Genomic DNA, 72,089 nt, shown 5'->3' with positions numbered 1-72,089 from the left:
ATGATGAATTCCTGCCAGACATTCACAGAATGCTCATTATCTGCACTAGTCTTGGCATAGCCTATGAGATTACTGGTAAATGCAGATAAGTTGGGTAGCCTGGTTTCCTCGAGTGTCGCTTTATTATCCGGATGCTCATAAGGAAAAACTCCTTTCCTAGTTACAAGTTGAAACTTTTCCTCATCGATGTACGCACATCGTTCCATGTTCATATCCTCCTAAGGTAGGGTGTCAACAAGGTTCTGGAGTGCCTTTCAACATCCCATGAGAGTTTTTCAACCTTAGTGAGCAACCAAACCGCAGGATTATCCCCAACATAAATCCATAGTGGTTAAAACTTGGATCAAATGAGCATACAAGTTGTTATGCTGCCGAGTATGGTACACGTTTTTGCGTGAAGGTGGTATGTCAGGCTGAGTGGCTCCCACCACAGTGGGTTATAGAGACAAGGAGACATTCCATTCAAAGTCAGTGAATACACCAAACGAGCATTGTTTCTCGTGGTGAGCATTCTTGAACCTAATGAACTTATTTTTTTCAGTAGTCATAACAATATGTACTGGGTCTTTGGAAGCGCAATCTACTACATGCTCCACTAAGGACATGTCTGAGGAAAAATAATTCAGACACCTTATGCAAATATGCTGTTTATGTTCATGTTTACACAGTTTGGAGGCGAGAAGGTAGAACGTATCTTTGATACAAACATAATGATAGTTGCTTTCTCCTTATTTTTCTCATATGAGAATAAGGGCATTTTACATACATCTTATGCTCAGTGGCAAATTTTGAGAAATGGAGGCCGCCTATGACAATTTGCTTTTCCTGCTCATCTGGCTTACTTTTCTTCCCCTGGCCATCAACGTAGGACAATATTGTGGTATAATACTGAGCCTCAGATTTAGGTATGTCCTGGATCTTGACAGGGAACTCTGTACCATCAAAATTATAATACTTATGAATGCATACTTACCATACAGAGATGTAAGCTGTGGGTTTTTCTCGTAATTCCTTTCACAAGTCAGGATTGACCATGTAAAACAAGCCTGATAGTTTTTATTTTGGACATTAATGCATGGCCGCTTGGATTCTATATCTTTAGGAAGCTCTGTATAGCTACACCTTCCATTTACCATATCACAGACATGTGTACGGCTGTCCAGCTGTAGTATTCGGCTGAGTGCTTTAGCTGATCTCTATCTTCCATCTCAGAAGCCTGGGCAAATATAGCTCTCAAGGTGAATTCACGAAACCACTTTGCGACTGATGTGCTCTACATTATCACGCCATTTCTCCCTCAAAGATAATGAAAACTTGTCTCTTCAATACCAGAGGCACCTTTGAGGGGGTGCAACATTTAATTGCACACCAACGCCTGCATTTAATGGCGGGATATCGCGGATCATTAACGACCTTGAGGTGCTCCGTCTCCATGACAGGAAGGCACACTCTTAGAAACCCACCATTGTCGCCATACCCTCCTGCCAGATACTTGATCCTTGTGAACGAGATTAACTCCTCAAAGGCGTCCGCAGTCACTGAGTATTGTAACTGCAGTATGGTGTCCCTGGTCTGGTGTCCTTCACTAAAATGATGGGAGTGGGAAATACCGCTAGCCACAGGTTCATGTCATTAATGCTGTAATGAATACTATGTGTAGTAGATGAAGCCGACGACTGCATCCACCTGATGGATGATGATGTTGGGGAGGAGGCAGCTGCTGGGGTGAGGGGTATGTGCCAAGGCACACATACCTTTCGTTGCTAGCGAGGGCGATCAGTCCAACGTGGAGGAGGAGGAGGTGGCGATGGTGAATCTCAGTGAGAGCAATCAGGTTGATGCTGCTGCTGCTGTACGCTGGAGCCTTCACCACCGCCAGCTTGAGGAGTGGGAGATCATTGCTCTTCTTCTTCCTCCAATTGAACTGTCCATGGACACAAGAGTCTATGCAATGGTGCAGGACTGTTACTGCAGTGGCAGCAGCTGATTCCACTGGCTCTTGTCCAGCCACGAGTGGTGCTTTGTACAGCGGTGCATGCCGCTCGGGGATGTGTTTCATTCTTGCCTCCGCAACAACCGCCATTCTAGACACCCATGCCACACTAGCTGTTGTAGTACTGGTGGTGCCTCTGAAACACACGAATAACGAAAAAAAAATTATTTACAATGTTCAAGAACTTTTTAAAAATATTTGCTATAAACAAATAACAACATTCCAGAATAATAGTTTTTTGCTGTAACGACGACAGTTGCATAATAATCATCTTTTATACACTGTCTCCAAGGATTGAGCAGTTCAGACGAGCTTTCCGATACTTCTCCCACCCGATCCAGTATTTCCTCCTCCTCATCCAAAATGGCGAGATGGTGCTGTCTTTGAGTTTCTTTGGCAGCCACCATTTCACACACCCACTCTGGTATTTCACCCCCGCCTTGATGCCATTCATCCAGCTCACTGACGCTGCCTACAACAACATGAATAAGATACTGAACACAGTTATTTCTTGAAAATGTTAGAGACATACATACAGAAAATCGTACTTAAAATCGTATTTTTTAGCTCACTGAAATACAAACAGAAAATCATATCCTTTAGTTCAGTGAAATTACATATACAACATACAGACCGAATTTGAAAATCGTATTCTGGTACTTACAAGACTGAATCGATGGCTCCTGTCTTTCAGCCTCGACACATATCCCTTCATCTCCTTCCTCGTCCATAGAAACACCTAGAGAATCAAAGAATAGGTCTCAGACAACTGAAAGCAAAATTTTACGAAAAATAAATGTGTATACATTCCCCAGCCCTTATCATTAGAACTGCAGTACATTATGTGAAAAAAAATAATCTCTCTAACAGCTGCATGTTACAACCGTTCTTGCTGTGGCGACTCAGTTATTGCTGGAGGCTGTTGCTGTAACAGTCTGTCAGCCTGCAGCTGTCTATCTAGATCTGCCAACATCTCGGGGATGAAGGTTGCAACAACAAGAAATAGAAAAGAGGACTGTCATACCAGCTACAAAAAAATCGTCACACACTAAAATTACAGCAGCAAACCGTTCAACAGCTCGATAGTACGGAGGTATGCCTCTACCGACTATGACCTAAACAGTTGCTATGAGGGATATTCAAATTACGGGGCACACAGGTGCACTGAATGAATAGAACAATGTTTTGTCATCAAGAACGTTTGCTTTTCTATTCAACGATTTTCAAACGAATTTCTACAGTCATGATAGTCAAGGACTGTTAGCAACATTTTTCTTGTATGGACAGTGAGTAAGTGAAATGATATGTTATACGAAAGGACTGAGGAATTCTTAACTCAAAGTTTTCAAGTACTCATTTCATATGTAACCATATGAGGTGCTTTCAGCATCAGTGCATTACAGCTTCAAATATTGTATTTACATAGTACAAACCAGTAACTTCAATTTTATAGTTTTCCTTTTATGTTAAATGTGAGTATTTTTTCTTGTATTTTTTTCCTTTTTTGTGAGTAGTGTAGAATTTTGCAGTCTAATTAATATAACCTACAGACATTATTCTCCAAAATTCTGTATGCAAAGACCAAGGAGTAATGTAAGGGTTTTGTTTTATACAGAACATTGTAATTTTGGTAATATTTAGGATTTCAAACAGAAAAGTAATGCAGGGTACACACATGCAGCAAAAGTGTCGCAACAGCTAGTGGCATACTGCAGTTGCAATACAGTTGCATGTGTGAACTCCCAGTTTTTAATGGCGCAACTTCGGAGACGCAATTTTTGTCATGCCACAAAAAATTCAACTCAATTGAAATTTGTTGCGCCGCTTTCATTCCACCACTGCTCCCTGGTGGCAGTATTTCGAAACATGATCATACTGTCACATTTATTGTCGAATAATTGCTGCTGTACTCTATTTGATTTCAGTGTGTTTTCGTTTTTTCTGAAAAAAGTGAAAACAGAGGTCGGTGGATACACTTTCACAGCTTCTAGGACTACGAGAACAGCAACCTATGTTTGATTTTCTGTAGCAATGAGTATATGTGTGTGCAAGTGTGAGTGTGTGCGTGTGTGTGCGATATTTGCAAACCAATGATACATCCCACAATCTTAAAAGATTTTTTTGACGAATAAATAAGTAAATTTAACGTACATGGCGGAGAAAAATTGTGTCATGAAATTTTAACCCTGGATAGCTGATGCCTGTAGGTACCAAAGTTACTAATGTGTAGGTTGACAACGCACCATTTTAAATTACGGAAACTTAGCGCCACGTGCTCTGATTGGCCGTGGGATTGCCCTGCTGCCATTTGTCAGCTGACAGGCGGCGCTATGTTCACAGATACAAATGGCCCTCACCTCGTCACTGACCCAACGTGATATGCATACTTGTCGAATAGGTCTTCTTGTTTGTCTCCACCTCCATCTACCCTGAACACAGGCTCATGCATTACTTTTCATTATGTTCAATGACACTTTATTGCTTATTGACCTATCATAAACTTCCTTGAGAGTTTCATTTGCTTTCTCAGCAAGGACTTCTCTTGTTTTCTCAGTGACTGTAATATTGCTGTCATCAGCGAAGAGAATTTCTTTATCATGAGTAACGCTACTGGGAAAGTCATTGATTTACATCAGGTATTGGTATTAATATGCTACTTTGCGGAAACCCTGTATTAATGTATGTTAGTTCTGCCAAGTGTTTTACTAAATGTTTAGATCTATTTGAAGTATGTGTTATCTCTACTCTTTGTACCCTATCTGTTAGCTACCCCTCTTATTCCTAATGCTTCTAATTTATTTAATAGAATCTTGAGGTCGACTGTATCAAACGCCTTAGAAATATCCACAAATATGCCTGTGACACACTCATCTTTATCAAGAGCATTAAGTACAACTTTTGTGAATTCTACTATGGATGACTTTGTATTTTTGCCACTTTGAAAACCAAACTGTGATTCGCTTAAAGGATTGTATTTATTCAGGTAATTAATTACTCTGTCTTTCATAACTGCTTCTATTATTTTTGAGAATGGTGACAACAGGGAAATAGGCCAGTAATTTTCTATGTCTTCTGCATTACTTTTCTTAAGCAAAGGTACAACTCTTGCCTGTTTTAACTGCTCCGGAAATGTCCCTGATGTGAAAGATTAGTTTATTATTTTGTTAAGGGGCCTTGTATAATCCCTATGCATTGTTTCAGTACACACATTGGTACTTCATCTGAGCCTACTGACTTTTTGAACAGTTTTATTGACTTCATTCTCTGTAGTTGGAAGTAACATCATTGTATTTAGTGAAACATTATTCACAGGCGTTATATTTGATTGGGGGAATTTTTGCTGTAACTTCTCTGCAATACTTAAAAATGCTCGTTTACATAGTTTGCTAAGTGTTGTGGATCATTCATTACCTTATCCTTCTCCCTTAGCAGAATGTTATTCTGCGTTTGTTTGCTCGATTTACTCATGAGAGCCTAGTGTAGCTGGATTCAAGTATTTTTATTAATTAAAATAAAATTGACAATTACAATCCATTGTCACACACAGCAGCTTAACTCTTTTTTATTTGTTCTGTCCAAAACGTGTCTTAATGTTAGTGTGATTTTCGATGCGGGCAAAGTGCGAGCATTACTTCATCAGTTTTCATTTATTTAAATTTAGTGTTCCATAGTTAAATGAATGTGTTTCAATGGATTTCTATATTTGTTTACCACCTTAAGTTCAGTTATACGTAATCATACTCAGTGTAGTGGTAGTACCTGATGAGTCTCAGGTACACAGCATTCACTGTCCCCCTAAAAAACATGGAAAATCGACAGGAGCAAATTCTAATTTTAGTATAATCCAAAGCTTTCCAGGCCATTTAGTGCCACTACATTTTGACGAATCTGTATATAGTCCATGTCTCCTTATCCTATTGCCTCACAGTCTGTGAGTGAGCACTGTATGATACTGAGTAGGAGGAGTGCTGGGTGTGTGCTTTCGCAGTGTGTGCAAAGTGAGTGCTGGAGCATAAAGTTTCGCCACGCGCTTGCAGTGCTCTACAATGGACGATCACGTCGCTTTGAAGTCCCCTGGTAAGTAAGTTCTGACGACGTCGTCGTTTGCTAACATTTGAAGGTAACCTATTTACACTGCACTCACTCATGTTGGAGTAGATTTTGTGCTTTTTATGTTAATAATCTTTCTGTTATTATTGCGCTTTGTTTTCGTGGTAAACTGCGTATATTCCTCAACGACTTGGATATTTTTTCCATTGAGTGCTCTTACACTAGGGAGGTCACGTGTCTGATAATAGAAGATAGCTGACTTAGAATCTGTATATAAATAAGAAAGTCGAGGCAGTTTTCATTAAATAGCATTTTAAGTGAAAAATCAGTTATAATGAAGGAGGAAAATACTGCTGTTTATGACATTGTTAACTATGTAAGAAAACAAAACATAATGCATAAGAAAAACAGGATCTGTTTCTTTTCTCATAAATATTGTTTGCTGTGTTTATATATAATAATTTTCACTAGCAAATTAACGCCATTATTTTCAAACGTTTCCCCCCTCAGCACTTTACCCCACTAAATTGATCAAGAACATAGTTTTTGAAGTTTGCTTTGCCCATTAATAAATTTATCATTGTTAAATCCTCAAAAACCGATACCACACTCCAATTTCTTATGTCATGGATGGTAACTCACCTCACTTTCATTGTTAGGTAATGGGCTAAGGGAACTGACACAATGTAACGAGCCATGACAGAAGGTGTGCATATATCTTGCCATTGTCATGTGTTGACACTATGTGATGGTCAGTGTGAATTGGGATGGAAGCGAAGTTGCCACAGAGATGAACTTTTTACACATGCATTTCCCCACCACCTCTCATGTAAGTCAATTTATATGTGGAAGCACCTACTTGCACACTGTCATGCCAACTTACATCTAATTTATCAAAGTTAAAAGCCATTTCACGATGTTGCTCCCCTTACCATCACCTACAAGTTTCAGGACCTGTCCCTAGGTGGATCTGCTCTCATATTAGTCTTGTTCGTTAAACTGTAAACATCCTCAATCATTTTTTATGTATATGAGTAGTTTGCATTATGAGAAAATAATGAGCTCAGTCTTCAATTAAACAAATAATTACTATGTGAAGTAGCATAACTTTCTTAACTATGCAGTATATGTCTCATCCATCATTCAGCAATTCCCTACAATCATTTATTTGTAATAAATCCTTTAAAGTGATACACAGACTCAAAAAATGTAGTAACAAATAGTGGATTTGCTGAGGTTCAGATTAATGCAGAACAGTAAATATGGTAAAGGTACTTTTTACTTCAGTATAATGAAATAATGTTTTACTCTAGTCATTGAGTATAAGTATTACATTGAAGTGAAAATGCTAAATTTGTTTTGCTACTCTTGACCGTAAAAATATAAATACAACTCCATTAATATTGATACAATCGCTGAGTAGCGACTGTCGTGCACAGTAGCATGAAGTTTGTTTACAAAATTAAGTATCATATTGACAAAATAAGCATTATATTTAAGTACCTGTCACCTATTAGATTTTTGCCTTAATTAAAAATAAAAACAAAGTGGAACTATTAACATAAACAACCTTTCTTTTTGATGCACCTTTGGTGTACTGTAGATAACATTCGAATATTTAAAATGAAATTTTAGAATTTGTGGTCTTTGGAACTTTATACTGGTAAGTATGTGGTAGTGATGATAACGCTTCCAATTGACAGATAGCCCACAGTTATTTGTAATGTAATGTGAGGACTTATCATCTCACATACACATATTAGATTTTTGTTTAGAACCATAAATATGGCTCAAAAGAAATTCAACATTGATTTTACATTCGAAAGTGATTTTCGTCGTTGCAGATAGCTCCGTTATTAGCATGTTAGAGGTCTCAATTTCTGTAACCAACATTTGTGAGTGTATTTTGTGTTCATCAATATCAGAATAAGCAGTCTGCCTAAAATCTGCACAACCATATTAACTCCTTTACAGAGAGATGTTCTTTTCACTAGAATCTTACTGGGAAGCTTCATGTGACAATAGTTTCTACTGAGAATAAATTAACTTGAGACCTTAAATTTTCCCGGCGAATCGAATGTTCAAATAACTTACGGGTTTGCTGCTGGCTGATGACGTCGAACACTGCCGATATTTCGACAGAGCACACCCTGCCATTCTCAAGACATTTGCGCCTTGAGAATGGCAGGCTGTGCTCCTGTCGAAATATCGGCGGTGTTCAACAACATCATCCGTCAGCAAACCCGTAAGTCATTTGAACATAAATTAACTTGTCACCAACGTACTCGACTTATGTCTGAAATAGTGCTGGAAGGAACTGACACCATGAATCATGCAGGGCTGCCCATAAATCCGTAAGAGTACGAGGGGGAGAAGATCTCTTCCCAGCAACACATTGCAAGGCATCCCAGATATGCTCAATAATGTTCATATCTGGTCAGTCTGGTGGCCACTGGAAAGTGTTTAAACTCAGAAGAGTGTTCTTTGAGCCAATCTGTAGCACTTGAGGACGTGTGGGGTGTCGCATTGTCCTGCTGGAATTGCCCAAGTTCGTCAGAATGCACAATGGACATGAATGGATGCAGGTGATCAGACAGGATGCTTATGTACGTGTCACCTGTCAGAGTCGTATATAGAAATATCAGAGTTCCCATATCACTCCAACTGCACACATTCCACACCATTACAGAGGCTCCACCAGCTTGAACAGTTCCCTGCTGACATGCCGGGTCCATGGATTCATGAGGTTGTCTCCAAACCTGCACACGTCTATCCATTCGATACAATTTGAAATGAGACTCGTCCGACCACGCAACATGTTTCCTGTCATCAAAAGTGCAATGTCAGTGTTGAGGGGCCCAGGCGAGGTGTAGTGCTTTGTGTTGTGCAGTCATCATGTACACAAATAGGCCTTCGACTCCAAAAGCCCATATTGATGATGTTTCGTTGAATGGTTCGCATGCTGACACTTGTTAATGGGCCAGCATTGAAATCTGCAACAATGTGCGGAAGGTTTGCACTTCTGTGATGTAGAACGATTCTCTTCAGTCGTTATTGGTCCTGTTCTTGCAGGATATTTTTCTGACCGCAGTGATGTCACATATTTGATATTTTACCAGATTCCTGATATTCACAGAACACTCATGAAATGGTCGTATGGGAAAATCCCCACTTCATCACTGCTTCGGAGATGCTGTATCCCATCACTTGTGCACCACCTATAACACCACGTTCAAATTCACTTAAATCTTGATAACCTGTTACTGTAGTAGCAGAAACCGATCCAACAACTGCAACAAATACTTGTTGTCTTACATAGGCGTTGCCGACCGCAGCGCCGTGTTCTGACTCTTTACATATCTCAGCACTTGAATATGTATGCCTGTACCAGTTTCTTTGGTGCTACAGTGTATAACCAGAATTAGCAATGAAGTTCATTAATGACCAAAGCAAATTTCGTTACAGATATTCCTTATTAATGTTGTAAGATAAAATTTGAAAAATGAACATACATTTCAAAACATTGGCATTTATTTAAAATCAAAATACATATTCACAAATACACAAAACAATTTTCGTAAGGATATATGTAGAACCTCTTTACTTTATTCATTGTGCCATTCCCACGAAGCAATAAAGTCGGATAACTGATTTTTTTCCTTCAATACAGCTGACTTTTTTCACATCGAAAAATGTTAAGTAATAGAAATAGTTTCATCATTTTTTTCCTTATTTGTATGCAGGGTATGGCAGCTCTGTTCTACTTTTGTAAAATTAAATAATTTTTCTGCTTCATATATTTGACCTCTCTTGTGGCAGAAAACATCCAAATGCAATATGTCACGAAAACAAAGAAAAACAATAAAAATAAATATAAAGAAGAAACAGAAGTACACAGTCCACTACTGTAATGTGAGTGCACTCTGTGAAAATAGGTTATCTTTCGATGTTAGCAAAATATTATCTTCCACCCTCACCTACGACAACATCAACACTTTCTCCCCTAATAACCTTATCACTGACATCTCGTTCCTTCGACGACCTGTTGCAAAGTAACCCACCTTTTTGGCGAGCTATCAACAGGTAGAGTCTGTGAACATGTGGTGTGATGACTAGGGGCAGGCCTAACGGGTGTCTTGACGGTCCACCAAGTAGGAACAAATTGTCATTGAATCCTGGATCTTGGGTGAGACACTTCACAGTATAGCGAGCAATGACTACCGCATAACACGACGAAATTGCATAATAATTTACAGAAACCTCACATCTGAAATCCACCTAGTCGTAAAGATTATGATATTGAGATGAGTACACTGCCCTTTTAGTAATATTTATATTGTAAAAATTACGAAAGTTACGTCAGTGCAATATAGGAACAATATTACTTAAACTTTGAAAAATTGATATCTCATAAACGATTGCAGTGACCTTCACAGTCAAGGGGCTAAACGATAGCTAATGACATCAGCTATCATCAGTGATGATCGCGCATTGCTAACTATCATACATATTGAAATATATTTTATTTTCATTATTGCAAATTTTGTCAATGTGTCAGAACAATGATTACTCGATAAATGCACTTCTAATAAATGCAGCAGTTGTAGCCTGAACCATTCCTTACTTTTCAGCATGTTGTACTGATTTTTCAATTTCAATTAAATAACCATTTGGTCCATAATAAAAATGTAAGTAAAATGAAATTGGTTCTACTTATGTAAATCTGACACGACCATTCAGTGGAGATCAATCAAATGCCTCTATTGAGCAGACCGTATTTATTTTGTTTATTTATTATAAATGGAGATTAACACAGCCAACCAGCTGCAAATAATAATTTAGTACATTTACATCGGTTTTGACACGTCTAAGGATATCTTCATCAGAATGAAATTATAAGAATCCTATAAAATAATACAAAGAAGAAAAAGTTCGACACAAACATTAACGAAGATCAAAAAGTCTTAACACAGAAAGATTATGTACGTAAAATTACATCACAAGAAGGCGAAGGTGAAAGTTTGGAGCAAACATACTAAGTCAAAATTAAAAACGGTCCTGCTTTTAGTACATATATCTTGCAAGGAAAATCAGACTGATCAGCCTGGTGGCTTATATTGCTGCCACGAAAACATGATACAAATTGCGCCGCCTATAAGGATGGCAGTGACTTATGCCCATTAGAGACATTATAACAGAAATAATCGAACTGAACAACTCTTAAATATAGAAAACAAAATTCGAAAGGTGGGTGCTTAATGTATTCTTGCAAATATGAAGTAGTCAAATGAAGTACACCTAAGAGCCATATATTAGACTTTACAGAAATGGATTTACATAAAGTTTAGAATATTGTAGAATATTTACACAAATAGTTGAAGAGTCAAAAACATGCACATGAAGGAAACTTTAGTAGTACACATCCCTATGAGTTCTGAAGAAAAAAATGTTTCAGAACTAGTGGCAGGAAAAACGTAGTAAGAAATAAAGAAACCAAAATACTGTGAGTAGTGCATTAAAGCAATCGAAAAAATTTTTGTTGTGTAATTGCTAACTGTTCATTGAAGACAAGGCCATCGTTCTTAGAAATAGACCTGAAAATCTCCAGCTCTTCGAGTACCTCGAGCCTGTGACGTTTCTTTTCCCTACACAAAATGAAAATTTCTTCAGCACTATTTGGTTTGTGGCCAGGAACTAACAGATGATCACCAAAAATAGAACAATGAACAGTAATGTCTCTTTTCCCAATAAATGTTCCTTATACCTGGCATTGAAAGATCTTCCAGCTTGTCCTATATAATAAACAAGGCATGTATCACAAATGATTTTATAAAATCCGGAAGTGTATATAGAAGCAACAGTGGACTTGAGATTGTGAATAAGATTTTTCTGTAAGTTCTTGTTAGTAGAGAAGGCAACATTGCATTCACGGTTTTTAACTAGAAGACAACGAATTCTATTAGAAATATGGCCTAAAACTGGAATGGGAAAAACTTTTTTTATACTTATTACTGTTACAAACAACACTGATGTCCAAAAAAGTCACTTTAGTGTCAGCTTTAACTTTGAAGATGTTTTCAGCTAATGAGGGATAATAATCGTTATTAACTGCAATAGTCTTTATTAAATTCATGTCATCATTAATTTTTCTGGTCACAAAACTACAGAAACTGCAAGATGAATAGCTGAATGCAAAAATGCTTCTCTATAGGTTTGAGGATGCTCTGAACTAGTGGACACAATCTGATCTGCGTTAGCAGCTTTTGAAAAATACCAAAGGAAAGCTTGTTATTGTCTACGGCAATGCTAAGGTCCAAGTAATGTAGCTGATGATCATTACTTTGTAATTCATAACTGAAATTGTTTTTTTGTGGAAGACTATTAAAAATTACAAACAAATTCTCAGTATCTTCCTGTGAATCACTGTATTCGGTCAAAGTGTCGTCTATGTACCGAGAATATAACAAAATACCCAGATCAGTAGCTGAAAAATTATTGAAGAATTTTTCTTTCAGCGAATTAATGAAAATATCAGCCAAGATGCCTGCCAGTGGATTACTCATTGTCAGACTGTCAGGTTGATCGTATAGTTTTCAACTGAAAACAAAATATTTGTTTTTTAATACTATTCTTGGCAAACACATGAGGTCATTGATTTGCTCATCAGAAATATCTTTTTTTAAAAGTGTGTTGGTTTTTTTCATTGCTGTCAATAGTTGTTTGAACAAGTACATTAGTATATAGATTTGTAATATCTAGTGAAAACGATTTAGTATGCCAATCACACAGCAAATCTTTGTTTTACCCACTAGGTTTTGACTATTGACAACAGAATAGTTATTTTGAAAAAGGTAGGAGTTTTTTATCATGAAGAAACTATGCTAACTCATGATATATCATGATCATACTGTTCACAATCCGACGTACTGGGTGGTGAATTTTATTTACTGTAAATTGAGAATGTGATTTTGGGGCCTGTGGATTTATATTAATAAGCGGTTTCTGATGATGAAGGATTCAGCAAATGTGTAGCACTATTAATAGCGAGTGTAATTTATTTTGTATTGTGAGGTTTGGATCCTCATCTTATGCGCAGACATTTCACTTCAAAAAATTGTAATGTTTTAGCCACATACTTGTTTTGAGTAGCGACGATTACACCACTCACTTCATCTGATTTCCTTATAAGGGCATTACTTTCTTTTCCCTTGACATTAATATTTTTAATCAATTTTTTAACACAATCTTATTGATAGGATTTTTAACTGCATATCTCTCAAAAATATTACATACATCATGGGGTACACTCATTTGTAGAGAAGTGTCAATTTTGACACTATCAAGGCCTATTTTTAGATCTACAATCTTACTTTTTACAACATTTTTGTCTGATGTGTTGTGCATTACATTGTATTTAAGCCCTTTTTCCAGCATGGCTATTTCTTCTGGTGTAAAATCTATTTCATGATATTTCAAAATTCTGTTAATTATTGATGGTCAGATCTATGAAAATTACTAACAATGGGATTTTATACAGGTAAAATGATCTTGCATTTAGCCAGTTTCTTCTCATGTCTTTTAGCAATACAGTTATTATAATTGCCCATCCCCTCATTAATAAAATCCCAAAATTCACCAATTAGAAAATGAAAATGCATGTGAAAAAAATTAGTAATCTCAAAATACTAAACATAGATTTCTTCATTTAATCTGTCCTTTATCTTGTATAAAGTACTAATTTCGTCGGAAATAGTTGTTTGAACTAGGCACAGAAACGTTTTTGGATCCTTCATGCACTGTCTAGTGTTGAGATTGGAGTTAATGTAATTTGGCAAAAGTTCTTATTCTTCACAATGATTATTAAAATTAATAGCCATGTCTATATTAACTGTTTTCTTGCCATGTCTTTATATTTTGATACTGCTGAAGACATCGGGGCCAGTAGAAATCTTATATTTTGAACATGGCTGTCTTTCAGCAACTGTATGTAAGTCTCAATGAAGAAATAACATAGCCAACCAGCTGCAAATAATTGTTTAGTTCACTGACATTGGTTTTGACACTTCTAAGAATGTCTTCATCACAATGAATTTCTAAAAATCCTGTGAAATAATACACAGAAAAATAAGTTTGACAGAAACATTAACCAAGATGAAAAAGTCATAACACAGGAAGGTTACTTATGTAAAGTTACATTGCGAGAAGGCAATAGACAAAGTTAGGAGCAGACATGTTCAAGTCAAAATCAAAAACGATCCAGCCTTCAGTACCTATATCTTGCAAGGAAAATCAGACTGATCAGCCTGGTGACTTACATTGCTGCTACAAAAACATGACAGAAATTGCGCCACTTATCAGGAGCAGGCAGTGACATATGCTCATTTGAGACATTATAACAGAAATAATCGAACTGAGCAACAGTTATCTATAAAAACAAAATTCAAAAGATGAGTGCTTAATGTATTTTTGAAAATACGAAATAGTCAAATGAAGTACAACTGAGCGCCGTATATTTGACTTTACAGAAATGTGCATTACATAAAGTTTAGAATATTTTAAAATATTTACACCAACAGTTGAGCAGTCAAAAAAACATCTGGAAGGAAACTTTAGTAGTAAACATCTATATGAGACCTGAAGAAAAAGATGTTTCGGAACTATAGGCAGGAAAAACATAGTAAAAGTTAAAGGAATCGAAATTCTTTGAGTAGTAGATTAAAGCCTTTGAAAAAATTTGTTACATAATTGCATAATTCTAATTGCATTGAGGATGAGGCCATTGTTCTTAGAAATATGCCTGAAAATCTCCAGCTCATCGAGTATATCGAACCTGTGACTTTTCTTTTTACTATATAAAATGGAAATTTCTTCAGTACTTTTTACTTTGTGACTGGAAATTAACAGATTATCAGCAAAAGTGGTACTATGTATATTAGTGCCTCTTTTTCCCAATAAACGTTCCTTATGCCTAACACTAAAAGAACTTCCAGTTGTCCTATACGATAAAAAGGACAAGCACCACAAATGATTTTATAAGCTCCTGAACAGTGTGTAGTAGCGACTGTGGGCTTAAGATTGTGAATAAGATTTTTCTGCAAGTTCTTGTTAGTAGAGAAAGCAACTTTGCATCCATACTTTTTAACCAGAAGACGACGAATCCTATAAAAAATACTGCCTAAAAATAGAATGGAATTTTTTTATACTCATTACTGACAGAAACAGCGCTGATGCCCTTAGGCACCATAGGTGACTTGAACTGCAAACATGCTTATTCTGTTCTGAACCATCAAAGAAGTAACTTGTGCATGAAGGAAGGCTTTATTTAGTTTATTCGAACTTGTAATGTGATAGAATTTGTGTGCAAGTGCCCACACAGTATCGTAGGAAAGAGGAAATTTTATTAAAAGTCAATGAAAGCGCTGTTGGACGATGGAATCTGGGACCGCTTTGTGTGAAGCAACAACGAGGCAGCAAACTGCAGCATTGCTTGAAGTTATTGCGATATGAGGCGAGGAACTAGACTAGAGCCAAGTCGAGACTTGCAGATGGCTGACGTTTGGGAATTTATCTCTGCCATACTTTCTGTCTCTCTCTGACACTACGTCAGAGGCGAGGGAAAAGGCAGTTTAAATAGTGAGGTACTTTTACCTTGGGACAAGGTGTGCTAGGCCAGTCAAGTGGCGGGATGGACCTGTGCTGGTCCACACTTATAGGTGACAATCTGGCAGCAATGTTGTAAATATTCTATGGAAATCTTACTTTATTTCTATGTACTTGTTTGGGCCATATTCCACCTCTGGGGACGCAACACCGGGGCACAACAGAATGGCAGCCAGTTACTTGGAGATCGCACAGTCAGCAGTACGGGGCCACGTTCGCTTCCCACATAGCGTACCGGGGTCCTGGTGAGGCATATGCTATGGGAGGCGTGGCAGAAACAGCAGTGGGGGTTGCCATCCGGCAAGCACCACTAGCGGCAAGTTGCAGCACAGGAGGATGCAGGTTCGATTCCAGCCCTGTACTGGGAGCAGCTGCAGCCGAGGGCCACGGGTGACCAGTACACACACCTTCGTTCCATGGTCGGACAGAGCAGTCCAAACGGGGCAGAGTGCGGCGAGGACCAGGGACTGTAGCAGTCCGGACAGCGGCGTGGCGCCAGCCTCTACGCCGCAACAGGCGAGGGCGAGCGGGCGAGCGCGGCTGAGTTCCAGCTGGGCAGCTTTGCAGACGGCAGCAGCGATGTCAGCATACCAGGAGTTGCTGAGCCAGTTGGACTCGCGACACAGTGCGTGGGCGGCCGCCAACATTACGCTGCACTCATCGAAGCACTGTAAATCATGAGAACAAATTAATGCCACCAAATACCGCTGTATCACTCTGCACTGCCCCTTGATTCTCTTGATAATGCTCGGCCTCCTGACGAAAGACGGTGGTGTGTCCAGGCTTCAGCACGTCATCTCGAGTCCCGAGTTCGACCAGCCCGACACCCTGCAACAATATGATTAGTCTTCATTGTACTAAAATTGATTCATCAGAGAAAGAAAACAACAAATTTATTACGAGCTGAGACTTTAGTCAGTGGTGCGATAAAAACACTGTTCAGATCAGGAATGCAAAAGATTGTGACTGTAAGTGAAGGTAACAGCATTATTTTTAAACTTTACATTTGTGTTTGCAAGATAGTAAATCTTTCTCATCAACTGACTATGTGATTTTCATGGTCGTTACAATGTTGTGGCCAAAATAAAGCAAATAAGTCTGTGAGATACATGAATGTGATGCTCTGTAACTTAAAAAGCACTAAAATAATTGTTATTAACATTCTACAGAGAAATGACATGCTTGAAGACTCTATTGTCCAATTTGGAGTGTGTCAAACAAATGAAAGATTTAAAGCAATCTGTAATAAATTACACATTGTGTCTCTGATAAATGTCAGCGATCTAGGAAGAGACCTGCACATAACTCAAGGCATGCACATGAATAAATAAAATCAAAAGACTGCAAGTAAATGTTTGAGAAATTTAACGAAATTTTCCACAAAATGGTCTAAATAAATGCATTGCCATGGAATGGTCAACGTACACAAAGAAGATCAGTAACAGAAACAGCCACTGCTAATAAGCCAGGGAACCTTGAGAACTTGTGTGACATCTTAGTACCCCTAAATACTCCTGTATGGTCGAACAGACGAAATTCAGACTTAAAATCATACAACAGAATTTATGTACATGGATTGACAGACCAGATATATTAGTTTAACTGAACACTGATACACTGAAGAGGTGATTAGCATTGATGAACCACTCTCCATGAACGTTTGCTCAGCTGTTAGCAGAAAAGACTGATGGAGGTGTAGCAGTCTTCATGGAAGAGAACGTAATTTCAATATTTTAACGGTAGCATTACTTTCTGCTTTGGAGTCTCCCAATCTGCTACAATAAATCTAAATGCAGAGAATTAAACAGCAATTTTTTGTGCCTGTAGGCCTCCTGTGGCAAATATGGATATTGCATAACAAGAATGGTTGACCTTAATTTAAAAAGTGTAAATGACTGAGTAATCAAGTGGTGACCTAATCTCAATCTTCATCTGATGCTTATGTATTGATATATGTTAGTGCCAGAACAATGCAGCTCTATTCTATGACCTGCAGTATGAAATAAATGAGCTGCACTTCGTAATCTTGTCCAGTGCTTCATTTTATTTAACCAATATATTCTTCTTCTACCTTATCTTCATTGTATCTCAGTCTTCCTCTGTAGAATCAACTGTAGAAGCGTATATTTCTTGATCTGTAATATGTGTCTCAGGTATATAGTTTTTCTTCTTTTAAACATTGTTAACATTTCTCGCTGTCATTGTATTCTTCGAAATACTTTAGTGTTAGTCTTCTTGCTGTCCATGGGATTTTAAGTACTCTCCAGTAAATCCATATTTCAAAGACCCCTACCTTCATTACTGTTGCCATATTTAGTGCACATCCCTCACAATGATATAGAAGGACAAACCAGGTGCAATATCTTACTTGAGATTTCTTACATTTTATGATAGATTTATGGGCGTTCTCTATGCAACATTTTATTTCCATGTCTGTGCTGCAGTTTCACAGAGCCACCTTCAAAGGTAATTAAACATGTCTACTCTATGTATTAAGGAGTCGGTGAATTGTAAATTTGCATTTGTAAAGCAGTCACTCTGCCTGCTGTATGACAATCACAAAATTTGTCTTTTTGCTGAAAATATTGAGACATAGATTACTAATGTTATCTCCTGCTATGCTGACAACTTGTTGGAGATAATATAAAATATCAGCAATCAACACTGTATCATCAGCGTAGTGAATGCTGTGATGAAGACTTCATTAACCTCTATGCCTTTTTCCATACCACCAAGTGCTTCCTGAAAAATGCTCTCCAAGTACAAATTGAATAACAGGAGTGACAGAGTGCATCCTTGCTGGACTCCTCTTCAGTTGTTAAATGAGTCAGTGACCTTCTTATTAAAACTTAACCTGTGCTGTCTGATTCCAATATAAATTCTTTGAATGGCAGATGTCTTTTTGATCTACAACCATTCTTTTGAGAATATGCATAAGTTTATGATATTGCACAGTATCAAAGGTCTTTTCACAATCAATAAAACAAAGGCCTACATTTTTATTCTTATCATAATATTTTTGTGCTACAACATGCTAGTACAACTATTGCTTCTCTTGTACCTAAACCTGTCCTAAACCCAAACTGTGTCTCACCAATGAATTTATAAAATTTTTCATATAGTCTTTGATGGACGACTTTTAGAAGTATTTTCAGGGAGTGACTCGTTAGAATATTTGAGTTTATGATCTTCACATATTCTTGCATTCTTCTTTTTTGCTAAAGGAATCAAAGTTGATAATAGCCAATGTGCAGGGTAATGACCTGTATAGGAAATTTTGTTGAAGACTTTGTGTAAGACTCTGGTACCTTCTTCATCAGGAAGCTTAATGATTTCCACTGGAATTTAGTCAGGTCACATTACTTTGTTGGTTTTCATGTTTTCTGTGACTTTCGCGATTCTGAGATGAAAAGAATTAAATTAAATTTACTGTACAAATCAAAACAAATAAATCTGTAGTCATATACCTTCACTTCCGATCAAGAAACATATTGAGAAAAATAGAGAAACGTCTCTGATATTAACTATAGTTCCCACAGTTACATAGTACCAACGTTGTTTCATAATATGTATCCATGCACCCAGAATTGTATCAGTTGTGGCCACTCTGTTTGTTTTAAAATGAAATATACTTTCCATGTGGTACTACGGAACATGAAGAAAGAGTTTCGTGTTTTATTCAAAAGCAAAATGTTCATGAAATACTCCATTTTTGGTCAGATAGGATGTTTTGCAAAATAGGAAAGAAGAACTTTGTGTGTGTGTGTGTGTGTGTGTGTATGTGTGTGTGTGTGTGTGTGTGTGTGTGTGTGTGTGTGTGTGTGTGTGTGTGTGTGAGAGAGAGAGAGAGAGAGAGAGAGAGAACCCATTTTTGGAGACAGAAAATTGATAGGAAACAGGACATTAAACAAATGCTGATAGGCATGTGAAATGAGGGGAATAGGAAAGCTGGAAAACTGACCTGTCTCATTGAGTGAAATTTCATTATTTATCTTAAATACATTTTCTGCATAAGTCTTGTTCAGAAGAATTGTTTTCTTTACTTTTTAATAACAACAGTGGCATCTTCACATCTAGGGCATATATTATTTTTTGGAAGTAAATCAATAAGAAATCAACTGACTGAATGTGGATGATAATCATAGGGAACAAAAGTCTGAAAACACACACACAGTGTAACCAAAGTACCAAACCGGCCGTTTTGTTGAATTTTACCTTCAGTTTATTGTCTTTACCATTTGATTAACAAGCGTATAATACTGTTACATAAGCTGCCATCTAAGTGTGTCATCCACTCTCCTTGGTGCTGTTAAATGGTCTTACACTGAAGAGCTAAAATAGGTGCTAGAAACAACACGTTATAAATCTAATTTCATTGCACAGTTTCTTTAGAAATAGGTTAGCTTGAGAATTTTCGGGTGCTTAGAAAACTATATTTTCCTTCAGTTACCGGCATGAGCGTTTTGGATACATAATTTAATTCGTATTAAATCAACGTTTTTGGTTCACAGTTAACCCAAAGACTACATCACCCCTGAATTTCATTGTATATGAACGCAAATAAACGCGCGTTTTTGAGAATTTGCATAATCTATGGGCTGTTTTTAACAAATCGGCGTTTGTGATTTGGTTACTGCACCAGACTCTCTAATTAGCATATTGTGTTACATAAACTTTTCCCTTAAAGAGGACTACCCGTATATATTATTTGCATTTACCGTAAATTAGCTTTGTTTTTGGGTTTGCTAACAACTATAGTTTTAGGAAGCTAGCAATTTTTACTACAGGTTTTTGTGCTGCCTTAATAGAAATCTCAGTTTATGTGTGTACTTCAATTTTTATAGGGAATTAGCAACTTTTGACTCCAGCAGATGAAAAGATATCAGCAGGCTTAATTTGAAGTTATTTGTTAACTGCCTTATAATGCATTGCACCAGTCAAAATGCAGCTACATTTTGAATGCTGTTCTCAAACATGGGATGAGTCGGTTGACGTTTGTAAGTAGCAGGAAATCGCCCTGACTGTTGTCAAATGATTGACAGCTGCTGCGAATTTGTGTGTTGGAGGACCTCTCGAGAGTTGTGTAACTGTGGTACCTAAAGAACTATCCTCTTCCTAGGACCCTGCCCCCTCTGCAGAAAGTACAGGATCTGTCACTGTGAATGGCATGTCAGTGGTAGATCTAAGCGTCCTGTACAGGGTGGATGGGGACTTGGGAGGACTCAGGTTGTTGTACTAATACCTCTAAACAACAAGTCTAAAGTGCTGTCTTTCGCTGAATCTGAAACTGAGCCAGTGGGACTCACTTCCCCTTTTTTGGGAAACCTCTTTTATCTGGTGTTAGAAGGAGACATACGCAAAAGGATAGGGGTCTATTAATTGTAGGCAGTTCAAAAGTAAGGTGAATGATTGTACCTCTTAGGGAAATGGCAACTAGGTACAGGAAAGGACACCAGATGCTCTGAGTGTATATACTTGGGGCCTCATTCAACATGTTGAAGAGGCTATCGCAGCAGCCACTGAGGGAACAAGGTGCAACCAACTGCAGATTTTGGTGCACATTAGAACAAATGATGCCTGTCGTCTGAGTCCGAGAAGACCAATCATCCATTTGGACTTTTAACGAAGCTCAAATATGCAGAATTCTCCCCAGAATCGATCGTGGCTCTTTGGTTCTGAATCGAGTGGAAGGACTGAACCAGAGACTTCGAAGGTTCCATGACAAGCTAGGCTGCGACTTCTTGTACCTGCGCAGTTTTGTTAGTGGTGGGTGTGATAAGACATCCTGTGAAACTTTACTAAATGCCTTCTCTGAAAACTACCTAGAACGGGTAGTTAGGAATCCCACTCATGATGGAAATGTATCGGATCTAATGGCAACAAACAGGTAGCTGACTGTGGGTGGTGTGCATACAAGGGTTTTTGAGATTAGTGAGCTATTTATCAAATCCAGATAACGATAGGGGTAGGAAACCCAGACGTATCAGTGTAAGATCGAAAGAATTGCCTCCCACAGGTGAGGGTCTTAAAATTCTAATGGTAAACCGCAAAGCATTCACAACAAAGAGGCTGAGTTGAAGAGCTCATGAAAAGCAGTGAAGCTCACATAATACTAGGTACAGAAAGCTGGTTGAAACCTGAAACTGATAGCAGTGAGATTTTTGGGAAAAATTTAAGTGTATATCGAAGGGATAGGCAAATGGGAAATGGGGATGGTGTGTTTGACACAGTAGACAAGAAACGCAAATTCACCGAGATGGAAATTGAAGCTGCATGTGAGATTGTTTGGGCAAGACTCAGTATCAGGGGTGGGCATAAAATGATAACTGGATCCTTCTATGACCCACCAGACCCATCTCCTGATGTAACCAAAAACTTTAAAGAAGATCATAGTTCACTTGTATGTAAGTTCACCAATCATACTGTATTTATGGATGGAGACTTAAATGATCCAACAGTTGTGAAAATTGTAGTTTCATTAGTGGTGGATGTGAGAAGACATCCTGTGAAACTTTACTAAAAGCCTTCTCTGAAAACTACCTAGAACAGATAGCCAGGAACCTAACTCATGGTGGAAATATATTGGATCTAAAGGCAACAACCAGACCTGACCTCTTTGAGGATGTCTACATCGAAACTGGTTTCAGTGAGCACAGCACGGTTGTGACAACAATGATTACCTAAGTACAAAGGACAACTAAAACAAGCAGAAAGATACATATGTTCAGTACACCAGATACAAAATCAGTAGTATCATATCTCAATAAGGCACTTGAAACTTTCAGCTCAGGACAGGAGCATGTAGAGGAACTATGGCTCAAGTTTAAAAGGATAGTTGATCATGTACTGGATAGAGATGTACCCAGTAAAACAGTTCATAATGGGAGGGAACCTCCGTGGTACACAGTCACTGTAAAGAAACTTCTAAGGAAACAGAGATTACTGCATAATAAATGTAAAACAAAGCATAGGGCTACAGCTAGAGATGTTAAATGCAATGCATTTGGCTGTCAAGAAAGCAGTGTGTCAAGCCTTCAATGGCTACCATAGCACAATATTATCAAGTGATCTTTCACAGAAGGCAAAGAAATTCAGGTTGTACGTAAAGGTTGTTAGTGGAACGAAAGTTAGTGACCAATTTCTAGCGAATGAGACAGGAACTGAGATTGAGGGTAGCAAAGCAAACGCTCAAATACTTAATTCCGTATTGAAATGTTCCTTTATAAAGGAAAACCAAGGAAAATAGTCCCAATTTAATCCTTATACCATTGAAAAGAAGAATGAAATAAGTTTTAGTGTCAGTGGTGTTGAGAAACAGCTGAAATCGTTCAAACTGAACAATGCTCCAGGGCCTGACGGAATCCCTGTCAGATTCTACTCTCAATTGCGGCTGAGTTAGCCACTCTTCTAACTATAATCTATTGTAGATACCTCGAACAAAAAACTGTGCCCAGTTCTTGGAAAAAGCCATATGTCACACCTGTCTACAAGAAGGGTAGTTGAAGTTATCCACAAAACTGCCGACCAATATCCTTGACAGCAATTGGTTGTAGAATCTTAGAACATATTCTGAGCTCAAACATAACGAGGTATCTTGAACAGAATGACCTACTCAATGCCATCCATCATGGATTTCGAAAACATCGATCAGATGAAACCCAACTTTCCCTTTTCTCATATGACATACTGAAAGCTTTGGGTCAAGGCAACCAGGTAGATGCAGTATTTCTTGATTTCCGAAAAGCATTTGACTCAGTACCAGAACTACACTTCTTGCCACAAGTACGATCATAAGGGGTATCAAGTGAATTTTGTGACTGGATTGAGGACTTTTTGGTAAGGAGGACACAGCATGATGTATTGGCTTAAGAATAATTGTCACATGTAGAAGTAGTTTTAGATGTGGCACAGGAAAGTGTGTTGGGACCCTTGCTGTCCATGTTGTATATTAATGACCCTGCAGACAATATTAATAGTAAAATCGCGTCTTTATCATATGATGCAGTTATGTGTAATGTTGTACTATCTGAAAGAAGATGGGTAAACATTGTCAGATGTTGATAAGATTCCAATGTGATATGGAGATTGCCAACTTGCTCTAAAGGTTCAGAAACGCAAAATTTTGCACTTCACAAAACGAAAAAGCTGTAGTGAGTGTCTGTTGGAATCGGCCAAATCATATAAATACCTGGGTTAAAACTTTGTAGGGAGATGAAATGGAATGATCACATATTTTCAGTTGTGGGTAGACTTCAGTTTATTGGTAGACTACTGGGAAAGTGCAATCAGTCTACAGAGGAGATTGCTCACAAATCATTCGTGTGACTCGTTCTGGAATATTGGTCAAGTGTGAGGAACCCCTACCAAACAGGATTAACGGGGGGTGTTGAACATACACAGGAAAGGGCAGTATAAATGGTCACAGGTTTGTTTAATCAGTGGGAGAGTGTCACAGAGATACTGAAGGTGTTGAATTGGAAGACTCTTGCAGATAGACATAAACTTTCCCTCGAAATTCTGTTAACAAAGTGTCAAGGACGGGCTTTAAATGCTTACTCTAGGAATATGCTACAACCTACTACATATCGTTCGTTTAGGGATCGTGAGGATAAGATTAGAACAATTATTGCATGCACCGAGGCATTCAAACAATCATTCTTCTCGCGCTTCATGCGTGAATGGAACAGGAAGAAGCCCTAATAACTTGTACAATGAGATGTACCCTATGCCATACACCTCACGGTTATTTGGAAATTGTAGGTTTAGATGGAGATATTATGTGGGGGGGAGGGTGCAGAGATGATAGTGTATCATAAGCATTTGTAATATGCTGGATACATCTTCTTTTGCAACGCATTTAACCAGCGATCGGATGTTTTATTCACATCTTACTTAGACTGCAATGTAATGGGAGTTAATGCACTAAATATAAACGTCAAAGTGTTACCAGAGAACAAAAACGTGCACTAGCCTACAAGAAAGAGGAAGACAAATCCACAAAAACTGGAAAATCGACGGAGCTGGTGGTAAATAATTAATATGTGGCAAATGCACTGGTTTTCTTAAACTTCAATGTCATTTAGTTGCTATCAAGACGTTTTGCAATACTATCACAGCAAAAATTTACTACTTCAGACTCTGCAATAGGTTGTTTTAAGTGCCGTGCGATACCTAAAAACTTACTGTGGCTGGCCCAGATCCCGAAAAATGAGTGCATCTGAGCTGTGACACTTTACATAAAGAAGGTCTTCAAAGTTTGAGCTTTTTGGTTTCCTTCATTCTTCTTCAAAACGATTTATTCCGGGTTTCAAATGCAAATTGTTATGATGCTTACGAAACATCTGTGCCAAATCTCTATGAGGAGAATCTGTCTGTACTAGTGATGTAATGACATTCTAAATGTACAGTGTGCTTTACGGACAAACCTACGGCACAATCTACGAGTATAAGGCTTACGGCGTCCTGAGATAACGTGACCAGGCTGACAATGTATGTTGACAGCACAAATTGTGTTCTACGCATTTGAATACTCACTCCAGAGACCTTTCTATTCTCTGCCCTAGACACAAGTTGTTTACATCGTGGGTAGGCAAAGATATGCAGAAGCATCGTACATTGTTTGTTTGTGTCGTCGGACTGTTTTGAATAGTAAATGTTTTATTTGAAGTACCTAAAAGAATACAGACACTGGAAATGTTGAAGCATTTTTTGAGTGCCTCAAGAATATGTGGGGCAGTTACAGGAGTGCTTACGTCCCAACCAAACAGAGTATGTTTCCTCTACAGTGGTACATTATTTTGCTTTAACAAATCACCGCATATGAGTAGTGTGTATACAAATGCGCAGAAGCTTCTATGTTCATAGCCCTTTTTAAAAATTATTTGATCGAATGATTCTTTTTCCTATGAAGTCAAGAAATAAGTGACAACCACCCTGAAAAACAGATTAGGGCAGATAACAAAAAAAGTTTTACCTTTTTTTAAATTTATTCAGATGCCTAATAACTGATTTGACATGAAATGGAAGTTTTGTTGTGTACATTTATGCATTAATAATGTGCCTTTTTCTCTACTATATTGAGATTTCTTACATATTTGTGAAGATTGTCGAGTTGAGCTGAATTCTTTGGTGTGCGTGTGTCACCAGTTATGTTGAATTGCCTTTATAATGGGATCCGTCTGCCCATGCCTATTTTCTTAATGATTAAGCGTAGGTATATGCTGTTCAACGTTCAGTCAGGCTCAAGTGCAGCAAGAACATTTCTTTCTGCACACAGAATGACAGTGAGTTTCACATAGCCAATGGAAGGGTAGTATAAGCGATGCAGTGAGAAATGAGCAAATGACAAACTGTTTTCAGTGCTGAAATTGAAAATTTTTACATTTTTTGGTGGCGTACCATTGCTCTCCGCCATTTCTTGGAATACATAGGCCTAGTTGTGTTTAGCTTTGGGCACAACAGGTTTACTTAAATTGCTGGAACCTGAATGACATTTTTGTACTGTAATTTCAACAGATTGATGGCCACAAGTTTTTGTAAAACATTGTGTATTGTAAGATTTATGATTAGATTAGGATATGAAAGGTTTGGTTACACTGTGATAGATTAGGATATGAAAGGTTTGGTTACACTGTGACCACCTAGCATTTGGTTGTTTAGTTCTGAGGTAGGTACAGTATGTATATGACTGTAGTTTTGTTCAGGTTTATATGCAAGACATTAATTTTAGTTAATTGGTACAAAGTGTGCCACCTAACATTTATCTAGTCATTAGTTATAAAAGCAGCACACCCCATTGTATTCCCGCCACACCACACTTTACAGTACACACTGGTGCCATTGATATGCAAAACACACAACACCTCAGCATAATCTGCTCAGTTGATCGTCCCATTCAGCAGGTTCATTCCATACACTGATCTGTCCGATGCATGAAATTGGTCAAGGAACTGCGAATTATCAACCACATTGTTTTGTGTGCTGTCTGAAAGGGGGGGTAAGCATAATTGGAAATCAATGTTGAAGGTGACAGTATAACCCTCTCAGCGTTTCATCCAAAGGCAGTTAGTATCATAACTCCATCTTTAAGTGCACGTGTTTAAGTCTCCGTTAATTATGTTTATATTCTGCACATCCCTGTGAAGCTTATGACACCAAATTCTTTCCAGAGTAGCTTACCATGTAGTGAAATATCTTTCAGATTGTTTTGTTGATGAAGCAAAGGAAGAATGGCTAGTTATGCATTTCTGAGGTAGCTGCTGTCAGTTACTTTTATCTTCATGGCACTTGCTGGAGTGGTATGTAGAAGACTTGAAAATTGTAGATCCTTATTCTGTGAGTGTTCAGATTTTTGTGTGTGTGTTTGTTAATGATAAAAGTGTCCACAAAGAGGGGGGTCGGCAAGAGGAGTGGACACTTGCTTCCTCCTCCACCCCATTCTCCAGAATCTAGGTTACAGTAAAATGAAATGAAATGATGGTGTGGCGTTGTAGGCTGGGAAGCCCTTCCCAGGGAAGTTTGGTCACCAGGCGCAAGTCTTGCGTGTTGGTGGTGATGAGATGATGAGGGGACAACACAACACCCAGCCCTACTTGGCTGGGAATCGAACCCGGGCCTGCTGCATGGTAGGCAACCACGTTACCACTCAACTAAGCAAGCAGACTGGAGTACAGTGTCATTATACATCACATAACTGTCATAAACTTTTAGAAGTAATTTCCCTTGATTCTGTTGAACGTCTTAGTTAGTCAGTCAGAACATTAAATTAGTTCTTTTGTCCTGACACATCTTGAAAATCACCAGCCAATTTATGGAAAATTTGAGTTTTGACTCCCCCCCTCCTTTCCCAGATAATTTCAATGGACGTCCATGCCGAGTGGCCTATTTGTATACACTTCATGCCTATATTACTCCAGCCTGAAATAAATCCCATATACACTTGAGCTGTCTTCTAATGTAAACTGCTTAAGACTTTTTCTCGAGCAATCTTGGTATAGGAGTTGCATAGTGCCCCATCCTCCCACCTTGCATATTTTGTAGTAATGTTTAGTATATGTGATATGTAATATGCACAAAAATACTTGTCACAGATATGTATGTAATGTAATAATGTACTATAGCTTTTATGAAATTATTTTTATGAAGTTACTTTTCAGTTTCTATTTCTACAAAGAAAACTGTTAAATAAGACACAAATGTAGACATCTGGCTACATAAAAGATCAGCCTGTTATTTCACATTCACATTTATTGGCTTTGTCCTCTCACAACTAATTTTTCACCTTGCAGTCTAATCTAGAGTGTAGGTTATGCTAGATATCTTTCATCATAACCGGGATTCAGGAGGGTGGGCCACTGTCACACTGTAGCTAGAGTAGAGTCGGCAAAAGAAGATCCCATACAGCTGTCATTGCCAGTGTTAGCTTTCATATGAACTGCAAATGGTTGCAGGCAGAAACAGTAGTTGTCTATGGAGCTGGCGGCACCATTCAGACATTTGTACGCTCTGCTGAGCAGTTATACAATGAAAGAACTTTCTGGATGCATTTTGTTATGACACCTGAATTGTTATGAGGGTTACAAGTTTCAGGCTCACCTGTAAAGTGATTGAAGTGCTAGAGCCACTTTTGTGAAGACCACTTTTACGGAGACTGAAAAGTCATGAAGAAATCTTCAAGGTTGGCATTCCACTGTTCCTAATGTAAAAGAGGTGGACTCTTGCTTCTAGGTATAGTGTTACAACTTTTTGTGCTCTACACAAAAATGATGAAAATAGAGTTCAGAAAGCAATGGATTTGGCATAATCTCAGTTCAAAGTGGGCAACAACTCATGTCATGAGAAATTTGTCCCATAGTTTAATGAGGCATAAGTAGTGGAGAAAGTGCGCTATGGACCTAGTCTTTTGCCTAACTACTGTCTGTCTGGGTTTTAGTATATCACAAATTTGGGCCTGGCTTGTGTGTTTAATTACTGTGCTACCATCCTGTAAATTTGCTAAAAAACACGAATGTATCAAAATATACCTGTGTTCAAAGCAATGTATCTCATAATGGATGCCTACCACATTACATTCATTAACACCATTCAACAGAGCACATTTCATTCTATTTCTTTTCTCTACTTAGCACTTGACAATTTGATTTTAGTGCCTGAAGCATATCAAGTTGTTGCTAAAATTGAAAAACAAGATCAAGTTAATGTATGCAGTTTTGGAAATACTGATTCACCATGCCATTTAATGACATACAGTTCCTTAAAAGGACTTAACACTGTAAAGGAACTTTCTGTAGACAAGGATTACTTCCTAGACAGAGTGATTTACACTCTACTGAAAATGCTCTACTATGCTTCCGCCACGAAGCTTTACTCCTACAAAGACTTGAATTTTTGCAAAGATCATGCTCCAACCCATTTATTAAGAAAAACCATAAACACGAAATAGTATGCGCACAGTCAACATAAAAAATGCTGATCCCCTAAAAACGATAACCATGTCTGATATTAAACCAGGCCAAAAAATGTGCCCTTCCTGTAGAAAAAAATATGATTCTCTGAAATATTCACATATGGAAGTTACATCTCAGTCAGATGAAGATGATGAGGCTAATGTTGCTCACAATTTGGGTACAAGCTTAGCAGCTGTTGGAATATCACCATTACAATTTCAAGTAATTGGTGCAAAGGATACAAAAGGATATGCAAAGCACAAAATACATAAACTTGACGATCCAGTTATTAAGAAAATTGCAGAAGTGGGAGGACTTGATACCAGTGAACTGGAACAACCATCCACTCAGCTGATCCAAGAATTGAAAGACAAATTAATACATCAAATCATAATGCGAAAATTCAAATTTTGACCTTAGTTCCCCAAAGCTGGCCTATGGAAGAATTGTGTGTTTCAGAAAGAATGGTAAGGAAGGCTAGAAAGTTAAAAGCTGAACAGGGAATATTGGCACAGCCCAAAGGTAAATGTGGGAAAAAAACTTCCTGAGGCTGTGACGGCAAGAGTCATAGAACATTTTTATGATGATGAGTTTAGTCAGATTTGTCCAGGAAAAAAGGACTGTATTACTGTTCGGATTGATGGAGAAAATGTTCAAAAACAAATTTACTTATTACTGAGTAACTCAAAAGAAATGTTTGTTGCGTACAACTTAAAATAAATGTTTTTTGTGTACCGCAATAAAAATGGACCGGAAATTGGATTTTCCAAATTTTGTGAATTAAGGCCAAAGTGGTGTGTGACTCTAGGCACAGCTGGTTCACATTTAGTTTGCGTTTGCACAGAACATCGGAATGTGAAACTAACATTGGCACACAGTCCAATAAAAAAAGGCTGTAAAATTTTATTGAGCAAAATTGTCTGTAATTTGGAAACAAAGGATTGTATGTTTCATTGCTGTGAAGTAAGTCTAGGAACAGAAGGAATATTTGGAAAGTGCTTTTGCAGATATTGATCCTGAAGGTACAATTCAGTTCAAACAATGGATTCACACTGACAGAGATACACTTGAAACCAGAGAAATGACGGTTGAAGAATTACAAAACTTTTAGTCCATTCTACTCACCTCTACATTGAAAAGCATCAGAGCAAGTGCAGTTCACTAAAGAAGGTCTCAAACCAGGAGACTTGATTATATTAATGGATTTTGCTGAAAATTACTCCTGAATTGTCCAAGATGCAGTTCAAGGATTCCATTGTGAAAATAGTCAAGCTACAATACATCCACCGGCCGGGGTGGCTGAGCGGTTCTAGGCGCTACAGTCTGGAACCGTGCAACCACTACATCCTGCCTCGGGCATGGATGTGTGTGATGTCCTTAGGTTAGTTAGGTTTAATTAGTTCTAAGTTCTAGGGGACTGATGACCACTGCAGTTGAGTCCCATAGTACTCAGAGCCATTTGAACAATACAATCATTTGTCATTTACTACAAAGATAATGAAGACCTAAAAAGCGTCAGCTACTGAATAATCAGTGATTGCCTCCGACATGACACAGTTGCAGTGCATGCATTTTTAACGTACTTGATCAAATTTCTGAAGTGCATTTTTAAAGAAATTAAGCATATTTGTTATTTTAGTGGCAGTTCTGTCACACAGTACAAAAATTTTAAGAGCTTCCTAAATATTTGCTATCATGAAAAAGATTTTGTCATTGCTGCAGAATGCAATTTTTTCGGAACAAGCCAAGGCAAATCACCATGAGGCGGAATTGGGGGCACAATTAAGCATTTAGCAGCAAGAGCTAGCCTTCAGCACCCAGTTGTCAACCAGATCTTAATACCAACTGATCTGTTTGAATATTGCCAAAAAATGTGCATGGCATTGAATTTATCTATGTTAAAAAATTATTTAAGATGAAAAAATTGATCAAGAAAACCCTTTTGGGATGGATGTACAGTGTCTGGTACAAGGACCATCACCATTTTGTGCCAATTGATGAAAAGCGACTTCAGATTCATATCAAATGATACATTGTCCTTTATAGCAAATGTTAACAGATATGCTAAAGTTGCTACTAAACATGTTGCCATTACTCGACTACAGCCTGACCAGTTTGTCACTTGCGTTTATGATGGAAAATGTTGGATAGGAAATACCTGTGAACTTTCATTTTAAGAAAAAGATGACTTGGTTAATTTCATGCATCCTCATGGGGCTGCTCAATCATTTCACTGACCAGCTAGAAAAGGCATATGCTAGATTCCAGAACAACAGATAATTGCAGTCATACCAGTTCCAGCTGCTTCAATGATGGGGCAGCAATACAGTTTGCTGGAATCAATAGTTTTGGACATCAGCAACAAATGTAAAGCATTTAACAACTGAAGAATTGTGCGTTATGACTTGGAAATCACAAAGAGACCCAAACAAGGCTTGGGAACCTGTTGGATACCAACATTCAGGCTTGGGAACCTGTTAGATACCCACATTCAGGGTTGGGAACCTGTTAGATACATTCCGGCTTGGGAACCTGCTAGACTCCCACTTTCAGGCTTGGGAACCTGCAGTAAAGAAACCCACTCGGGGCTCACCTTGCATGGGTATTAGGCTACTAGTCACTGAGATTGGTAGTGGCATAGCCACCGTGGACCAATGTAAGGATTTTTCTCGAGTTACAAAAAAAATCAATAGTTTATGCGCAGTTTTTGCACCTTATCCAAAGAGACACCAAAATGAAAATAAGTTTTTCTAATAGAATGAAGTGTGCTCTGTTGAATGGTGTTAATGAATATAATGTTGTAGGTGTCCATTTTGAGACACATGACTTTGAACACAGGTATATTTTGATACATTCATGTTTTTTAGCAAATTTACAGGATGGTAGCACAGTAATTAAACACACAAACCAGGCCCAAATTTGTGATATACTAAAGATCCAGACAGACAGTAGTTTGGCAAAAAACCAGGTCCATAGTGCACTTTCTCCACTACTTATGCCTCGTTAAACTGTGGGGCAAATTTCTCATGACATGAATTGTTGCCCACTTTGAACTGAGATTATGCCTAATGCATTGCTTTCTGAACTCTACATCCATCATTTGCTTGTAGAGCATAAAAAGTTGCACCACTATATCCACAAACCCAGCTCTTTCACATTAGGAACGGTGGAATGCCAAACTTGACGATTTTCTCACGACTTTTCGGTCTCAGTAAAAGTGGTTTTCACAAAAGTGGCTCTGGCACCTCAACCAAGTTACAGGTGAGCCTGAAACCTAGCATAAGGTCATGTAGGGCCCCTCAGGCACACACTGTACAAAGTTCATCAAAATTGAAGATGGTTGAGCTGGGAGCCCTAGGACAGTTCATGTTTTGGCCGACTACCATCATACTTTGTCACAAAAATGTGAGAGAAAACAAAAATAAAATCGATAGTGAATTTTAGACATTCTTAAGACAGGAATCATAATTTATGAGAAACCAAGACACAGTGCATGTCTGTAAGAGAGAAATAATTAATGTAAGATATCTTGTAATAGTTCGTGTGAAAAAATAAAGTGTGATCCAGACAGCTCTTTCATTGGATAAATCAACAATGATCACTGACTTCTACCAAACAGTCTTCCTTTTATGGCTCAAAAAATAAATGAATAAATAAAAATTAAGTTTTTCTTGCTGTCTGTGACCTCCATACCTGAACTGAAGGAGAAGACTTTTGTAGAAGAAGATTTGTTCTAAAAGTTCACTTATGGGATTTGACTGCCAGTATCAGTTTATTTTTCAGTCTGTGACAGTTTATTTGAGTGCTTCCCTAGTATTTCAAATTCTCAATAATATTTCTAACAGTAACAGTGGCTACAAGTAACTCCTGTGTATGCTGTTTGGAATACTTTGGAATACTTGGACTTGCAGACCTAAATTTGAATTCACATAATTCTCTCCAGGCACTTATTCTGGCAGTAAACACATTTTTATGAGAGTCCAAATACAAGACACACTTGTGGAGAAAGGCTTACTTGGTCCTTCAAGTAATATACAGGGTGGTCCATTGATCGTGACAGGGCCAAATATCTCATGAGATAAGTGTCATATGAAAAAACTACAAAGGATGAAACTTGTCTAGCTTGAAGAGGGAAACCAGATGGCACTATGGTTGGCCCGCTAGATGGTGCTGCCATAGGTCAAACGGATATCAACTGCGTTTTTTAAAATAGAAACCCCCATTTTTTTTTACACATTCGTGTAGTACGTGAAGAAATATGAATGTTTTAGTTGGACCACTTTTTTCGCTTTGTGATAGATGGCGCTGTAATAGTCACAAACATATGGCTCACAATTTTAGACGAACAGTTGGTAACAGGTAGGTTTTTTAAGTTAAAATACAGAAGATAGGTACATTTGAACATTTTATTTCGGTTGTTCCAATGTGATACATGTACCTTTTTGAACTTATCATTTCTGAGAATGCGTGCTATTACAGATTACCTGTAAATACCACATTAATGCAATGAATGCTCAAAATAATGTCCATCAACATCAATGCATTTGGCAATATGTGTAACGACATTCCTCTCAACAGCAAGTAGTTCGTCTTCCGTAATGTTCACACATGCATTGACAATGCTCTGACGCATGTTGCCAGGCATTGTCGGTGGATCACGATAGCAAATATCCTTCAACTTTACCCACATAAAGAAATCCGGGGACGTCAGATCCGGTGAACGTGCGGGCCATGGTATGTTGCTTTGACGACCAATCCACCTGTCATGAAGTATGCTATTCTATGCTTCAACAGCATGCGAGCTATGTGCCGGACATCCATCATGTTGGAAGTACATCACCATTCTGTCATGCAGTGAAACATCTTGTAGTAACATTGGTAGAACATTACGTAGGAAATCAGCGTACATTGCACCATTTAGATTGCCATCGATAAAATGGGGGGTAATTATCCTTCCTCCCATAATGCTGCACCATACATTAACCCGCCAAGGTTGCTGATGTTCCATTTGTTACAGGAAGCAGGCACGGCAGTTGCAAATGTGGTGCCACTTCTTCATGCCACCTGGTGTCATTGGTCACACGCCAGCCTTGAGGTTTTGTGAGGCATCTTGCCTTCTGCTCAAGCATCACTTCTGCCCCCTCTGATTGGGTCCAGATTCTGCAGTTGTGGCTGTATGAGTGGAACACCATGTTAGTCATGGCAATTAGTGGTTTTTAACTTCTGACAACAATAGCAGAGATGGCCGTCGAAAGCTCAAGTGTTTTATTCGAAATGGTGTGGCTTATAAACCAAGAAGAGTTTATTCAGAGAATACATTCACAATATTGGCACACTGTGTCTGGTCTTAAACTCCAATATGTATGTTATGTCATACTGGTTGGGTTCAGTGGAGTTTCCAGAGACTATTGGTCTCCTACTTAACATTAGTTTGTATTTTAGCAGGGGCTGTATGTGTCATCACTACATGTGGCTTTTTGACTGAGAATCCAGAGTCACTTTCTTCCAAATGATTTTTTGATTTTGAAGAAAGACTTCCTAGTAGTTTCAAAATTAATCATTTCTGTCACCTTTTTCTGTAACAGTTCTTACCAATGAGTTTTGTGCATATGGTGTGGAGTCATATGTAGTGTGAAGCTATACAGTGATTTTAGTGCAATGTCTGGTCATCTTCAGGCAGTTCTGATGACTAATTTGTCTTTGGCTGGGCATGTTTTTATATACCCCCTCCCTTTCGATAACGAGCTCAGGTCCGCAGTATTTGGGGGCAGCTCCACTGACATACATATATGCACAAACTTCCCAGCTGTCATGCCCCTTCATGACAAGAAGCCATCCTCGTAACACTGTTGCACAGGGCTCCTGAATCCTCTGATCATCCGAGTTCATCAATGGAATTACAGCTCCTGCAGACAGTCTTCTAGAAGAATTGTTATAATGACCATATGATCAAGGTGCCATAAAACTGAAGGAGTCTAGGTTGCAACTTCTAAAGGAAGAAGAGAAACCTGTTATGATAACATTTACCCCTTTTGTTGGTAATGCAGCTGCAAAAAAAGGGAGATTGCAGTGGGAACATTTCATCAAGTGTGTATTTCGTCTGTTGCCAAGACAAGAGACTTGTTGGTACCATTTAAGGATGACCTAAGACCCTGAAAACCAAAAGTCTATAGCATCCCATGCTAGTGTAGGAAAGTTTATGTAGGTCAGTTCATCCGTATGATAAAGGAAAGCTGCGTGGAGCGCAAGTGTCATACAGGAACAACCAACAAAATCAGCTGTGGTGGGGGGTGGCCTCTCCATGGACATAGCTTGAATTAGGCTAGCACCAAATTGTTAAAACAGGTCTACATGTTCTGTGATTACATTTTAAAAGAATCTAGAGATCCGGATACAAGATGTGCTGATATGTAAAGACAACAGTAAGCCTTGGGACCCGGCCTTGAGCGTGTTCAAAGCACAATAGCAGTCTGTGGGTAGGTCCTTGCACGCCACACCAACTAAAGAGCTTAAATCACACTACATAGAAGTGCTGCCTCTGCACCAGAAGCACCTCGGCCCCCACATTGGTGGCATACATACTAAGATTCACAACTCCTGGCTGCACACTTCCTGCCTCCACAATGCCAAATTGAAACTTATTGGACTAGTGGGGTATAAGATGGCGCCCAGCAGAAGACAAATCCTGCCTGAAGAAATTCAGCTTGCTGAAATACTGCACCATTTGCTCACACTTATACACTGATTGATGACTTCTCTTGTATTCCAGTCATTTTAAAATTTTGAAAATGGCTTGATATGTATTCAGTACAAGCACCAATGTCAAAAATATTCATATATAACACTTGACTGTCTCTGGCACCCTCCAGGTAATAGAATATTCGTTCCCTTTTTGTAATGTGGTATGTGACATGGGTTAAACTGAATTGTGCTGCACAAGTTTTTATCGAGTTCATGGAAAATAATTTTAACTGGCACATTTACTGAACAAAATGTTTTTGCATTATTTAATTCTAGACAACAGTGATTCTTAGAAGGAAGTGGCCTCCAGGTCTTTATAAAAAGTCACAGCAACCAAAAAAGTTACGTGGACGACATCACGTTTATGAGTTTGTGGAAAACACAGAGTTCAAGAAACAGCCTGAAATAGAAGTTATTTTGACTGGCTATGTGAAAGGTAAGTATCATTATTGTTTCCCTTAGGTGACATTTGCAACAAATCTCTTTGTTGTAGTATACCTCTTTAGTGTATGATGAGCAATTGCTAAGTTAAATAATATGCCAAAACTCAGTTATTTTTGTAACAGCAACTGGTCATTGTATTCATGTAGCACCTTGTTGTCCATGGTAAGTAATTGAAGTAGCTTTAATTTAGTCATTATTACTTGTAGGTAACATTATGGAGGGATAGCATTTAAAGATGTGCATCAAACCCAAGTTTACATTGAGAAGTGGGATAAAACAGCATAACTAAATTTATTAAGCTTAATGATGTGGTTGAGTGACTGTGATGTATGTATTTTTGTGTATGATGTACCTATATTATACACTTCTGGTCATTAAAATTGCAACATTATTTTACTTTTGTGTATAAATATGATAGGAAGAACACATGATTAAAATTGTGATTTGAGGGTGTACAGGGTGCAAAATTTTGTAAACGGATCTACCAACCTCTGGCAGCAACAATGGTTTCATCATTCTGTGCTGCTTGATTTCTGTGCCAGAGTTCATCATCAGTGGTTGTGCCTGGCGAGTGATGGCATGCCAGTCTCTTGGCAGTTGATGACCAGATATTTTCAGTGAGTGAGGGATTAGGAGAATGTGCTACCCAGGGCAACAGATGAAGGCCCTCTGTATTGAGGTATATCAGAACAATGTGAGCAATATGCTATCTTGTGTTATCTTGTTGAAAGAAAACATCAGAGTGACCTTGAAGATATGGCACAGTCATTGTCTTTAACTTGTCAGAAATGTAATGGCTGCTGTCCAAATTATTGATTGTGGGAACGAGAGATGATCATGTTATGTTCTTAGTGGCACCACATACCAACATGCCAGGTGCTGAACACTTATGAGAATGATGAGTACAGACTAGCTATAAATTTGTTGTCAGGTATGTTTTGCCATGAGAAAACACATTTTTTTTTCTTAATTTTACCTAGACGTGTTTTGTGGAAGCTCCAGCATCATCATGTGGTTTTTATTCTCTTTCTATTAAATGACAATTGCTCTTTACTATCTGTAGATATAGAAATTTCAGTTTTTTAAAGAAAAGTATTCACAGATTTGATAACAAATATTTTTGTGTACGAGGTCTGTTCAAAAAGTTCTGGAACTTTGCCAAAAAATTTTTCTGTGCTTACCTTTTACTTTTCGTGCATGGTCTCCTTTGAAAGACTCTCCTCCACAATTGATACACCACTCCTAAAGCTGTTTCCACATCTGGAAGCAGTCTTGGTACGCCTTTTGCTGGATTCCGTGCAAATGTTATTTTATCTTGTCTATTGTTGCAAATCTTCGTCCTTTCAGTGTGGTTTTCAACTTTGGAAATTAAGAAAGAGCCCGCAGGGTCCACATCTGGAGAGAACGGAGAATGAGGCAGCACAGTGATTTTGTTTTTTGTGCAACATCACGCACCAGCATGGTGTGTTATCATGATGCAAGAGCCATGAATTCTCACACCACATTTCAACCATTTCCTTCTCTTATTTTCTCGCTATCATCGCAATATGTCCCAGTAGTACCATCGATTAACAGTTTGTCCCTGTGGCATGAATTCATGATGAACTAATCCTTCAAAGTCAAAGAAAACTATCAACATGGCTTTGACATTTTACCTGCCTTAACAAGTTCTTTTTGGTATTGGAGAACCTTTACCAACCCATTGTGAGACTGAACCCTGGTCTCTACATCCTAACTGTAAACCCACATCTCATCACCAATTACGATTCTCTTAAGGAACATCTCATTGTCATTTGCATGATCCAATAGCTCTTCACAGATTGCATGGCGAAGGTGTTTCTGGTCTTGACTCATGAGCTATGGGACGAACTTGGTGGCAACACGATGCATTCCCAGATACTGTTTTAGGATTTCATGACATGATCCAACTGAAATGTTACATTCTTCTGCAATCTTTCAGAAAGTCACTCTTTGATTGGCATGCACAGCTTCATTGATGTTCCTGACATGAGCATTGGTGGTAGACATTGTAGGGTGTCATCTTTAACTTCCATCTGACAATTTTTAAACTGTGTGAATCATTTGTAACACCAAGTATGGCTTAAGCAATCATCAATGTAGGATTCCTGCATCATTTGATGTGTCTTTGTAAAGATTTTCTTGAAATTAACACAACATTTAATGCAGACAAATTGCTTCTCTAACTCCACCATTTTGAAATGTGCAAACTGTGCAACATGACGTTCTACTCCATACAGCACTGAACGATAACTAACAGACAGACAACAATGAAACTTCCAGCAGCTACACATTAAACACAGGTGTGTGCAGGGATACCAACCGCATTTTGCTCTGACACACCGTTGGCGCGAAATTACAAATGTTACGGAATTTTTTTATACCAAATGCTGTATTTTTTGTGGTTTTCTGTGTTTTTGGTTATACCTGGTTTTCTCTCACAGTTTCTAATGTGCAACCATAAAGAACTTGATGTAAAAAATTATCAAGTTGGTGAATACTGTTCTTAAAAAACTGAAATTGTTATGCATTCAGAGAGTAATGAGCAATTTTCCTGTTATTTAACAGAAAGAAAACAATGCTGTATCTTCAGCTAAACATGTATGAGTAAAACCAAGAAAAAATTGTGTTGACTCAAGACGGATCGTATCCGAAAACAAATTTCATTTAAGCAAAAATGACAGAAAAGCGAGCTTCAACCTCAAGGTAAACAACCTGGCTATGTTCATTCTCCCCAGATACTCAAAACACAATACAGTCATCACGATGCTGTATGCAGGAGACGTGGAGCTATGTCGGCGTACTGCCCATGTGGACACTTGTCTTCTGCAAATAAGCCCTTTTCCTCACTCTGGGTGACCATATTATTTTATATGGCCAAGTGAAGAACATGTCTATCCTCTTGGCTGCTAGTTGTGTGGGGCCATTGAGAACCTGCATAGCGTTGAGTATGACCTACCCCACTCCATCAGTTCCGTATTTGTATAACATTCATGGGATACTGAAAAACACGGGCAGTTATATTGTAGAACAATAAACTGCAGTCTCAATGGACCATTATCCTTTTGCTGTCAAATTCCAAGACATGCTGTTAGATATTTCTCCTTTGTACATGAGGCATAACATCTTCTCCCAAACAACGTTCAGATGCAATTTCCGTGTGAGAAACCTTGTGTGTAATCTTTCCTTTTATACAGAATTTAGATGACTTTACTTCAAGTTGCTTCGTGCAGTTGTGCTGAAATGTTACTTGCATAGATCCACCTTCATTGCTACCTCACAACCCATTTTTCTTACAAGATTTCATTCAAATTTATGACAAGCAGGTTTTGGCCAGAAATTAAAGTCATGGATGAGGGAGCTCCAGATGGCCAAGTGTTTAGAGAAAATCAGCATTTTTTGCATGGGTCAGGCTAGGCATGAGCCAGTTAGCATAGTTTCCTGTCAGCGTTGGCTCAGTGGGAAGAGTGCAGAATGATAATCTGAGGATTGTGGGGTAGAGTCCTCTCTTTCTTTTTATCTTCAGTCTTTTGTATCACATACACTGCAAGTAAACTGAAATAATGCTCAGTATATTATATTTATTATAATTTTCCTAAAGGGCATGAAAAAGAAAGGCAGTGGAAAATTTGAAATTGCAAATAAATTTCCAGGATGGAATAGGAGTACATGAGAACTTCATGTATAATGTTAGCTACTTCTGTTATTTTGCAGTTGCTGATTTATGCATGCTGGGCTGACATTCATTGTAAAAACAGAGGAAGAGGTAATTACCTGGGTATTTTGCAAGCATTATAAATACTGTATTTTTACACTCACATGGTTGTTTTAAAGTTTATGTTGAAAAACAGACTTGGTTTAAATTCATAAAGATTCTCTGTAGTTGCACAGTTTGGCTAAAAATCAACCACAATGCATTATTTCACAAAATATTGACAAGAATAGCTGGTGAAGTACAATGGAATGTATTATGATGCAGTAGCATGATTTATTTTTATCTCTAGATAATAATTTGCATATTCAAGAATGTTATAGGTCTGCACTGCATGAGAAATTGATGTTTTTTGCTGTATTCATGATGTTTCAATTTTAATGCCTAGTCGTGTATAAAATGTGGAGTATTTAGAAAGATAGAGAAGCCAGTGGAACTGGAAGGGCAGAAGACCACATAGAATTAAAGTAAGGCTATACATTTTTCTACAGAGCAACAAGGAAGTTTTGAAATTCAAATTTTTAAAAAATTATGTACAAGAAAATTAAAAACAGTATCACAGACATTGAAGGGGACTCAGGCGGAATATCATGATTTTTTTTAAAAAGAAAAAAACCTGGTTGTGCATCAACAAGACACCCCCCCCCCCCCCACACACACACACACACACACACAGGATTCTGTGTTTAATATTTTAGATTAGCCATGCAGGGAAAGAACATGCTAATGTGTCTCGTTACAGGGAATAAATATGATTTGTCCAATGTTTTTTATTAGGTTTTAGATTCCTTGTAGGTTGACAATGTCGAAGCAAGAAACAGAGAATTTTCCTTTATTGTCCCTTTAGTTTGAGACATTCTGTTGAGTAATGCAGGTTATTCATTTCTGTTTTAAGAGTTTATTATTTATTTGGAATGATGAGTATTGCATCTGAGGATGAAAGACAGAGACTTCAGATGTTAGGAAAAGGCAGTTATGAGGGTGAATGAGCACAGTCGTGAAGAAATTAAAGGTTCACTCACATGAAGTAGGAGAAGACTGCAACTGTAAGTTAAAGTGTTTTGAGGTGCTAAGCGCTAGCTGGCCGGTGTGGCTGTGCGGTTCTAGGCGCTTCAGTCTGGAACCGCGCGACCGCTACAGTCGCATGTTCGAATCCTGCCTCGGGCATGGATGCGTGTGATGTCCTTAGGTTAGTTAGGTTTAAGTAGTTCTAAGTTCTAGGGGACTGATGACCACAGATGTTAAGTCCCGTAGTGCTCAGAGACATTTTTTGATAACAGTAAGTGCTGAAGAAAGATAAAATATTATACAAAAAATTTGTGATATGGTAGACTGAAATGAACAACCATTGTATCTGAAAGGCCTCATTACAATACTTCCACATCTCAGAAGGTGATCGAGGAAGACTGAAGATGAAGCCCAGTTTCAAGAGTGTAATTTCAGTAAGAGAGTAAGAGTAAAAGGTGATGACATTGTATTACATGAAATTCTTATACAAAGAAAAGCCTTTATGGCAGTGCATGAAGTAACAAGGTGATGATTAATGACAGCCCAGAAGTTTCTGAAGCTGAACAAGTCTCCTTGTGCTGGAGAGGGTAAGCATGGAAGTAGGCCATGGGAAATTAAGGAAGAAGTCGAAATGGAATTTTATGATTGCATTCATTTGTTTAGGGGTAGATCAAGTCATTACCACAAAGACAGGACAAGAATTTAAAAGAGGAACTTTTGGTTGAAAAATTACAGTGACTGATCTGGGAAAATACTCGAATTTTGACATTCCATGTGAAAAGCATAGAACAGAATTCAACACCAAATTCAATATAGCTTTGGGTATCCTAGGAATGATATGTACTCAACCTCCAGTAGTTACATTGCTTAGATGAAAGTGCTGAATGCAATATTATCTGAAAATTTAGATGATGTCATGAAGGAACAAGTCTTGAAAGAAATTAATAAGATCACCATCGACCAGAAAATACCCAAACGCAAAGCTGAAACATTTTATTCTGAAAAGAGAAATACTTGTTTAAAAAAACAAGAAGTCTGATGAAACAGAAGCACTCTGGACTACTAAAAAACTGTACGCTTACTAAATGTAAGTACTAATTACATGTATTACAAAACATGTATTACAAAAGGCAGTTGTCTGTTTGCTCTTTCAGTATTCATCAGCTTTCAAATGCGACTTCAGTATTCTGCACTTATTACTGAAGATGTTGGAAGAAAAGGGGGCAAAGAAGTTGTAACCCTTTCAGATCACTTTGTGACAGAATAACTACACAAGAAAGTCAAACATCTTGAAGCTTTTGTGATTCGTGCTTGGGCTAGAACAAGACTTACACTCTATCAAGGTATCTTAATTATCTTGTGAGTGAACAGAAACCTTTGGAACTTTATCAGAGGACACTCTTTTTACAGAGTTTGATAAGAATATGGAACTGATTAACACATAGGCAGTATGAAAAGTTCCAATGGATTGGTTGTGGATAATGGTTGATGTTCAGTGGGACCTAAGCCTCTTGATGTTGTGGTGATCAATCAACATATGGTATACAAAACTGGGGTCATTTCTGAAGAATGGATATTTGAGGAAATGTCATTTCCTAACATTGTCCATCAGAGAGGCAAAAACCTCACTCAACATTGGGTAGCTAAAAATAGAGTTTGAATCTTATCAGTGGTGAGAGTTTCATAGTGACTTCAAGAGCAGCACTCTGGGGACTATCTGTCCCCTGCATACAGAGGTAAAATATAAATGTATAATAAAATATTTTTAGAATAATTTTGTATAGTGCTAATAATAATAATAATAATAATAATAATTTGTCTTTATGGGTCCTCTGGCAACATCAAAAGCAAAGTATCAGTATCTCCAGGTTTTGAAGGTATATTGCAAATAAGAAGCTACCGTGTTTTACACAAATATTTTACACTAGGCTGACAAGTGTATTTGAGACAAAGTTGCCACTTTGTCACATGAAATTAAAATAGCAAAGAGAACCTCTTTACTATGAAGTATCTTTATTGTTTCAAACTTTTTTTTCGTTACAGAATAATCTGACACACTGTATTTAACAAAAATACAATTTTTCTAACAAGATCTTGAGTGTTGCTTTATTCAAGTGGCACTTTTATCTCTCTTTTAACACATGACATTCCTCTAAATATTATGCCAATAAAGCCACAATTTAAAATTTTTAGCCCTCGGTTTATATTAAATTTAATTTATATAACATATCCTTCAAAATAACTTTTGTATTCATTAATTTTAGTTTCAAACTTTCAAAATGCTGTCCTGAACTATCTAATAATGCAGACAAAGCACATTCTATTCCTGTGCGCATCTTTGGTTTATACACCAACAAACAATAATTATGATGAGGTGATGGAAAACCTCTACAAAGAGTTATAGAAAAATGCAAATGGCAGCAGTTCCGGTGCTAGAGGACATAGAAAGATATTAAGGTAAAAGTAGAACTAAAAACATAGAATGGTTTTTTATCAAGAAAACTTGGGAATTGTACAAACGACAGAGATCATACAGTAGTAGAATTTGTTGAAGAATACTTTGTGCCAAAAGAAAACAAATGGAAAATAGACTTTGCAAGGCCCAAGTTATATTAAACAACGAGCTCAGTATCTTGGAAAGTGCAGGTTATACAGACTTAGTTTGGATAAGCAATTATTTACCAAAGTTACTTATACAAACAGCATAAGTTACAGCAGGTAAAAGAAGGCAAAGAAAAACTAAAATTGCACAACACAGCTCTTAAGAGAATATCAGACTTTCCGGCACTTGAAAATAGGAATGTGAAGGAATTTGCTAAATTAAGAAATACCTTTGGGAGGATTTAAGGAGATACAATAAAAGTTTTGTAATAGATATAGTTATTAATAATAAGAATTTGAAGAAAATGTGCATTGATTGTTTGGCCTCGTGGTAAGAAATCAATCAGCAAAATGCCTTTTCTGTCCCAAAAAACGGTGCACATGACTTTTCAAGGTGTCAAGATTAGCGTAGGCTGGTATTACACTATCAAATTTCTTTGTCCAATATCTTTGTCAAAGAAATTTGATAGTGTAATAAGGAACTTTAACAAATATCGTCAAATATTTGATCAAATCTAGGGCCTCGCTGTAGATTTGATCAAAGAAGTTGCTTGTCTTCTGTTCACTGCAATGCGATATGTTACCACGTGGAGAGCTAGTATCGCTGCAGCGTTTTGTCATCTCTAGTGTGTTTGTAAACATGGCTGTAAAATACAATTGGTGTGTGGCATCTACCACAACATTAATAGACATGTATGAAGCTGATGAGGCGCTTTACAATGTGAGGCAACCTGATTATATAAATAGATTACGAGGATTGGAGAGCTACAAAAATATTGCAGAGGTTATTAGCTGTGACATGTGGCCTGGGCTGACGATGTTAAAAAGAAAATTAATGGCCTCCGCACGAGTTACTCCTACGAGAAAGCAAAAGTACGTATCGACATATTTCTTTCTTTTTATTTATGCAAGTAAAGTTTACATGTCATACAAATGATTAGCATTACTTTGTTCACTGCAGCAATTTGAAGCATACAATAATGTTTACGTAACCTACAAGTAGTTTACATTATTTTCATTTCTATTATTGCAGATGCATAAAAGCAAAACTGGAGCCAGTGCACAGGCGGTGTACATTCCGCAAGTGTACTGGTTCCACATGCTAAAGTTCCTCGACAAGGCCACAGAGGCAGACGAGTGTCTGTAACATCGAAATCAGAGAAAGTGGGAGTGAACATGCTACACCAACATTCAAAGAAATGTTTGAGGTATGTACATTTGTTTACATTTTACATAACTAAATGTGATTATCTTGCCAGGGCACTTTCCCAGTGCCATTGTAAAATGTCTTAAAGTATTCTCTAACTGCTCTCCCGTGTACTGGACATCCAGATGCAGCTTGGCAAGCTATTGGTTCCATTCGCTGTAGGTCCTCAGTGCTATGTGTCTCAAGATAAGTGCAGTCTCCTACTACGGCAGACACTGTTTCCAGATGAGTGTACAAGTGTTTTCTTCTCTCAGTTAACAAGTTGTACAGCGTGCAGGCAGCCAGTGTAATTGTGGTAACTTTTTCTGGAGGCAGATTAAGGGTAGTAAGAAAAATCCTGAAATGACTTGCAAGAATGCCAAAGCTGCTCTCCACTAATCTTCTTCCTCGTGACAGTCTGTAATTGAAACCCTTCTCTTCTTTTGTGATTCCTTTTAAGGGGTATGGCTTCATAATGTTATAACTCAGAGGAAAAGCGTCATCTGCCAGTACAACCATTGGAGTTGTAATGTTTGTGTTCCCAAGCTTCCTGCCTTCAGTAATGTTGAGAATAGATCGGTCAATGAGACACTCCCGTAGTTTGGTTTTTGAAAACACTCCAGCATCACCAACACACCCATTAGTTCCTACATCAACATACAAAAATTTGTAGGAAGCATCTACCATGGCAAATAAAATGATAACTGTTGAAGGATTTGTAATTGAAAAAGTGAGATCCACTAGCTTGTGGGCATTTAATACGAATATGCTTTCCGTTCATTGCTCCTGTAGTGTTACTTCTTCTCAAAATCCTCTGCAATTTGCTCCCACTCTTCTCTGCTTGTGGGTACCTGTAAATAAGATTTATGAATGTGCAAGGAAGTATGTAACTAATGGCTTTCATCTATTGTTTTATAGCATGAGATGCATGCTTTCTGTCACATGCAGCGAGCCACAGCCCCAGCCCCAGCATCAAGAGCGGTCTCCCACAAAAAGAAGGAAAGGCACAACAGACAGGCAACAGACGTCATTGTGGAGGCCAAGCAGGACATTGAAGGCTGTGGCTGATGTGTCCAGGACTCTGCCCCAGCATATTCAAGAAGACAGCTACAGTGCCCTTGGCACCCACATCGCAGCTGAACTGAGTGAGATGGATAATGTGGGTAGCAAGGAATTTACAATGGCCAAAATACATGGTTTGCAGCGATATTTAATGGACAGGTGGGATTTGCTGCATGCGACAACTCAACAAGCACAACCGTCTGCCTCTGGATATATCCTGGCTGCCTTGCAGCAGGCTAGTATAGAAGAGGACGATTCCATTTTTTATATATATGTATAATTTTTTTGTACCTCTACAATCTTCGTAATCTATTTTTGTATTCAGGGTGCCTCACGTTGTAAAACACCTAATCAGCTTCGTACATCTCTATTGATTTTGTAATTTCAGACACCAATTGGTACATGCTGTGTTAATAAAATAAAATAAAATAAAATAAAAATTGTTCTTAACGAACATAAAGTGTATTGAACATTTATTTACCTTCAGACATTGGTCCTTTCGTGCTTTATAAATTTCTTCACATGTTTCAGGTATTATTTTACTTAATGTGCACTGTGGAATTCGAGTGCTGTACTGTAAGCTAGAGTAACTTTCTCCTGTAGCAAGGAATCAGAGTGTTACAATGAGCCTGTCTTCTGCAGATATAGCAGTTCTTAAGTGAGTATTGTGCTTTGAGATATGAAGAATCACTTCACTGAGCACATACTGAAATGTATGCTCATAAGTAATTGGTGTACGACTTGATGTCCTGCGCTATAAGCTCACGTAACAAGTTTTGTTGAATGCTTTTATCATCTCGTCTAGAAACCCACGGCTTCACCCAGCTATGTTTCCTTTTTTCCCCCCACTTTTGTATCACATGTGCACACAGTCCAATTGTGCTACAAGCAGCTGCTGCAGTTAATAACAATTTGTAGTTGTCAGCCGTCTTGAACTTTGACGAAAAATTTGATGACAGTGTAATACCCCTTCTAGCGCTACATCAAAGATCTTTGTCAAATATATTTGACGGAATATTGGATCACATCTTTGATCAAATCTTCGACAAAGAAATTTGATAGTGTAATACCGGCCTTAGGCTTAACCTTTGTTGGAGACGAAGTGTGCCTCTATTCCATTGCTTGCCGTTTTGTTTCATGGGTGTCGTAGATACCCAAGTTTCATCCGCCGTGACTATCCGATAAAGAAAACCATTGCCTTCTTGTAGCATGTCAAGAACTGAAATGCAGTGCCCATCCATTGTTTTTTGTGTTGTTCAGTTAGAATTTTGAGTACCCAACGTGAGCAAAGTTTTCGTAATTTCAGTTTTTCAGTAACAATTTCCTGAATTAGTGGTGGTGAGATTTGTGAAACTTCCATAGCAACGGCACTAAGTGTAAACTTACAGTTGTGCTTAACCTTTTCTTCAGTTGTGTGGACCAGTTCATCAGTTACCACAGACAGGCGTCCATTTCATTCTTCATTGTGCACTTGATCATGTCCTTCATTGAACAGTCTGACCCATCTTCTAATCATTGAATCATTGCCCTTAAACCTCACAGATTTGCTGATGAATTTCCTTTGGTTTAACTTTCTTTGCATTTAGAAAACTAATCACAGATCTGATTTCACACGCGGCAGCATTTTCAATTATGGCTTACATTATAAAGAAGCACTACAAAGCACATGCTGGCATCAGTGATCTGAAAATGGTGTACGTGTCTTCTCCTTGAGTCAGAGTAATTGCCGTGCATGCTCAGAACTGCAATCATAGTGCTGCCGCAGATAGAAATCGAAACAGAACTTACTTTGTGGACGACCCTCGTAGTATTTCCGTGGAAATAGTTAAAGCTGAAGAAAATTACATAACTTTAGTAATAATCTGTCAGGTCTCTTGAAATTGTTTTTTGGAATGTGGAAAACAATTAAAAATGTACATCTTATGTAAATACAATATAATGAATTGACTTAGCCTTATGAAAGATTACTGTATTACAGTGTTGGTTGTAAAGTAAGCTGTTACAGAATGAAATAGCAAAATTATGTTAAAACATCTTTGGAGAAAGACAATTCCCCAAAACTGTAACAATACTATGAATGTATTACTTCACAAGAAAAGAGACAAAAAAACTACATACCTGGCACACTCCTCTGCATAGTGCACAAGATAAACTCTAAAATTATCACCACTCGCATGGCAAAAACTTGGGACTTTAATCAGGATTGGCAACAAGTTTGCTTTGGAATTGGATACAGTACAATGGACCATTTGCAAGTTATGAACAAAGTTATAGAATGAAGGATGAGTGTTAATTACTACTCTGTTTGGGATTCATAGACATTAAGATAGCTTGTCACTCATTTACTAACAAGCTCTTCAAAGAAGGGCCAGTATTCAATATGTCAAAGATGAGACCTGTGCTCTGAAAAGAAAAGCACAGGGTGCATATAGAAAAGAAATACATGTACAATTCCTTTGAATTTATTTCTTCTATTTTGTATGTCACATTATTTACTGGTTTTTGTTGCAACAATGGATTTTTTGTTTTGTTTTATTACATCTTATCGATAAACGTTTTGTTAATATGTACTGGTTGTAGGAACGTAATTCCAAGAGTAAACAGTAAATTTACCTTGCAGGTCTTGGAGACCGAGGTGACAGGGTGTTTGTGAAGCCAAACTATGCCTACAACGAGCTTCTACTCCCAGGTCTTGCAGTTTATGTTACACCAAACAACATTGAAAGATATTGTACAGATGAAAATAATAGACAACGAACATATAGCTCACCATTTGTTCAGCGAGTAAGTTTAGTACATTTTATTGAAAGCTATCTTGCACCTAAACATTTGTTGATTTGCTGTATTCTTCAGCCCTCCTACATTCTCAGCAGTCCGTTATTTTGCCACATCGACGAAGAGTGTTTAAAGGTTGCCAGAAAATGAGATTATTACTATAGCTATGTCATGTATGGTACTGCTCTAAATTTGTACTACATACAGATTCTGCATATATACAATTGACTTTTGTGAAGTATGTTACTTTTCTCCCAGATGTTTGATAATTGACAGATGATAGAACCTGCTAATTATCTTTGACTGTCATTGAGCATACTTCCTGTTGTATGAATTTATAATCTGAAACTACAAAGGCAGTGTAATTATCCAGTCTCTTACTTGGTACTCTGAGAAATATGAGGATATAATTTTTTAATTTACGTTGCTTAATTTTCAGATGAGAAAATGATGTTTTCCAAAACCAGTTAATGTGGAGAATTATTGTGGTAATAACTGAGCAATGTCTTCCTAATCTACCTTATATGGTTAATTTCACTGATCAATCTTAACATATATAGTGCTGCCAAAAGTCACCTGTATAGCACATAGTAAATGGGAAATTTTAAATGGGACTACTTTGACAGAATGTGATGACATTCAAACCAGTACAACTGAAAACATTTTTGACTAATGATGGGACATTGTTCTTCGTAGTAATAAAAGAAAATATGTGTACTTTCTTTTGCATTTTTTTCAGACACTGGGATTCTTGTCAAACATGAATCTACCAATAATTATGAATAAGGAAGTTCCATGGACAGTGGAGCCATGGCATGTACGAGCATCGTTACGCAAACGTGGAGTGTATGTACCTGAAGCAGCTATCAAAATACCTGATAAACCAATAACTGGCCCAGACTTGGACAAGGAGGGAAAAATATTTTATGTTACTGTAACGGTAAGTGCTTGCTTTAGAGTGTAGTCTGAAAACACCAGTATGAAAGATACTAAGTGTGGCTGTTTTTGTAACAGTGCATCATGTAACATAACTTTTCGTGTTTTTATTGCAAGAGCATAGAATTCGTAATATAATGAAAAATATTGTATGGAATGAAAATAATTAAAAGAACTTACCACTAGATATTTTAAACATTGATGGATGGATCAGTCGAACAATGGTAAATCGAGGGTGGAATAACAACAATATTATTATGAGGACAGATTGCTGCTCACCGTCTAGAGGATATGTTAAGTTGCAGACAGGAACATGTGAGCTTTTCAACAGGCCTTCTTCTAATGCAGAAAACACACACACACACACACACACACACACACACACACACACACACACACACATATTCATGCTAGCGGTGCTAGCACAACTAACTGAGCTTGATGGGAGAAGAAAGGAGGCTGGGGCTAGGATGGGGGAGGAATAGCAGGGTGGAGGTGGGGCAGGTGTATTACTGCTTGTGGGAGCATGCAGGGACATGATCGGGACAGGGTAGGACTGCTGGGTTTGAGGGGGGGGGGGGGGTTAAGGGGAATAGGAGAGAAGTAGAGGAGGAAAAAAAGACTAGAGGGTGTGTTGGTGAAATAGTTAGTGCTGCAGTGGGAGCAGGGAGAGGGATAGATGGGTGAAGGGTAGGGACTAGTGAAGATTGAGGGGGGGTTTTGGGAACATAGGATATAATGTATAATGCAGGGAGAGTTCCCACCTGCGCAGTTCAGAAAAGCTTGTGTTGGTATAGAGGATCCAAATGGCACAGGCTCTGAAGCAGTCATTGATGTGAAACATGCTGCGTTGGTCAGCATTTTCAGGAACTGCGTGGTCCGTCTGTCTCTTGGCCATAGTTTGTCGATGGCCATTCATGTGGACAGACAACTTGTTGGTAGTCATTCCCAGGTAGAAAACAGCATTTTGGTTGCAGCTTATTTTGTAGATCACTTGGCTGCTTTCACAGGGAGCCCTAATCCCACATTAGTATCATTTCTTTCCAAAGGTCTTACATTAGCACACTGGACACACATTCGGGAGACAACAATTTAAACCCACATGCAGCCATCATTATTTCGGCTTTCTGTGGTTATTCTAAATTGCTTAAGGCAAATGCTGGGATGGTTCCTTCAAAAGGGCATGGCCACTTTCCTTCTCCATCCTTCTCCAGTCTGAGCTTGTGCTCCGTCCCTAATGACCTTACTGTTGACAGGATATTAAACTCTAATGTCTTCCTCTTCCAAAGGTCTTATGTTTTTCCCCACTCCCATATTAAATCATGCTGTACTTGTTAAAGACCTTCCCTCTGTCTCCAGGTTCCTGCAGTGGAAACACTTGTTCTCCACAAATCGTACCAATCAAACTCGACCCAAAGCCAATGTTGAATCCTATGTGACTCAGTGCACTCTTCCATCCAACCGTGATTCACCCTCACTGTCTCCAAATCAACCTATGTTAACATTCCAGAATTTTTCAGAATTTCAAACTTTGCCTCACGATTGTTCCCTAAATCCGCAACAAGGAAGCTAACCTTATGTCTGCACAGAAAACTGCAGTCCACCACCTATAAACTGGTCCTGACCTTATAGTCCTATGTGCCACCAAAGGTTTCACCACTGTCATTTTGAATCACATGGATTATGTGGCAGAAGGATTCCACCAGCTTTTATATTCGTCCACCCATAAACTCTGCCACAGTGAACCCATTCCACAAATATAACAGGATCTTTAGTCTTCTCTCAACTCCTTACGCCATCCCAGAAGCTGTCCTCTGAGTCTGCTGTCTCCTCACCAGTACCACTACCCGATCTCGTACCCTGTATATGCTTCCTAAAATCCATAAACCCTACCATCCAGGATACCCCACTGAGCCAGTTACTGCGCCTCCTGAGAGAATTTCTGCTCTCTTGGACCAACACCTTCAGCCTATTACCCGTAACCTACCCTTTTATGTCAGAGACACCAACTATTTCCTCCACTTAGTCTCCACAGTTCCTGTTCCTTTACCACATGACACCATGCTCTTCACTAATGATGCCACCTCCGTCAACACTAACATTCATAATGCCCCAGTTTAGGTCTGTGAATGCCTCAGTGTGACCCTTGGTATATTTGTAGAACAACTGCTCATCACTACAGATGTAATGGCCACAGGTTGCTAGGCTGTATGGAAGACACTTCTTGGCATGGAATGGGCGGCAGCTGTCAAAGTGGAGGTATTGCTGGTGGTTAGTAAGTTTGATACGGACAGAGGTACTGACGTAGCAATCTTTGAGCAATCTTTCCCAATGCCTGACTGATTCCAAACCTACAACCTCCTTCCTGGTCACCACAACCAACTGAATCCTCACCCATAATTAAAAGGCATCACCTACCGATAAATCCATGGTAACAGCAGTGGGCACCCACATAGCACCATCCTATTGATGGGCCATCTGGAGGAATCCTTCCTAACCACTCAGAATCTAAGACCCCCAAATGGTTCGGATTCATTATGATATCTTAGTGATCTGGAAGGACACTCTCTCCCCATTCCTCCAGAATCTCAACACTTTCTCCCTCATTTGCTTCATCTGGTCCTCCTCAACACAAGAGGCCACCTTCCTCAGTATTGTCCTCCACTCAAAGATCACTAAGTCTGTATCAATCCTACTAACCTCCAGCAATACCTCCACTTTGACAGCTACAACCCATTCCATACCAAGAATTCTCTTCCATACAGCCTAGCAACCTGTGGCCATCACATCTGTAGTGATGAGGAGTTCTCCAAATATACCAAGGGTCACACTGAGGCCTTCACAGACCTAACCCTCCCAACCTTGTACAGAAACAGATCTTCCATGCCTTGTCTCTCCAGTCATCTACCACCTCCCACAATCCCACTGTCTGGCCACAAAGTAGCACTCCTCTTGTAACTCAGTGCAACCCAGGACTTCAGCAACTGGATCACACTCTCTGCCAGGGTTTCAATTACCCCTTGTCGTGTCCTGAACCAAGGAATGTCCTACCCCTATCCTTCCCACCCATCCCACAGTGTGGTATTCTGTTGCCCACTGAACCTATGCAATATCCTTGTTCACCCCTGTTCCACCAGTGCTCCCAACCCCTTGCATCATGGCTCTTATCTGTGTAATAGACCTAGATGCAAGACTGTTGGACCATCCAGTTGCAGAACCTGCTGCCCAACACAGTGTGCTTCACTTCAATGACTACTTCACAGCCTCTGCCATCTGGATCTTCCCTACCAACATCAGCTTTTCTGAAATGCGCAGATAGGAATACTACCACAATATGTCCTATATTCCTGCAACCTCCCTGGCCTCAACCATCACCAGCCCCTGCCCTTCACCCAGCTGTCCTCTGCCCAGCTCCCACTCAAGCACTACACAACCTTCTATTTCACCAATGCACTCACTAGTCTTCTTCCCTTCCTCTACTTCTCTCCTTTTTCATCCCCCCCCCCCTCCCCACCCTCAAACCTCCTGACTACACCTAACAGTACCATCCTGTCCTACATGTTTCCACAAGCACCACTACATCCTCCCCCAACCACAGCCCTACTAACCCCCTCCTCCCTCCATGCCCCAGCCTCCTCCATAGCCCCCTCTCTCCCCCAATCCAGATTGTGTCTCCCATCAGGCACAGTTGGTCACAGTCTGGCTCCAGTGGCCCGAGACAGTGGTCATGTGTGTGTAAGTTGTGCTTGCTTGAATATTAGTGAGTTTTCTATGTTAGAAGAAGGCCTTTTGGCCGAAAGCTCACATATGCAGCAGTCTTCTCATTGTCTGCAGCTGAACATCTCCTCTGTATGGTGAGTAGCAATATATCCTTTACATAATATTAATTGACGGCTGCCAGACGGACAAATAAAAAGGTTGTTATTACTGTTAAGCTACTGAACTTTTGTTCACCCTTGGTGCATAGTCCAATATCTCTCTCACCCCCTCTCTCTGTCCTTCCCTCCCTCCCTCTCCCCCTTCCTCTCTTTCCTACCCCCTCTCTCCCTTTCTCCCTCTTTCCCTCCCCCTCTCTCCCTTTCTCCCTCTTTCCCTCCCCCTCTCTCCCTGCTCTCTCTGGTGTGAGAGAAATGAGTGAAGCAGGGGGTTAAGAATTTATGTATGACTCCCAGAGGCTAGTAGATGAAGTTACAGGAAAGGGGAAGGATTGAGATGCTAAAGAGAAAACTACCTTAAAATGAGTTAAATAAGGGCAAGAAAAATAATACAAAATGACGAAGTAGCATAAGGGACACAAGAGGCAGAAAATTGTGAAAATGTCTTCAGTGCAGTTATTGGGTAGGGGGAGGGGGAGGGGCAACTCCATATAACAGCAGTCACAAGGCAGCTGTTGACAGTACCTTTATATGGTGTTGATTATGCTCTTTAACTGACCTCTGATTGTAATATTGACTAATATTTGATGGTGACTGTCAGCACTAGTGTATTTTAATGTAGATTTTGCTTTCTTGTCTTAGGATGCACAGGTACTCCTGTGAAAATTGTTTCAACAGGTAGCCATCTAACATACAGCAATCATTGGTGCTCCCTACCCATTTAAAAGAAAATTTAAATCTTACATCATTAACGAATCCTCTCACAAAGAGTCTTGTTATTTATGTTCAGGGATTAAATATTTATGTTAGCTAATGGACAGGTAGCATTGTTCTTTGTAGAGCTGCATGACAAGTGGTATTGTGTTGTAAACAGTCTTCTGTAACGACGGGGCCACATGTGAAGACCCAGTGCCGAAACCCAGACACTTGCCAACACCTGCTGACTCAGCACTTAAACCATGCCACTGGCTCATGCGGATACAACCTGGTCGTTGAGACAATAATTGACATTTTGAGATGATTCAGCAAAATCTACATTAAAATGCACTAGTACTGACAGTCACCATCAAATATTAGTCAATATTACAATCAGAGGTCAGTTAAAGAGCATAATCAACACCGTATAAAGGTACTGTCAACAGTCTGTGTACATGACATCAGCTGCAGCAGAAAAATTACCTTGTCGTGTATAAAAGCTGCCTGTCTGGCCAGCTTGGAAGTGTTGGAGGAGTAAGAATTAGGTAGAGATTCCAGATAAAAATATTCAATGTGGGGACAGTCTTTTGACTTAGCCGCACAGCAGCACGGTAGGGAGGAAATTGAAAGATTATTCGAAAAATACCCGAAGTTGTTTAATCCTCCCTGTGTCTGAAAGTAAGTTCCTTTATTGTTTTTGAAAGAGAGAATGGTATACTAGGTAACACAAATGAATGCCACATGAATCGACACCCATTGCTAGTTCATCAATGGAAGGGGTGTCAGTGGAGGAGGAATGATTAGCTGGAGAAGAGGAGAGAGAGTAGCAGCTGAGCAGTGTGCCTGGAATTATTTGAGTGCACATCACAATGACAGATGAATGTGTACTGAAAATGTGGTCATGAATGGAAGTACCTGCTTTATCTGGTATGAATGGGCATTTGATACTAGTGTGTCCATAATCAATGAATGCCTACAGAGCATTATGGTGAAGAGGTCATGTCATGTCAAATGATTGGTCATTGGTATTTGTTGCATGTTCAGAAAAGGACTTTCTCCTGTTTCCTGCATTGAAAGCTGCTCTCTCAGGATGACACTTCCAAACCAATGCTGAGGTGGATCAGGTGTGTGTGTGTGTGTGTGTGTGTGTGTGTGTGTGTGTGTGTGTGTGTGTGTTCATTGCATCCCAGGGCACAGAGTTATACGAAAGTGGTTTCTTCAAACTGATTCCATGCTGCAGCAAGTGCCTCGCTGTTGATGGTGACTATGTTGAAAAATAGTGCAAGGTGTATCGTTCATGATGCCATGGTGTATTTCTTTTTTACAATGAAGTTTCCTTGTGGTTGAACCCCCTTGATGGAAAATGAGGAATTAGGTAAGGAATGTCCCTCATAATTATACCATAAAAGGCCCCAGACAGTAGTAACGCTTATATACAGGGTGCATCAAAAAAATGTATACACACTTTGAAGTGCCATAGAAAATTTATTTCCTGTTCTACAATGTTAAATTTCTGGAAATGGAGAGCTTAAAGTCCAATTGGAAAAATAAATGTACTTTGCAAATGTGATTAATGTTCAAACTGGTGGCCTTCAGCATCAATACATTTCTGAGTACGAGTCACCCCTGATTCCATACATCGTACCAAAGTGTCCAATGAGATTTCTGCGCACACTGCCTGAATCTCATTCCAAAGTGTGTCCAGGTTATGTGGTTTATGTTTGTACACCTCATCTTTTACTGTGCCCCATATGAAGAAATCCAGCGGCGTGAGGTCTGGAGAGTGTGCAGGAAACTTGATTGGTCCCTGTGTCCTATTCACTGGCCTGGCACATTGTGATCCAGGTATGCTTGTACGTCCCTATGATAGTGCGGCGGGGTGCCATCTTGTTGGAAATAAAACTCATCATTACCGTATAATGCACGAATGGCAGGGAACATGGAGTCAGCAAGCATTGTTAGGTATGTTTCTCCAGTAACAGTACCTTCAAAGTGGAGAGGACCACTGAGTCCCCTTGCAGACAAAACACTCCACACATTTACACCAGGCAAATTCACAGCATTTTCGACTCTAATGTGAGGATTATCTTCAGCCCAGTACACACAATTGTGCCTATTGACAGTTCCACTGAGTTTGAATTGGGCTTCGTCTGACCAAATTATGCTACCCTTAAATCCCGGTTCACGTCTCACCATCTCCTGAACCCATTCACAAAATTCTAACCTTTGATCTGGATCGTTGTCACTTAGCTGTGGCACCAGCCTTGGAATGTACACATAAAACTTGCCTTTCTTCAGAATGCATAGCACACTACTAGCACTTACATTACTCTCTCGTGCCGCTTGCCTTGAAGATTTTTGAGGTGAACGCTGAAACAGCTCTAAGACCGCAGTTGTGGAATCATCACTTGTAGCTGTACAAGGTCGCCCTCATCGACATTTATGTACATCACACACTGTTCCATGAATTTTGAATTTGTCTCATAGACATTTAATTGTTAACCTTGAAGGTGGTTTGTACCAAACTCACTTCTCCACTGTCTTCGAAGCACAGCTACATTCCCAAACTTCCAGTACCACTTCATTATCTGCTTCCATGCTTCAAAGCTCAAAAGCACATCCACCATGTTGCAGTTACTTCCTTGCCACTGCTGCCACCTGTTGAAGAAACATAACATTACTTTCTCACAGATATTTAACCTTGTAGAACGGGAAATAAATTGTCTATGACAGTTCAAAGTGTGTATACATTTTTTGACACACCCTGTATTTGTTATGATTGCAGGTATTTAAATCGAAAGATAGGTACAGACATGCACCCAAAAACAATTTATATTATCGTGTGACACAAGCAGTCATGCCGTGGAGGTCATTGTGAGTCAGGAAATTGAAAGAGAAGAGCGTCCAGTACCTTATGCTCCTAGGCAGCTAAATTAGGTAGTGAAAAACTACTCATCTACTGAAAAAGAGATGCTCAGTTTGATCTATGGAATCACATATTTTGGTTGATACTTGTCTGGTCAATGTCTTAAAGCTGTAGCACATCATGCAGCACCGAAATGGCCTGTTGGTGTTAAGGATCTGCCTATCCACTTGACTCTGTAGGCTTTATGGTTAAGTGAGTTTGATTTAGAAGCCAACATAGTCTTGGGAAGGCTCGTAGTAATGCAGACACGTTGACAAGATACGCACCATGGTATGTATTGCTATATCTGCAGAGGAGTGGTGAAAAGCTGCTGACCAGGATTTACAGCATTTTGCAAAGTGAACTCAGTTCATTATATGAATGGCAGGGCATGGAGGCTGATGATCTTCAGAATGACGCATTGCGGAAAATACTGGTGGCGAACGCAGAAGAAGCATGTGATACAGCATGTCAAAAACTGTGTACCATACTTGTAAAGGGCTGAGCTAAGTCATCAACAGATTACATGCAGAGGTTACACGAGGCTAGCATACTATTCCAGATGATCACTAGGGATATTCTTGGTTCCTGTAAACAGAATTTTGCTAAGAGATTGAAGGGTGTACAGTGTCCCAGAACAGAAGGTGTACATAAGGGAAAAGCCAAGTACTCAAGTACCCCACTCAACAAGTGGATTATGTTGACTGATCTGTACATCTCAGAAAGGAAAACAGATAAGTTTGTTGTGCAGTATGAAGGGTTTTATCAAGTAATTGAAATAACGTGCCTGGTTAATGTAGAGTTAACAACTCTCAACTCCTGCCAGTGTTGTACATGTAGGGTGAGTCCGTCGAATTAAGAAAACCTCTGAGGCACTGCCTCAGTTGCCGGCAGCTCCTTCAAAAGAGGGCAGGGAAGTGGCAAGGAAGAAAGGTAAGGCAGGCAAATGGAACAAGATACTCTTGTGGTTACTGCAATGTTTCTGTACACCCAAGGCCACGATGTGGTCTTGTGAGCTAAATTATTGATTGCCTTGCCTTCTAGGATGCAAAAATATGTGTGTTTTATCTGTGCCTTTATCAGTGTTTGTTATTGGTATATTTATAGTGGAAACATAGTGTAATTACTTTAGTTTGTTGGGGATACATCAGTGTTATGTAGTGCATTATGTTGCTTATTTTATGAACTGTGTGTTTTGTGTAGCAGTAGCTTCCTGTCCAATGTAGACTCGCAATAGGAAGTAGGTTGTCATTGATTGCAAATGTGTACATGCATGTGAGTTAGTCTTGGGTATATAGCTTCAAATTTAAAGATTGTTTCCTGAATTGTATTGTTTTGTGAGTTGATTTGTTCATTAAAGATGATGGGGGGAGTGAGGAAATTCTTGTGACAGAGTACACGAGGAACTGCTGGTAATGGGAGGCAGGAACTCTTGTGCAATGTTCTCCATCTTGGAGCTGCTGCAGAGCCAGGCAGGAAGCCCCTTGCACTGTTCTCCATCTTGGAGCTGCTGCAATGCCAGGCTGAGTGTGTTACCATCTGCCCCACAAAACTAATACATACCATGATCATGTGAGCTCAACTTGTTCTGCATTGAGGCACCTTTATTTGAGTGGCCAAGTGAGGTAATTGTAGGTAAAAATGAGTTGTGCCAAAAAGATAGGTCATTTTGCCTCTTTTCAGTAGCAGATACTGTAGTCATCAGCTGTACCTACTACGACCAAGGATGCCTTGGTAGTGCACAATGTTTAGAACTACAAGGGCAAGATTTGCTGATCAATAGCACCAGCTGCAATATTTATGAACCCACCTGCCAGTTACTCACCACCATCTCCGGAATCACAACTCTGACACCACCTATGAACCTTCCCTTTGAAATTTTACGTAAAGAAAACCTATATTATTTAAATCTTACTTAAGACCTGACCCTTCTGGCAGTCACATTTATCATGTTTATTGCTACTTAAAGCATAAAATTGACCAGATCCCACCCTTACTGTCTTTTGATGCTAATAGTGTCGGCTCAAGTGAGGAAATGGCGAAGGCTTGGAGAATTGAAATGATGTAGTGCAGAAATCAAGAATCAGAGAAGTGTGTCTGAGCCCATAAAAGTGAAATAGCTAACTGTTTAATAAAGATGGCAGCTAACTATAATTAGTACTCTGGACTTGTGTTTTGATTGGGAATTTAAAGAGAGTGAAGCGTAAGGTAACAGTGTCTTGGTTTCACCCAGGCTTTAGCCAATCATGAGTTCTTTGTGTTGAATTATTTCAAGAGGGGGGGGGGGGGGGAGTGTGCGGTACAGGGAGAAGCCAGGCCCGATGTTGAGATCCAGGCGCTTGTTGGCACTTGCTAGCTCAGCAGTTACATCATGCCAGTGGCGCTGCAACTGTGACGCAGGTGCTGGGGCAATACACAGTGTTTCGAGACTATTTGGTGGTACTTGGCAGGCCACGTACTTGACCTCAGCTGCGGCAAGACCTATCTTATTATGTATAAAAGCTGACCATTTGACCAGGCTGGGCACACTGCCATAGCTGAACTTTGAATCAGCATCAACTGTGAGTTGGCACCTGCCGTGAGGCCACCAGTGTTCTTCCACATTTCAACTGGACAGTCAGCTGGTGGTCCAGCCTCAGGTTGGATGGACTGGGTGTCAAGCTAGTGTCCTCTCAACTCCGAGCCACTGGGGCTCACCAGTGCCAGACAACACCCTCCAGCCATTGGTCTGAGACTTGATCCCAGGCAATGCAACTGCCAACTGCTGTGCTGAGTGTTGGCTCAGTTGGGCCACTGTTATGAGGACAGAGGTGGTGCCTCCTGACATGTTACCAGCCCTGAATAATGCACATCTAGTAAGGTCGCCACCGAGCCAGATCGACGAAAACACTGGCGCCAACATCGATGCATCATTGCCTGCCCACCTTAGCCTTGGTTCACCAATAGCCACCGTCGCCCATCCCTATGGGCCGTATACCTAAGTCTGTACAACTTACAAGTCAATAAATTATTTGTCGCAACACTCTGCCTTCATTTTCTACATCTTCTCTCCATCTCCATCAGAGAACTAGTTGTCCACACCCAGCCCACAACCTTTACACCTCTGTTGTTACAGGTGTAGGTAACTATTTAATTTGAAAATTATTAATGTGTTCATGCAAATAAGTTACCAGTAGGTGATAAACAGCAGCTGGGTAATAACACTGAGACATCAGCAGCTATTTTCAGTGTAGTGGCTTGCCTTCTAAATCACATATGTATATTTAGGTGGAGTAAACATAAATAAACAGTGTAGTCATAGCTTATTGTGAGTATTGGATACAAATTTAGTTTCTAAGAGTTGCTTCTGTTTAGTTAATGTATACATTGAATCACTTCCCATTCCTGAAGGTTCTTTTCCTTTATAAAATTTATGGAATGTGATGTGCAAATGAATGAATTGTTCAGTATTTGACATCTAATTCTCAAAGCAGTTTTTGAGTTATTTCATTGATAACCAAATCCTGTGTCTACAGTGATTAATTGGTGAGCTTGCTAAGCTGTATTTTTCTCAGTCTGTACATTAAATCTTTTTATGTGGTGTCTTTAGCTTTAGCGTTGTTTCTGTGTATCCCAGACAGGTGTGTGGGTAATTCATTACTTATCTTTGAACATTCAGATCAGAATCTCCATTAAATCCAAATAATTGAAATGCAGCAGTCTGTACCAACTTTCAGTCATTATATTACACACTCTCTCACTTGAACATTTGTTCTCAAAATTTCTTGTTTGCTTTCCACAATCACTATCCAGTAAACACATGAAAACATAGAACCATTTGACTTAACTTATGCAGATGTCTAGTTAAGCAATGAAAAATCCAGGATGGAATAACGACAATATTATGGGAAGGATAGTTGCTACTCACCATATTACGGAGATACTGAGTCGCAGATAGGCACAACAAAAAGACTGTCAAACAAAGCTTTCAGCCAGACAAGCCTTCATCAAATTAGACAAAATGTGATCATGCAAACACACACACACACACACACACACACACACACACAATTTGAGCTTTTAGCCAATAGGCCATCTTCTAAAACAACACACATTGACACAAGTGCAACTCACTCACACATGACCACTGTCTCTGGCCTCAATGGCTTGTGTGAATGAGTGTGTGCTTTCTACTTTAGAAGGAGGTCTTTTGTCCAGAAAATCAAATTTGTAGCTCTCTTTTTGTTGTGTCTGTCTGTCACTGAGCATCTCTTCCATATGGTGAGTAGCTATCTATCCTTTTCTATTGTCAAATGTATAGTTAAATCAAACAATGGAAACTCTAACTAGGAATATCAACAGTATAGGAAAAGACAGATTGCTACTTACTATAAAGAGGACACATCAAATTGCAGATAGGCCCAATTAAAAGACACTCACATATAGCTTTTGGCAACATCCTTCACCAGTAAAACAAGCACACACACACACACACACACACACACACACACACACACACACACAAAAGCAAGCACACCTTGTAGTGCCTCGAGAATTTTGGGGTAAATTCTAGAGACACTCGTATTTCACCGTCTCGAACACATGATATTTGAAGGATGAGTGTGTGAGGATGGAAATGTGTCTACTGCATCACGGTTTATGTGTGTGCTGGACAGGCGTGTGTTACGAGAAGACTAAAGTTGTGGCGGTCTATCGGCATTGACAAGTGGTGGCTGAGCATGCCTTGGAAGCCGTATGTCCAGTACGAGGAGTAATCAAGGGCTACTCTTTGGCAGTAAAATAGTAGTTACTGTTGGGAACAAACGAAGTATGTATGTTAAGTACTAAGGTTTTCCAGACTGGGTTGTTTTGCGAGACTTGAAAGTGCATGTGAAACTTGTGTAGTTGTTTTATTGTGAAGAAGAAAATATAGCAAAGTTGATATTAAAGTATTCTGAGAGTAAAAAATCATTTCAAAAGTAGAGAAGTAGTTTAGTATCATTTCCCTAACCAGCACGAAATCTTCGGTGAAGAAGCATTGTTAAGATCGACGCAGCCATCTGTCCTGAGAAGGTCGGCTGCACACAATATGTAAATTACCCACGAGAGACGTGTGAGTCTTGCACCCCAGTACCACACAGTCTTCTCGTCAGGAAAACTTTAGAACCTCATGCACACACAACTGCTAGCTCCAGCATCTCAGACCGGAATGCAATATTATGTGGGATGTGAGCAGTGATCTGGAGGGAGCAGGAAAGGGGTATGGCTAGTGTGTATGTGTGGAGAGAGACGAACGCTGTCTGGTGGAGTGTGCAGGGACTAGAATACCGACAGGCGCAGTGTCAGGAGGTTGTGGGGTAGGGAGGTGGGGGGAAAAAAGGAACAAAAAAGGAGAGGAGCAGGGAAAGATAGGCAGATGCTTTAGCAGAGGACTGCAAATAAACAGGGTTGGAGAGCAGCATGGGCAGGAGATGATAGGACAGAGGGAATGGAAACTGTTGGATGAAGGGTGTGGGGACAGTATCTTAACTTAGGTTGAGGCTGGGATAATTATGGGAGCAGAGAATGTGCTGTAAGGATAACTCCCAGTTCAGAAAAGCTGGTGGTGTAGTGAAGGATCCAGATGGCTTGGGGCTTGGGTAGTGAAGCAGATGTTGAAATTGAATGTGTTATGTTCAGCTGCGTGTTGTGCCAAAGGGTTGTCTACTTTGCTCTTGGCCAGTTTGGCAATGGCTATTCATCCTGATGGACAGCTGGTTGATAGTCATACTGTGTAATGACTGCAGAAGAGCTGGTAAATGACATGGCTGCTTTCGCAGGTAGCCCAGCCCTGATGTGGTAGGATAAACCTGTAATAGGACTGGAATACGAAGTGCTGGGTGGGTGGATTGGGCAGGTCTGCTGGATCTTCCACAGTAGGGTATGATCCATGTGCCAAGGGGTTGGGAGTGGTAGTGGCATAGGGATGAACTAGGATGTTGTGAAAGTTGGGTGGCCAATGGAACACCACTTTAGGAATGGTGTAATCGAAGCCCTGGCTCTTCGAGATGGTGGGAGGATTGGGAGTGTGAGGGGAAATGGTATGGGAGATCTGTTTGCAAACTAGGTCGGGGGACAGTGCTTGTCTGTGAAGGCCTTGATGAGGCCCTCAGCATAGTGAGCAAGCAATCTTTTGTCAGTACAGATATGCTGTCCCCGAGTGGCCAGGGATTTCTTTTGGTGTGAATGGGATGACAGCTGTCAAAATGCAGGTACTGTTGTTAGTTTTAATGTGCACAGAGATGTTGATGAGTCCATCAGAGACGAGGAGGTCAGCATCTAGGAGGGTGGTATGCTGGGTTGAGGAGGGAAGTGTATGGGAGAGAAGGTATTGAGGTTGTCAAAGAACGAAGATAGGATGTCTTGGCCCTGAGACCAGAGCATGAAGATTTCACCAGTGAATCTGAACGAGTCTAGGGGTTGGTGTTTTGAGAGGCTAGGAAGGTTTCCTCTGCGTGGCTCATAAAAAGATTGGCATAGGAGGGTGACATGCAGGTGCCCATGGCTGAGCTACATATTTGTGTACATAATCTTCCCTTCAAATGAGAAGAAGTTATGGATTAGGATAAAGTTAGTAAGGTGTAGGTAAAGGTATAGGTGACGTTGCATTCTGGCCTGAGATGTTGGAGTTGGCAGTTGTGTGTATGTGAGGTGTGCTTGCTTACGCATGTGTGAATGGTGTGTGTATCTCTCTTTTACTGGTGACTGCTGCAGCTCAAAGCTTTATGTGAGTCTTTTTTTAATTGCGCCTGTCTGCAACTTGACATGTATTCTTTTCGGTAAGCAGCAATCTGTCTCTTCGTACATTGCAAATGTATAGCTATAAATTTATGATGATGGCGAATCATACTTTGGCACATCTGGTTGAGAGCTAAAATTTGCATAGTTGCTATTGCTTAAATTTGGGCTAAGAAGAGCATTAGATATATCAGTTAGTCACTTTTCAGATATTTCATAAGATTCACAGCTTTTTCTCAAAGGTAAGCAACAGCTGTATACACAGGGGGTGTGGCACTTCTCATTCCCACTGTTAGATATTTAACTGTAAATAGATTAATAGTTTCTCAAATCCACATTATTTAAAAGCATCCATTATCTTTTTGACTGTGTGAAGATTCCAGATGAGATCTAGAAATTGTTATAACTTTCGCTGCTAACATGCAATTTAGTGTAATGCTGTTATTGTGTAGATTGGTCACCATTGCCAGTGGGCCCTCACTGAGGACAGTATGATCCCGTAGGTTAGTGGCCCACATATCATCTTTTTGCCCTCGTCTGACCACCTGTGCCATGGGCAGGCACTCAAGCTGAAACAGCCTACTCTAGAATATTCAGTGAAATGAAAACTTTCTTTAGTTTTTCCTTGCTTAGTTGCGTGGCAACTGATCATAATTTGTAACATTTCACAAATATTTTCTGTTATCAGGCAGTAAAATCTGATAATTCACGCGGACAGAGCTTAGGTATTAAATTTACTTATTATCTCGAACTACAAACAGCAATAGTAGTTTTTAAGAGGTTATCATGACAGTAATTGTTATGAAGAAACTGTTAAATTTACATCTGGGACTTATGTCTAGAATGAACAGTAATTAGATTCCAAAAAAGATAGGAGCATTTATTACAAACTATGAAGGACATTCAATAAATAATGTAACATATTTTTTCTGCCCCAGTTTCAGTTCAAAAACATGGGTCCTCGTGGAATATTTCTGCTTCAATCCCTATAGTTCCACGAAGTTCTGGTAGGTAGTGGCACTATATGCACCCTTACAAAATGGCGTTTGTAATGGTGGTGTGTTCCAAGCTGAGAGCTGTCATTGAGTTTCTTTTGGCAGAAAACCAGAGCCTCACAGATACAAATAGACAATTGCAGAATGTTTACAGAGATCTGGTAGTGAACAAAAGCATGCTGAGTTGTTGGGCAAGGCGTTTTTCATCAACACAACAAGATCGCGCAAAGCTGTCTGATATCTCGAGTCCATACTGGCTGCACCCACCTGTGACTCCTGCAGTATTGGAACTTGCAGACACTCATTCGAGGTGATTGACAGGTCACAATCAGATGCATCGCAGCACAACTGGACATTTCTGTTGGCAGTGCTGGCACACTTGTCCACCAGTTGCGGTACCCAAAAGTGTGTGCCCACTGGATTCCTTACCACCTAACAGAAGACCGTAAAGAGCAATGAAAGACTATCTGTGCAGACTTGCTTGCTTTCAAACATCATCACAGGCAATGAAATAGGGGTTCATCATTTCAAACTGGAAACAAAACAGCAACCAAGGAGTGGTACCACATCACATCTCCTCTGAAGAAAAAGTTGAAAGCCATACCCTCAGCCAATAAAGTCATGGCAACAATTTTCTGGAACTCTTGATGGGGCTATTCTGTTTGATGTCCTCCCTCATGGTGCAATGATCAACTCTGAAATGTATTGTGCTACCTTCATGGAATTGAAGAAATGACTTCAGCATGTTCGTCACCACAAAAATGCAAACTAACTTTTCCTTCTACATGACAATGCAAGGACTCACACAAATCTGCAGACCTGAGAGGAGCCCACAAAATTTCATTGGACTGTTCTTCCTCATCCACTCTACAGCCTGGATCGTGCACCTTCTGTCTGTTTGGCCCAGTGAAGGATGCACTCCGTGGGAAGTAGTACTTGGATGATGGCTCCAGTGTCAACTAGTGGAGTGATGCCATGTGTACATAGAGGTCCTCCCAGTAAGGTGGCATAAGGCCATTGCTTGAATGGATATTATGTGGGGAATAAAGTGGCGTATTGGAATCTTGAACAAAACCTACATAATGTCTGAAAAGGGTTGCATTACTTATTGAACACCCCTCGTACTGGGACATTCATTGAGAAATTTCACTTTGTATACTTTCTTTCCAGATAAATGGCCGGGAGAAGGTTGATGTCAAATGCCGGATCCATCACTGGAGCACCAAACTTAGTGACAGATTGCCATATGTTCCGGAGTATTGGAACTTACCTGATGACCCAGTTTTGGAGCAGTCTTGAGTACTTTTATAGCACCGAATAACTGAACATTGTATCTATTGTGATAATTGCAAAATAAAACAAAATTTTGATTTTCATGCATTTTGTGCGCTGGGAAGAAAATGTTTCAACCTTTTTCCCTGTATCCCAAGTTTTATTGTGATTAGTTGTATTTGGGTAAATATTTTTCAAATGTTCACTTAAAGTTTGATTTCTCTTAGTGTGAGTAAAGAACTGTTCTATCACAGGAATAAATCATCACATCAATAAACTCAGAACAGTTATATATCATTCTCAGTATGTGTTTTTAGGAATGTTTCCCCACTGCCTGCTTTGAAATCAAATGTGTAAACAAGGAATTGTTGTGCAGGACATGGTTAATCCAGACTGAGTTTAGAAGTAGTTTCTAAGTGGAATACAATGCTTTTTACTAAAGAGGTTAACAAAGTTTTTGTATAGGTTGATTGAAGCTGTTCTTAAAATAAACCAAGGTTTTCTTGTATTATTGTATTCTTGTTCAGATAGTAATTAGACCACCATAATGTAATAAACAATACTTTAATATAATAGAGGGAAACATTCCACATGGGAAAAATATATCTAAAAACAAAGATGATGTGACTTACCGAACGAAAGTGCTGCCAGGTCAATAGACACACAAACAAACACAAACATACACACAAAATTCTAGCTTTCGCAACAAACGGTTGCTTCGTCAGGAAAGAGGGAAGGAGAGGAAAAGACGAAAGGAAGTGGGTTTTAAGGGAGAGGGTAAGGAGTCATTCCAATCCCGGGTGCGGAAAGACTTACTTTGTGTCTGTATATGTGTGGATGGATATGTGTGTGTGTGTGTGCGAGTGTATACCCGTCCTTTTTTCCCCCTAAGGTAAGTCTTTCCGCTCCCGGGATTGGAATGACTCCTTACCCTCTCCCTTAAAACCCACATCCTTTCGTCTTTCCCTCTCCTTCCCTCTTTCCTGATGAGGCAACAGTTTGTTGCGAAAGCTTGAATTTCATGTGTATGTTTGTGTGTCTATCGACCTGCCAGCACTTTCGTTCGGTAAGTCACATCATCTGTGTTTTTAGATATACTATACAACTTATCTTAGACAATAGGTTAAGGAAAGGCTAACACAAGTTTATAGCAATTGTAGACTTGGAGAAAGTTTTTGAGTGTTGGCTGGAACACTCTCTTTGAAATCCTGAAGGTAGCAGGGGTAAAATATGGGTAGTGAAAGGCTATTTACAACTTGTACAGAAGCCAGACAACAGTTATATAAGGTGAGGCAGAATGGACTCCCTAGTTTCAATCACTGAAGATCATGCAGGTGCAGTAGGGAAGTGGGAGTAGTGGTGTTAGATGTAGGGGGGGGGGGGGGGGGGGGACAATATTTTCAGTAGTCACCGTGCTGTGGTTTGGTGAGCATTGAGGCCTTGTCGTAAAGATGTTCTTTAAAAACGATGATAAATGTGGTGGTGACAAAGAGGACTTTTCGTGGTGGGTTTGGTTTGAATAATTATGACAGGGTTCCTGATTCTAAAACCACTAGGAAATAGATTATTAGTGTTGGGGCACCGCATGTTGCACTTCCTAGAAAACCAGCTGGCCAACGTAAAAGTGTGAGGACACCTGAAAACATCATGGCAATGAGATCATCCACTGAACAGTCTCCATCATGCTCTGCACAGAAACATGCTGCTGCTCTTGGAATATTGTCCAGAATGGAAAGGCGAATTTTACACTCTACCTTCATTTACACCCATACAAGTTAATGGTTGTTCAAGAACTTAGTTCAGAAAACTGGGTGACACGTACATATGCTTACAATGCAGTCTTAGCCTCTGTGCAACCCGATGTCATTCTGTGGTCTAGCAATGAAGCGCATTTTCACCTATCCAGCTCAGTAAATAAGGAAAATTTTCATTACTGGGCAACTGAAAATCCTGTTAAACTTCACCAAAGACCTCTGCACAGCCACAGAGTGACAGTTTGCTGTGCTGTGTCTTCCATAGCCATTATTGGGCCTTACTTTTTTGAATCTAGAGGTGCAACTGTTACTGTGAACTCTGTGTGTTACTGTGAGATGCTGGAGAAATTTTTGCTCCCCATAATAGAAGAATATGGTGAGGAATATTACACAGAAGCCTTTTGGTTTCAACAGGATTGTGCCACAGCTCATACTCCCCCTCGTTCATGCCAAATTCAGCAAGAACAGTTTCGCGACCACTTGATCTTACGAGGGGATGTTCCATGGCCCCTTCGCTCCCTGGAATTGACCCCTGTGATTTTTTTTCTTTGGAGATACCTCAAAGAAGAGGTTTACAAAGTTTGACGTAGGACATTGGAAGCTCTTAAGAGGCAGTTACAGATGTCATTGCTGGAACACTGCAAGATATGCGGAGAAGAGTTTTCTAAAACCTTTTTAAACAACTCGGTATGTGCATCTCTCGCTGTCATCACTGGGATGATATAATTTTCAAAACCTAATGAAATAAAATGGCATTGAACATAGTTTTCAGAAACAAAATCGTTTTTTATTATCTTTGTTGGCTTTTTTGGAATTCATCCATCAAATCAGGAAGTCCATTTTGCACCACCTTGTAATAGTTGACGGGCATGAAAAAGAATAGTGTTTGACAAGGGGCTGAGACAAGACAAGGTTGTAGGCTACCCCAACCATATTCAATCTGTACATTGAGCAAGCAGTAAAAGAAACCAAAGAAAAATCTGGAATATGAATTAAAGTGCAAGGAGAGGAAAAAAAAAGACTTGAGGTTTGCTGATGACATTGTGCTTCTGTCAGAGACAGCAAAGGACACTGAGGACCAGTTGAATGGAATGGACAGTGCTTTAAAAGGAGGCTATAAGATGAACATCAACAAAATCAAAACAGGCATAATGGAATATAGGCGAATTAAAGCAAGCAATGCTGAGGGAACTAGATTTGAGAATGAGGCACTTAAAGCTGTAGATGAGTTTTGCTATTTGGACAGCAAAATAACTGATGTTGGCTAAAGGAGAAAAGGTATAAAACGTAGACTGGCAGTGGCAAGGAAAGCATTTCTGAAGAAGAGAAATTCGTCAACACTAGATATTGATTTGACTGTTAGGAAGTCTTTCCCGAAAGTATTTGTGTGGAGTGTATAGAAGTGAAACGTGGTCGAAGTTTTTTAAATGTGGTGGTTATAGAAGAATGCTGAAGATTAGATGGGTAGATCATGTAACTAATGAGGAGATGCTGAATAGAATTGGGAAGAAAAGAAATTTGTGGTGCAGCCTGACAAGAAGAAGGGATAGGTTGATAGGACACATTCTGAGACATCAATGGATTGCCAGTTTAGTACTGGAGGGAAGTGTGTGTGTGGGAGGGGGGGGGCGGTATGTGCCCTTGTGGGGGAGGGAGGGGGGGAGGTAAAAGTTATAGAGGGAGACCAAGAGATGAATACAGTAAGCATATGCAAAAAGATGTAAGTTGCAGTATTTATTTGGAGACATAGCGGCTTGCACAGGATAGAGTAGTGAGGAGAGCTGCATTAAACTTGTCGTTGGACTGAAGACCATAACAACAACAACAACAAGATGACAAGAGTGAACTTGCCTATACTGTAGCTGGTTGATGAGAGAGAGAGAGTAAGAGCTAAAAATCTAGCCTAAATTCTGTTTTCTGTTTCGTGTTTCTATGCACCAAACGTCAGTCAGTTATAGGTGAGTGGTTGTCTTTTCTTTATTTTATGTTTTGCCGCAGTCTCTTATAAAGTGTTAATTCACACAAATTCTGATTACTAATATCAGTTCTAATCACACAAGAAAAGATAATATTTATATACAAGATTACTAATTAATAACAGCTCAAATTTTTAATACAACTCTTCCTCTTGAAATCACTCAACTCATACCTGAATGTAACAATTTGTAAGAATAGGCTCACTCATGGGTAAAGCAGGTGTCAGACTTTGGTTCATTGACAGGTTTACAAAGGAGACTGCTTATGGATCATTTGTTCATACAACTTAGAATACTGCTTGAGTAAGCGGGACCCGTTCCAACCAGGATTAACAGGGGATATTGAATGCATACATAGAACGACAGCACAAATAACCACAGTTTTGACTCTTGGAAGAGTTACAGAGATTCTGAATAATGTGGGATGGCAGATGAGTAAAGATGGTCATGAATTATCCCACAAAAGCCTGTGTACAATATTGTGAGACCCAGTATCATGTGAAGAATTTAGAGATATTCTTCAGCCCTCTACTCATCATCCCCACTCATCATCCCCAAAGGGACCATGAAGGCTAATTACAGTGTGCACAGAGGCATTTAAGCTGTTGTTCTTCCTGTGATCCACACACAATTGGGCCCTAGAATGTGTATAACTGCTAAGTACCTGCCGCCATGCACTTCACAATGGTTTGCAGAGTATGCTTGTAAATGTAGAACCCAATCAGAGATCCTATCCTCAATTCAATTATAATACGATCATCCAAATACTGCTCTGTTCCAGAGACATCAACTCAAACAAGACACTTGAGTTTCAGTCCCACATTCAAATTTAATAGGCATTTCTAACTAATTGAACCTTTTTGGTAATTCCATTATCAGGTGAAGAATACAACTGTGAACATAAATGTTAAAAGAATGAATAAGAGATGGTAAAGGAATGGACAAATAACTGAATTGCTTATAAAGAGAGATTCAAGGTTAATTAATTTGCAGAATAATCAGTGGACGCACTGCCAGCTATTTGTGTCCAGAGGGTACAGTATTTCAGTGATTGGGTCTGTTGACATCATCAGGTGTGTGATGAGCTGACTGTCTGGTGGTTCAGGGGTCACTTATGTCCTCACCACTCATCAGGTCAGCGAGAATACCTGACCCGTGTGTGCCTACAGTTTTTAGTACACCAGTTCACTGGCTGAGTGCTCATCTGCAAACTACCCCCAAAGACATGCTGGCGTGTTGACTGCAGTGGCATTCAATATTCTGTCTACATTTCACTTCCCATGGCATGGTGTCAGCAGCTTTCCCAGTTCTAGGCACCAGTTCCCTTCATTTGCTGAAAGTTTTGTTCTTTGTCCTTATTAAGCTGGTTGTTGTGGAATCCAAGCTTTGTTGAAGTAGCCAGAGTCATGGGTGGTGATTTGGTCATTGGTTCATATGTCAACAGATTACTTGACATTACAATCCCAGTAATGTGATATTGGAGCTAGGATTCTGCTGTATTTGTACTTCATGCCATGTTTTTCTGATAGACAGTGTTGTGTGACTGCTTAGTTGTTGACTGCATGAAATGAGTATGTTGATGTTTCAGCAGTCAGTCTTTAATGGTGTGTATTCTCTATGTCACTTAAATTTGCTGTAGTGGCACGATGTGTGATGCACCTGGCCTTGTGTAGTGCAAGATCATCCTTAACTGTCTGCAGTAATGTTTGTGTCTTTGTGGTTGGTAAGAATACAGGCTGAGTGTCGTGTTTCCACAGGCTTTGTTCTATTTTCCCCAATATAGCCCAGTGTATGGCCCAAATGCAGTGGCAATATTTCATTCCTGTTCATGCACTGTTTCAGAGGAGAGTGTAGTATGTTTCGTGTGTGGTGCCTTTTGAATCTGCCCCTCAGTGTAGCCATTTTTCTTGAAAACTATCAACAGATATTCTAGTTCACAGCTGCGAACTCCCAGGTGAGAGAGCCATACTTAGCCAATGTACTTGGGTTATTAGCGCACTGGTAGCTCTGAATACGCAGTTACAAGTCTGTGTGACTCTTATTGGAGTACATGCTGTGATGCAGTTCTCCATCATCAGCCTTCATCTTTGTGAGGTGCCCAGGAAAGGGGGCTCACCACTCACTTCAATCTCCCTTCATCAGTTTCATGTCCAGGTGAACGGAGCTACGATGTGTAAGGAACCTTTTCAGCTCATCTCATACATATCAACATATTATGAAGGTGTTGTC

General features: G+C 39.3%; 1 protein-coding gene across 1 annotated transcript; it reads left to right on the top strand.

Moving 5' to 3' along the window:
* Positions 1 to 25,257: 25,257 nt before the first annotated feature.
* Positions 25,258 to 66,238, top strand: LOC126482123 (39S ribosomal protein L9, mitochondrial). The gene is made up of 5 exons (XM_050106103.1): positions 25,258 to 25,471; positions 36,166 to 36,325; positions 48,541 to 48,704; positions 49,435 to 49,635; positions 66,029 to 66,238. Exons 1-5 carry the CDS (start codon positions 25,397 to 25,399, stop codon positions 66,155 to 66,157), a joined length of 729 nt encoding a protein of 242 aa, XP_049962060.1. The 5' UTR covers positions 25,258 to 25,396; the 3' UTR covers positions 66,158 to 66,238.
* The last annotated feature ends 5,851 nt before the right edge of the window (positions 66,239 to 72,089 follow it).

This window comes from Schistocerca serialis, chromosome 1 (genome assembly GCF_023864345.2).
Source record: "Schistocerca serialis cubense isolate TAMUIC-IGC-003099 chromosome 1, iqSchSeri2.2, whole genome shotgun sequence".
NCBI lineage: Eukaryota > Metazoa > Arthropoda > Insecta > Orthoptera > Acrididae > Schistocerca > Schistocerca serialis.
Note: the sequence above shows the minus strand (reverse complement) of the source record. Positions and strands in the feature narration are given on the sequence as shown.

Coding starts and splice junctions, on each gene's coding strand:
- LOC126482123 (XM_050106103.1), top strand. CDS start 25,397: ATGTTGAAGCATTTTTTGAGTGCCTCAAGAATATGTGGGGCAGTTACA. Junction 36,326..48,540: donor TTTGACTGGCTATGTGAAAG/GTAAGTATCATT, acceptor TTTACCTTGCAG/GTCTTGGAGACCGAGGTGAC. Junction 48,705..49,434: donor GCTCACCATTTGTTCAGCGA/GTAAGTTTAGTA, acceptor CATTTTTTTCAG/ACACTGGGATTCTTGTCAAA.